Source organism: Rhineura floridana, chromosome 7 (genome assembly GCF_030035675.1).
Source record: "Rhineura floridana isolate rRhiFlo1 chromosome 7, rRhiFlo1.hap2, whole genome shotgun sequence".
Lineage (NCBI taxonomy): Eukaryota > Metazoa > Chordata > Lepidosauria > Squamata > Rhineuridae > Rhineura > Rhineura floridana.
Window position 1 is genome coordinate 39,528,926 of NC_084486.1, and position 59,333 is coordinate 39,588,258.

Sequence of the window (59,333 nt, forward strand, 5' to 3'; positions counted from 1 at the left end):
TGTGGCCGATCTTGTCGGGCGGCATAATTGGTGGCGTTGAAGGCGCTCCGTGAGATAAACTGGGCCGAAACCGTATAGGGATTTAAAGGTCAATACCAACACCTTGAATTGGGCTCGGAAAACAACTGGAAGCCAGTGTAGGTCGAACAACACTGGTGTGATGTGATCTCGGCGGCGACTATTCGTAAGTAGTCGAGCCGCCGCATTTTGTATCAGTTGTAATTTCCGGACCGTTTTCAAGGGTAACCCCACGTAGAGCGCATTACAGTAGTCCAAACGAGAGGTGATCAGGGCGTGTACCACCAGTGGGAGCTGATGAACAGGAAGGTAGGGTTGCAGCCTTCGTATGAGGTGTAGTTGGTACCAGGCTGCCCGGCTCACTGCCGAAATCTGAGCCTCCATGGACAGCCTGGAATCAAGCACAACCCCAAGGCTGCGGACCTGGTCCTTTAGGGGTAAACCCTCAGGCGCCCCTCCGCCGGCTTCTCTCATGGGGCGAGACCTCCTCGGTGGCCTCGGTGACAGACAAGAGGCAACTGCTCCGTTGAGATGGAGAACCACTCAGCTCTGTGCTTTCATGTACCAGATTGGCTGACCTGTAATTAGAAAGTAGAAGCAACCAGCTTGCTGAGCTTTCACCTGGACTGCTGCAGCTGCTCACTTGTGACAAAAGAAACGACTCTAAGACATCTGGGGAGTGGGAAAGGAATTGTTCTTTCTTACCTATGATAATATTTATTTATTTAATGGGTCTTCAAAAGTTCCCTGGGCAGTATACAGCATCTCAAATACATGTCCAAAAAGCATCACTAAAAATACAGCAGCAAATAATCAAAAATCTTGGTGGAATCAAAATGTCTTCAATTGACATCTAAAGACGGTTATTGTAAGGGGCAATTGCATCTTCACTTGGAGGGAATTTGACAACTGGGGTACCATAACGGAGAAGGCTGTGCCCATCACTGCCTCTAGACATTGGTCCAGCACTGGTTGATATATGGTTGATATTTTACTGATGTGGGAAATCACCCAATCCAAATTTCCAAGTTCCACTTTTTCTAGGCAGAGGCTCAGGCAAGTAAGTAAAGCTCTTTACCTTTTATTGATGACCAAAGGGTTACATGGTAAGGTCATGGAGAATGGCAATAACTCAGTGGTAAAGCACACACTTTGCATGGAGAAGGTTTCAGCTAGATTCAGTCTCCTTGTTCTCCTGTTAAAGGTTCTCCTGTTTATTTATTTTATTTATTATCATTATTTTTACTCCGCCCTTTTTCCAAAACTGGAACTCACGGCGGCTTCCAGATAAAAGCACACATATAATTAAAAACATACAAAAGTCTAGATTAAAATCAAATTAAACAATTTACAGTATTAAAACCATTCATACATACAGTTAAAATAATTCAAACTCAGTTTAAAATAGTACAGTTAGGCAACAGCAATGGCCTTCTGGTGACTGGCCTTGGGGCACTTAAACCCTTCTTGCTGAAAGCAAATGGGCTAGATGAAATGTTCCCTACCCGGGCTTCATATTTTAGCTAAGATTTCTGTCTTAATTTTCAATCAGAAAAATGTTTTTTTTTCATTGTACGCTCTACACAACTGTGATTGATGCTTAATGTATCATGCTTAATGGCAGCACTAGGGCCCATCCCTGTGACATCACTCAGGCGCACCCCGTGACATCACTCAGGAGTACCTCCTCTGGCCCACCCCTGAAATTTCAGGGTTTGGGATGCTTTTGACCTGGCAACCCTAATTCCCACCTTCCATTGTTCTTAGCCAATGAGAGACACCACAGTTGTCCTGGAAAAATGAAGAATTTTAGTCTGCTTGCGTGCTGCATCTGCAGAATCTAGCAGGTTAGAAAACTGCACATGCCCACTTGATCAACACATGCAGCTGCTCCACCCCTTACCCATACACTTTCTGGTTGCGTCAGCAAGGAGAAGCAGCTTTCATCTCAGTTGCCTGTTTCTCAGGATATGTGTCTTAAGTGGTGAATGCAATGGGAGGGTCTGCCTGATCATGGAGGGTGGAATAAAAGGGTTTGATTCCACTAAACACTCCCTCCCGTGAACAGATACAAGATATAAAAGCAAACCTTTCTGTAGAAAAGGCAGTGATACTAGCATTTGCATTTTTCAGCCCTGTACCCACCTTGTTAAATGGTGGTTACTCCTAAGTAAAGTTGCATTGGAATGCAGCCTCACTCACCCTGTTGCGTGACAGAGCCTCTGTTCAGCAATTCAGAAAAGGCTAAAAAGTATTTTTTGATACATACCCTTCTTCAAAATGACTGGCAGGCATCTCTCCACCAAAGATCACCCTACTTCCATCTCCCCAGGGATGGATATGTGTGTGTGTGTGTGTGTGCACGTATACCTACACGCATGTATGTATATATACATACACACAGAGGCGCTCCCTCTCTCTATGCATATATTCAGTGCAGTGGGGGGTGTAACCTTCCCCCCGTTAAGGAATGGAACAGCTACCCTGTCTAATGCTACCACAGCTTGCCAGGTCTCTAGAATTCAATGCATTTTTATTTTCTTTTTTAAAAAAGGTGCCATCACCCAGGTCTCCATCATGTTCTAGCCTTTATCATAGAAGGCTCCATTTCCCCTCTCTCTGATCGGATATGTGAGAATTGGTGTACTAAAGACACTTCTTACATGCTCAGACATGCTCCCTTTAGATAAGATGATTGACAGAGCTGATAATATTGAAATCTTGCTTTCTATTTGCGTTAAAAGTTGTATGATTTTTATAGTGCTGCATTGTTGACTTGTTTTATGTTTGTTATGTTTTTATTGTTTTTACATTGATTGTGCATTTTTATTGTTTTTATGTTTGTAAGTTGCCCTGAACTCCGTTTTTAACAGTGGAAAGGCAGGATATAAATTCTCTTAATAAATAAATGTTCCATAATACGCATTTAAGTTTGAAAATGAAGGATTTTTTTAAATCTTCAAATCCTCCCCCAGTTTTTGGTGGTAATTGCTAGGCACAAAACAAAACTGGACAATGCAACTTTTAATATGATTAATTTGCCTAATCAGGACATTATTTGCATACTATGCAAATTATGCAACTAATTTATAATGTGCATAATATGCAAATCAGCCTGCCCGGATTTGTGGAATTGAAATAAGCAGCCCTACATGTGACTCACACTGGCCTTCTGGTCAGCGTTGCTCTTCCCCCGTGCTCTGTGTAAGGAAGCATGAGGGAGGAAATGGACAGCCAGACAGTCAGGAGAGAGAGAAAGAGAAAAATGGATGGTGGAGGGAGAAAGGCATGGGGCAAGGATGATGGAGAAGGCAGCAGCAGAATGGAGGTGAGTGACAGTGATGTGTGTGTGTGTTCCCACCCCCGCTGTCTCCCGCAGCCTGCTCTTTCCTCTGGCTCAATCGCCCTGCCACCCCCACCCCCTATCCTTAAATGGGTTTATAAATGACAAAAGCTCAAATACTTTTTGTTTGCAGTGTGTGTGGCTGTTTGACCTGTGCTCATAACATTGTTGTAGTTATTTTGAGATTGTATGAGACTCTTTGTTTGTAACACTTCAATCCTGAATTTAGGTCTTGGATCTTAAATCTCTCTCTCTCTCTCTCTCTCTCTCTCTCTCTCTCACTCACTCACTCACTCACTCACACACAGAGACACACACACACACATAGTGGAGCAGTGGGGAGGGGTGGATATAGTGCTGGAGAATGCATAGGTTGGGTTAGGTTTTATTATTATTGTTGAGATTTTTGATGTTTTAATGTATTTGTATGTTTTTATTTTGTACATCGCCCAGAGTGGCTGGACAGCCAGCCAGATGGGCGACTAATAAATTTAATTAATTAATTAATTAATAGGTTTCAGCAGCCATGTTACAGCAACCCTGCAAAGTAGCCTAGTATGGCTGTACAGATATTGGGGGGGGGCTGAGAGGGAGTTGTGTATGTCAACCCTGAAGTGTAGTCCAGTGTTGTTCAGTCTCTTGGTTTTGTGTTTTTTCTTTTTCTTTTTTGAAAAGAACTTTTAAATTGACTGTAGCAGCAGATTTATTTCTTTAATTTATTAAATTTGTATCCCACCATTCCTCCTAGAAGGAGCCCAGGGCGGCAATGGGTGGAGGGATCATTGCTTTCCCACTCATGGGAGAAAAATAGAGGCTTCTTGTGTTTGGGTTGATGCTGGTGGTATAAATCCTTAAATGGGTTTATAAATGACAAATGCTCAAATGCTTTTTGTTTGAAGTGTGTGTGGCTGTTTGACCTGTGCTCATAACATTGCTGTAGTTATTTAGAGATTTGATGCGACTCTTTGTTTTTAACACTTTAATCTTGAATTTAGCTCTTGGTTGTTTAATCTTAAATCTCTTTCACTCACTCACTATCTGAAATTAGTCCTGTGTTGAAGCCCCCATCTGAAATTAGTGCTGTGTTGGCCACTGCTTTCCACTTTTGTGAAAGCCTTTGGTGTATAGGGAAGAGGCATTTTCATTTTCATCTTTTGCAGAGAACAGAAGGTCTTCATCAAACATTTGCAGGGGCATCAAATATTTGCAGTTAGTGTAATACCATATTACACGAATGAGGTGGCCAAGTGGTTTTTCTGTTCGTGACCAGTAGTGCAGTAGCAAATTAAAAAGTGCAGGGTCTCTTCATGATAGTCACAGCCATGCCCCTCCTTCTTTTTTTGCTGCTGCGTTGAGAATAAGATCCTTTTTAATGCCTTCTCCTATAACAATAGACGTCCCTAGCTCAGTATTGACTGACAAGATTTCAGATAAGGATCTCTCCCAGCCCTAATTGGAGATGCTGGGTATTGAATGTGGGGACTTTTGCATGCAAAGCATGTTCTCTGCCACTAAGCCATGACCCTCTGGTAAAGGTAAAGGCATTCTTGATGGTAATATAACATTTAAAATACACTGCTGAACTATTTCTGTTACTGCTGGTGCTAATTTGCACAGGATCCCATCTCTTACCTCCCGGATTAAAAAGCAGGGAAATTCACTAATAGGCAAAAAACCTTGCGGTTTAAGAATGTACCTATAGCCCACAGCTATTTCTATCAAACTTTAAAAAGCAGAGAAATTGGGCAGCTATAGTGAATGCACCAGGGGAGCAGGAGACCTGAACTCCTCTTTGAGATATTGTACTGCCCTACAAATTGGTCAAAATGCAAACACCATTTCGCTTGGTCTTTCACAGTCCAATCCACTTCCTGTGTAGCTTGGAAGAATTTGGTAACATGTGCCTCTGAGCATATGGGGAGTGGTGGCAACACCTGCAATCAGCCCAAATAACAGAAACAAGACATGTGCTGTGCTGATCTTGTTTTAGCAGGGAGGAAGCAACATTATTCAGACAGTTAATATAGTTCAGATGGTCACTTTGAATATGTCTGATTTCCTTTGCAATTTTAGTGAAGTTTCCAATAGGAAATCATTTTCTTTTGTTTCTATTTCTGCAAATATGTGAAGTACAGCCACACTTTGCAAAATTTACACTAAAAAAACTCCAAACATAATAATGGCACTGACTTCTGCAAAATAGTCTCCAGTGGACCTCAGGAGTGTGTCAATTTGCACAAGATAAAACAGTGGGAGGTGAAATATATTCTAACAAAATGCTAGGTGTGCTCTATGTTTTTAATTGACCGTGCCTAACTTGCCTTAAATGAAGTGGTTTAAACATAGCAGGCTGAAAACATGCATCCTCTTTTCCCCAACAGCTAGAGTCACTGCTGAAGTAGCAACATATTAGAATTAGTCTGATTTTACATCAAACTACCGTTTCAGATTCAACTGTTAAAGCACCCAAAATAGAAATAGAAATTAACCTCCAATTTGAAACACAAAAGGCTGTCTTCACCATCATATGACACTGACCACTAAAAAGGCTTTGAAATTAATAAAAATAAATTTGACACAGATTTCTGGGATGAATAATGAGGAAAATAAAATGTTCTAGTTTAGATTCTCTGTACAAATAGTAGTAACACAGAAAAGAAGCAAAGTAAGAAGAACAGCAACAAACATACAAAATATAATTATCTATCTTTGGAGATGGCAGGTGTTGCCACCACTCACCATATGCTCAGAGGCACATGTTACCAAATTCTTCCAAGCTACACAGGAAGTGGATTGGACTGTGAAAGACCAACCGAAATGGTGTTTGCATTTTGACCAATTTGTAGGGCAGTACAATATCTCAGAGAGGAGTTCAGGTCTCCTGCTCCCCTGGTGCATTCACTATAGCTGCCCAATTTCCCTGCTTTTTAAAGTTTGATAGAAATAGCTGTGGGCTATAGGTACATTCTTAAACCGCAAGGTTTTTTGCCTATTAGTGAATACATATAAAAGCTCCCAGTGGGTCTTCATTTTCCCTTTGTGATATATGGATGCGTAGTGAGGGCCCAATTATCCAAAAATGACACTAATCACACTAGTTCATGCATGTAAATGTCTCCATCCAGGCAGGATACTGAAAAGTATCCATCAGTACGCAGAGATCCTCAGCTTAAAAACTCACTCAAACAGCTTGAGCCCTTAGTCCTCAAGAGAAAAAGGTCAACTGTTAACTTCAATTGTCACTTCAATTTTCCACATGCTCAACTCCTCTTTCCTCCTCCCAATATACATACTTAGCATGCTGGCAGATTATAGGGCCTGCCAATGTTGTTGTTGTTGTTATTAATGCCTGAAAACAAACATCTAAGGTTGCTACTGACTAGGCCATTTCCACTGCTATTCTCTGTAGGTTCACTCTGGTTGCAAAAGAGGGCAAGACCCCTGCGCCTTTTCTAGTTCTGTAGAAGAGGAAATTTTAGCATGTGTAGGTTCTGGAGTAGTCACTGTGGTACAGAGTCAATTTAGACCTGGGAGAACTGGGTTCAAAACCCTACTCAGCCATGAAGCTTGCTGGGTGATGTTGGACCAGCCACTATCTCTCTGCCTAGGCTACATGACAGGGTGAGAATAAAATGAGGGAGGAGAGCCATACACTTTGAGAAACCCAGAGGAAAGGTGGGATACACATGTAATAAACAAAAAAATTAAAATGGTGATAGTACTTTCCTACTTCACGGGGCACCTTTTAAGGACCACTGTGATGACGTATGCTAAGAGATTTGAAGTAATATAGAAATGTCAGTCATTCTTATTCTAATTTGCCCTATAGATGGCAGTTGGTATGTTCCAGGCTAAACATTTCTGCTGATATAGAAAAACCTAAACTGGACCCATGATTTAACATAATACTGATGATAACTACAACAATTTACTACATTTCTACTCCTACTACATCTCTTACAAAACTTCAGTACAGTAGGGCCCCACTCATACGGTGGGTTACGTTCTGGACCCCCGCCGAAAGGCAAAAACTGCTGAAAAGTGGAACTCATTGAATAGAATGGCATGCAATGCCCAAAAACTGCCGTAAAAGCGGAACAAGTGCTGTATGAGTGGGGCTTTAGTCTAATTGCATCTAATTGAGACAGCTGCATTAGCGAAGCGCCGTAAAGCAAAGCGCCGTAAAGCGGGGCCCTACTGTACTCTGAGTGGAAGCCCGTTTTGGAGGGACTGGTAAGGCAAGGCCTCAGCAGAGACACCGTCACTTGTAGGCAGAAGTGTGAACAACTCCCCTTCACATAGGTGTAGGCTTCCAAAGTCTCTTTGGGGTAAAAGGGGCAGGGCAGGTCTCCTCCCAGGCTGGCAGAGCTTCTGCAGAGCGTTTCTTGCTTTCCTTACTGTTGAACCTTTACATGCAAGGGACTGAAGTGGTAGAGTGAGGTGGTAGAATGGACTGTACCATCGCTCTCTGTAAAGGGTTTTTTAAAAACCCTTTTAGGCTGCAACCCTTTAACCCAGTGGTTCTTAACGTTTTCCACTGCCAGCAGCCCTTAGATTTCCAAAATATGCTCTCACACCCCCTGAAAAAATACCATTCATTTTTTATTTTATTTTAATTTAATTTTAATGTGTGTTTTAGCCTAACTTAGCTAAGATAAATGACAGTTTTCCAAAATCTTTGGTTGGGCCTTGCACCCCTAGAAAAAGTGTCTCGCACCCCCAGGGGTGCATGCACCCCAGGTTAAGAACCACTACAAGTTTAACCAGTGCCAGGCATTGTTCTAAGAGAAGGCACAGCTAGAAGTATGGCTCAGTGGGACTTAACGGCTGAGTAGATATGTATTGGATTGCTTTGTTAATGCTTCCATATATTGTTTGAATGGAAATGGAAAGTTGGCACAGCCCAGAAAGGAGTGTGCTAGAATCCTTTCCCATTGTATGCTAGTATTCTACCCGCAGGGATATTTATTTATTTGTTTGTTTGTTTGTTTGTTTGTTTGTTTCATGGGAGAGCATTCCAAATGCTGAAATGGAAATTGACTGCCTTCAAGTTGATTCTGACTTACGTTGACCCTATGAATAGGGTTTTCATGGTAAACGGTATTCAGAGGTGGTTTACCACTGCCTTCCTCTGAGGCTGACAGGCAGTGACTGGCCCAAGGTCACCCAGTGAGCTTCATGGCTATGTGGGGATTTGAACCCTGGTCTCCCAGGTCATAGTCCAACACCTTAACCACTACACCACACTGGCTCTCATTCCAGATGCTCTCCACCATCTATAGTCTGTCTGTCTCCTTTACCACCTCATTCTGCCTTATTGGAACGAACTGAGACAAGTAAGTAAATATGCTTAGGGTTACATTTTTAGCATTGTCCTTGTGGTCACTGCAGAGACAGACAAGCAGTTGGAACAGCAGACAGTAACATCTAAGGGCTGGGGACAGCAACAGCAAGCCTGATTATGTTTATTGTGTGTTATTTTCTTCTTTGCCTGCTGCTCTGGAGGGCAATTAGAAGGCAGGATAAATTTTAAATAATTTATACTTCCATAAATGTGGAAGCTCTCAGATTCCACTGGATTCAGATCTCATTATTTCAGGAAGGAATCACATACCTGTTCTAGATGTAGTTTTAGAAGGGGCAGCTCTTTACTGCTTTCTACGTGTGCTCCACACTACCATTACTTAAATAAGAATATATATTATCTGTTTTGTACTGGGGAGAACAAACAGTGCTATTGGATAACATAATTAAAGGGTCTTATTTAACTGCTAATTGCCACAAATAGTGCAGTAAATGGTTTGTTTTTTGTAAAACAATCTGTGTACTTAAGAACACCATTCTGGAAGGCAATACTTAGATTTATCTGTTTGATTCTAACACACGTTAAATGGGATGCCTAGTTGTGAATGCAGATGACATGGATATGGTTGCTGCATGCTGATTCTTTGTTTATTCTTGTTTGATTTGTATATAGGTTGTATGGTTTAATGGATTTTTAAAAAATTAAACTAGGTCTTTAGGCTTGAAATTAGTATGAAAAATAGTATATGTCTGTTTTTAAATAAATAACTGAAACATGTATCTTCTTCCTAAAGAAAGCAAAGGAAGTAATTCATTGTGATGGACGAGAGTGATGACGCATAGCAAAATGGATCCTGTTTTCAATATTTGCACAAGGATATTTCACAGGTAAGGATGCTAGTTAGGGATGAACCCATCTTCACAGACATATTAGAATTAAAACCAGACCCTGCATCCAGTGATTTTTCAGAGATTTTTGTGAAACAGATGAAAAGTTTGCACCTGTTTAAGAAGTATTGCCATGCATTCCTGTTACTGATTAGCTAGCATCACTCATGATTGCAGTCCTGGAAGCTTTGCCCTTACTCTACATCAGCTTTATTTGTCCTCAATAATGTCAGCACATACTTGTCTGGCTCCATAATATCATCACTATATGATTCCTGATTGGCAAGGAGCACTCCATGAATGCAAAAGAAGCCATAACCAAGGAGGAACATGGCACCAAGGCAGCAGCAGATGACAGAAGAGCAGTTTCAACATCAATAGCAATGACCAGGGTACAAATAAAAAAGCAAACATTCTCAGCAGTAGGGAGGCCAGGCCTGGCAACCAAGAGGTCTTCTATATCTTTAAAAGTTGTGCAGGGCAAAGGGAACATAAGAACATAAGAAGAGCCTGCTGGATCAGGCCAGTGGCCCATCTAGTCCAGCATCCTGTTCTCACAGTGGCCAACCAGGTGCCTGGGGGAAGCCCACAAGCAGGACCCAAGTGCAAGGACACTCTCCCCTCCTGAGGCTTCCGGCAACTGGTTTCCAGAAGCATGCTGCCTCTGACTAGGGTGGCAGAGCACAGCCATCATGGCTAGTAGCCATTGATAGCCCTGTCCTCCATGAATTTGTCTAATCTTCTTTTAAAGCCGTCCGAGCTGGTGGCCATTACTGCATCTTGTGGGAGCAAATTCCATAGTTTAACTATGCGCTGAGTAAAGAAGTACTTCCTTTTGTCTGTCCTGAATCTTCCAACATTCAGCTTCTTTGAATGTCCACGAGTTCTAGTATTATGAGAGAGGGAGAAAAACTTTTCTCTATCCACTTTCTCAATGCCATGCATAATTTTATACACTTCTATCATGTCTCCTCTGACCCGCCTTTTCTCTAAACTAAAAAGCCCCAAATGCTGCAACCTTTCCTCGTAAGGGAGTCGCTCCATCCCCTTGATCATTCTGGTTGCCCTCTTCTGAACCTTTTCCAACTCTATAATATCCTTTTTGAGATGAGGCAACCAGAACTGTACACAGTATTCCAAATGCGGCCGCACCATAGATTTATACAACAGCATTATGATATCGACTGTTTTATTTTCAATACCTTTCCTAATTATTGCTAGCATGGAATTTGCCTTTTTCACAGCTGCCGCACACTGGGTCGACATTTTCATCGTGCTATCCACTACAACCCCGAGGTCTCTCTCCTGGTCGGTCACCGCCAGTTCAGACCCCATGAGCGTATATGTGAAGTTCAGATTTTTTTCTCCAATATGCATAATTTTACACTTGTTTATATTGAATTGCATTTGCCATTTTTATGCCCATTCACTCAGTTTGGAGAGGTCTTTTTGGAGCTCTTCGCAATCCCTTTTTGTATTAACAACCCTGAACAATTTAGTGTCATCAGCAAACTTGGGCACTTCACTGCTCACTGCTAATTCTAGGTCATTAATGAACAAGTTGAAAAGTACAGGTCCCAATACCGATCCTTGAGGGACTCCACTTTCTACAGCCCTCCATTGGGAGAACTGTCCGTTTATTCCTACTCTCTGCTTTCTGCTTCTTAACCAATTCCTTATCCACAAGAGGACCTCTCCTCTTATTCCATGACTGCTAAGCTTCCTCAGAAGCCTTTGGTGAGGTACCTTGTCAAACGCTTTTTGAAAGTCTAAGTACACTATGTCCACTGGATCACCTCTATCTATATGCTTGTTGACACTCTCAAAGAATTCTAATAGGTTATTGAGACAGGACTTTCCCTTGCAGAAGCCATGCTGGCTCTGCTTCAGCAAGGCTTGTTCTTCTATGTGCTTAGTTAATCTAGCTTTAATAATACTTTCTACCAGTTTTCCAGGGACAGAAGTTAAGCTAACTGGCCTGTAATTTCTGGGATCCCCTCTGGATCCCTTTTTGAAGATTGGCATTACATTTGCCACTTTCCAGTCCTCAGGCACGGAGGAGGACCCAAGGGACAAGTTACATATTTTAGTTAGCAGATCAGCAATTTCACCTTTGAGTTCTTTGAGAACTCTCGGGTGGATGCCATCCGGGCCCGGTGATTTGTCAGTTTTTATATTGTCCATTAAGCTTAGAACTTCCTCTCTCGTTACCACTATTTGTCTCAGTTCCTCAGAATCCCTTCCTGCAAACGTTAGTTCAGGTTCAGGGATCTGCCCTATATCTTCCACTGTGAAGACAGATGCAAAGAATTCATTTAGCTTCTCTGCAATCTCCTTATCGTTCTTTAGTACACCTTTGACTCCCTTATCATCCAAGGGTCCAATCGTCTCCCTAGATGGTCTCCTGCTTTGAATGTATTTATAGAATTTTTTGTTGTTGGTTTTTATGTTCTTAGCAATGTGCTCCTCAAATTCTTTTTTAGCATCCCTTATTGTCTTCTTGCATTTCTTTTGCCAGAGTTTGTGTTCTTTTTTATTTTCTTCATTTGGACAAGACTTCCATTTTTTGAAGGAAGACTTTTTGCCTCTAAGAGCTTCCTTGACTTTGCTCGTTAACCATGCCGGCATCTTCTTGGCCCTGGCGGTACCTTTTCTGATCTGCGGTATGCACTCCAGTTGAGCTTCTAATATAGTGTTTTTAAACAACTTCCAAGCATTTTCGAGTGATGTGACCCTCTGGACTTTGTTTTTCAGCTTTCTTTTTATCAATCCCCTCATTTTTGTGAAGTTTCCTCTTTTGAAGTCAAATGTGACCGTGTTGGATTTTCTTGGCAATTGGCCAGTTACATGTATGTTTAATTTAATAGCACTGTGGTCACTGCTCCCAATCGGTTCAACAACACTTACATCTTGCACCAGGTCCCAGTCCCCACTGAGGATTAAGTCTAGGGTTGCCGTCCCTCTGGTCGGTTCCATGACCAACTGGTCTAGGGAATAGTCATTTAGAATATCTAGAAACTTTGCTTCTTTGTCATGACTGGAACACATATGCAGCCAGTCTATGTCCGGGTAGTTGAAGTCACCCATTACTACCACATTTCCTAGTTTGGATGCTTCCTCAATTTCATATCTCATCTCAAGGTCTCCCTGAGCATTTTGATCAGGGGGACGATAGATCATTCCCAGTATTAAGTCCCTCCTGGGGCATGGTATCACCACCCACAATGATTCTGTGGAGGAGTCTGCCTCTTTTGGGGTTTCGAGCTTGCTGGATTCAATGCCTTCTTTCACGTATAGAGCGACTCCGCCACCAATACGTCCTTCCCTGTCCTTCCGGTATACTTTATATCCAGGGATAACCGTATCCCACTGGTTTTCTCCATTCCACCAGGTCTCCATTATGCTCACTGTATCGATGCTCTCCTCTAAGACCAAGCACTCCAGTTCTCCCATCTTGGTTTGCAGGCTCCTAGCATTAGCATACAGGCACTTGTAAGCAGTGTCTCTCTTCAAGTGTCTTTGACACTTGTGGTTAGGCCTGTGGTAATTTTGCCCATCTGAATTGATATCCTGTGCCCCTGCTCTCACAATGCCTACTTCTAGGCCTACCCCTTTTAAAATTTCATCATTTCTTTGGTTTTTATCCCAGGGGGGAGGTTTATTCCGAACCGGACCTTTCTCAGCTCCTGTCGGGTTTTCCCCCTCAGTCAGTTTAAAAGCTGCTCTGCCACCTTTTTAATTTTAAGTGCCAGCAGTCTGGTTCCATTCTGGTTCAAGTGGAGCCCGTCCCTTTTGTACAGGCCCGGCTTGTCCCAAAATGTTCCCCAGCGCCTAACAAATCCAAACCCTTCCACCCGACACCATCGTCTCATCCACGCATTGAGACTGCGAAGCTGGGCCTGTCTGGCTGGTCCTGCGCGTGGAACCGGTAGCATTTCAGAGAAAGCCACCTTGGAGGTCCTGGCTTTCAGCATCCTACCTAGCAACCTAAATTTTGCTTCCAGGACCTCACGGCTGCATTTCCCCATGTCGTTGGTGCCAACGTGCACCACGACCACTGACTCCTTCCCAGCACTGTCTACCAAACTATCTAAACGATGGGCGATATCCGCAACCTTCGCACCAGGCAGGCAAAACACCTTGCGGTCTACACGCCCATCACACACCCCACTGTCTATGTTCCTAATGATCGAATCACCCACTACAAGGATCCCTCCACCCCCTGGAGATATATCCTTGGCACGAGAGGATAGCTGCTCATCCCCCAAGGAATGGGTCCCTTCTAAGGGATCGTTTCCCTCTTCCTCAGCTGGATGCTCTCCTTCCCCGAGACCATCGTTGTCCATGATAGCAGGAGAGCTATCATCGTTGGAGTGGGACACAGCTATAACGTCCCTGAAGGCCTCCTCCACACACCTCTCTGCCTCTCTCAGCTTTTCCAGGTCCGCCACCTTGGCCTCAAGGAAATGAAGTCGTTCCCGGAGAGCCAGGAGCTCATTGCACCGAGAGCATACCCACGACTTCTGTCCAACAGGCAGATAGTCGTACATGCTGCAGGCAGTGCAAAACACTGGAAAGCCCCCACACCCCTGCTGCCTTCTTACCTGCATAGTTTTGTTTAAGGTTTATTACGTCAATGGGTTGGAGACTGCGGTTTAGTTGAGGTCAGGGAACAGATGGGCAGAGTGGGGGGCCCTGGCCTCCTCGTTCTGCTGCTTAACTCGCCTTGACGCTTCGTCAGCTGGGGCTCCCTCTAGCTCGTGGAGCAGGCTCCCTCGCTAGGGTGCTCTGACTTTATATGTGTGGCTGGTTCCTCTCAGCTACTGCTGCCAGCCAATGATGTGTTACTTGAGGCTGATGGCTATCAGCTGGGGCTTAACTCTTTAGTATTCTCTCAGGCTTCCTTCCTGAGCGAGGGGCGGGGCTGTTTAAGCTTTTGGCTGCTTTTAATCTCAGCAAGGGGCTGCGCCTTCCAGGCAAGTCTTTTGTGTTTGTTGTTTTCCCACCTAGAACAGCCTGACCTTTCTTTAACCTAGGGAAACAGAGCTTGTGGTTGTGTTTCAGGAAGGCTGAAGCTGCTCTTTTTAGCAAGGACTGAGCTGACTCTCTCCCTGTATGTATCGGTGGAGTTTCCTTTTCCCCCTTCTCTCCGACTGGAATTTAGCCTTGTTTACAGTGTCCCCTGAAGCTTTCCTGCTAGGGTGGTGTTGAAAACTAGCTTTCTATACGCTTCCTTCTCCTAGGATCTGTCTCCTAAGATATAGGTTCTTTCAGGATTTGGCTCCTAGCTCAGGGTGACCTTGGGCTGCCCTTATTAGTTATTGGTCTGAGCTGTTTTACTTCAATTAAATAACGGAATAAATGGGAGCTACTTACCCTCTTTTTGCTCTGCTGCTTAACTCGCCTTGACACTTTGTCAGCTGGGGCCTTGACGCTTCGTCAACTGGGGCTCCCTCTAGCTCGTGGAGCAGAGAGAGCTCGTGGAGAATTCCACCTTGTGGTTTTTCCCATTACAGTGTTGCAAGAACATCTGCATTTGGCTGACTTTCTCTTCTCCTAAAGATACAGGATCAGTCTTAGGCCCTGAACCTGGCAACCCTAGGTAAAAGGTTATCACTTCCCTGGTACAGCTTGCCGCCATTTCTCTTGCCTATCCTTCATCCGGGGGGGGGAGTGCCCACCAGCTGCAAGGCTGCAGAACTCAAACCTCAGCAGGCCTGTGTGTCCACAGTTTTGTGTTCTTCTGTGGATATGTGAATACAAAATACTGTGGAGTACCTGTGTGTAAAATTCATTGAATATCCCTTTAAAATACATAGAAACTCTTTTGCCAGGGCTCTGCTTCAAGGTACTTGAAGGGGTGCACACTGAATTTTACATGCATGTGTCCTTCAAATGAGTGGTGTGTGCAATCTATATTCATCATATAAATATAAAATGTAAAATGTTCATTGACCTCCCAAGAACTACTGCTGTAATGAAGCACAACTGAAGAAATATAAGCTTAAAACTGGGATGGGGAACTTGGGGCCCTCCAGATGATTTCACCTGTTTAGGAAATATTGCCATGCATTCACATTGCTGATTGGCTGGTATCACCCATTTGACCAGTCCTGGAAGCTTTGCACTCACTCTAATCACATACAGGCAATTTTACAGTAAAGTCAGCACATAATCCCTGACCTTTGGCCACACTGACTGGACCTGATGAGAGCTGAAATCCAACAACATCTGGAGGATCATGGGTTCCTCATCCCTTGGTTAAAGCAAAATAGTCAACCAGCATCTTTGCCTATTCAAGAGGAAGCCGAAGTTCCACCTAAAGCTGGGGCCACAGAGAGAAACATGCAACTGTTTGGGTTTCTTACATCTGCTGGTGCTTCTTCTCTAGATAAGTAATTATGTCTTAGGCTGCGGACATATTAGTTGCTTCAAAAGCAGCCAGGCCATTTTGTCTGGCTGCATTTTGAAACAACTCTGTCCACAGCTGGACACATCTTTCCTCCCCACTGCTGATGTGTGGAAATCATATATATCGAACAGATGGAAAGCTTTTTAATCTCAGTAGGCTGAAAGCAAAAAGTAAGGTAATTACAACCTCTGTCATAGAACTTCAGTGTGCTGATGATAACGTAGTCTCTGCACATTCAGAGAAAGATCTTCAAGCTATACTAAATGTCTTTCCAGAAACATATGGAAAGCTTGGGCTCTCGCTTAATATAAAAAACCCAAAGTGCTTCATCAGCAGGTGTGAACTAGTCCCTCTATAGCACCATCAATCCAGCTTAATGGTGTGACGCTGGAGAATGTTGATCATTTTTCTTATCGTGGCAGCCATCTCTCTAGCTGACATCAACGCTGAAATTCAACATCAGCTGAGCTCTGCGAGTGCTGCATTCTCCCAAATGAAGCATAGAGTGTTTGAGGATCGGGAATCAGGATATTTGCAGGGAGACCAAAATGCTTATTTACAAAGCCATTGTGCTACCGACCTTACCATACGCCTGTGAAACATGGACCAATTTATAAATGCCACGCCCAGCTTCTTGAAATATTCCACCCATGCTGCCTCTGGAAAATTCTGCAAATTACTTGGGAAGATACACGGATTAATGTTAGCATTTTGGAAGAAGTGAAGACCACCAGTGTTGAAACAATGATCCTTCAACATCAACTTTGCTGGACCACCATGTTATCCAAATGACTGATTACCTTCCAAAGCAGCTACTTTACTCCCAACTTAAGGATGGAAAATGGAATATTGGTGGACAGCAAAAGAGGTTTAAGATGTTCTTAAAGATAATCTAAAAAAAGTAACATGGGCATTGAGAACTGGGAAGTTTTGCCCATGAGCATCCCAATTGGAGGTCAGCTATTATCAAAGGTACTATGGACTTTGAAGAAGCATGAGTACAGGGCGAAAGGGACAAACGAGTTAAGCAAAAGGCATGTCAAGTAAATCCTCATTGCAACTGTCTTCCATCTGGAAATCTACATCCTCATTGTGGGAGGCTGTGTGGATCTAGGATTGGCCTCCCCAGTCACGTACGCACTGTTAAAGACCTTATCTTGGGAGACAATCTTACCCGGTCACTAGTGATCACCACTGAATTATTAGGACTACCCACAGCAAAGCGCTGGGCCAATCACTGTGTCTGCCTGAGCCTACAGCAAAGTGTTTCATTGGATACACCTGAAGTGGCAACGGGGTTGATGGTCAATCAGTTTTGAAGTATGTGTGAAGTTGACTTCAAGGTAAAGCACACTGGAGCTGCAACTTCTAAGGTTTTGGAGTAAGAAGGGGCACAGTTTGCCTGCCGTCATGTGTCTCCATGTTCCAAAAACAGAGGTGGAGGTGCAGTGAAGCCAGCAAACCTGCAAATACCCTCAGCCTCGTCTCCCCTATGGTTTGGTTTCTTGACATATTTCTGCTATAGGTATTTCTAGAGTGCCTGCAAATGCAACTCAAGTATGAATCAATTTTTGACATCTGCAGTTGCCTAATTTTGATTGAAAAAATGCTCCCACCAAAGTGGGATTAGGTCAAGTGGACTCCAATGGGATTGGTCAGGAAAAGCTTTTTATTTGTTTCTGTGGGATAGACACATGCTTGTGTTCTAGTGCAAGAAATTGGCATGAGAACAATGCTCAGAGGTGCCATTGTTTTGTCACCGCCCACGCTGCCTGCTCACCCTGAGAACTGGCTAGGGACAAAACCACCCAAATGCACCATGTGAAATGCACCATCATATGAAATGGAGAGCTGAAGATATGCTCAACAAGCTTATTCCTTAGTGGTATGTGTCTAGATTATATACCTCAAGCATGTTTCTTAAGGGTTGTATTCAACTAAAGTTTACTCAGAGTAGACCCATTAAAATTAATAGATCTAATTTAGTTATGGCTGTTCATTTCAATTGGGCTATTCAGAGTAAAGTTAGTTAAATACAACCATAAGGCCTCATCTGCACTATACATTTGAAGTAGTGTTCTACCATGCCCCTCAAAGAATCCTGGGAACTGTAGTTTGTTAAGAGTGCTGAGGGTTGTTAGGAGACCCCTATTCCTCTCATAGAGCTGCAGTTCCCAGAATTGTTCAGGAAGTGGGAACCACTCTGGGAATTGCAGATCTATGAGGGGAATAGCATCTCCTAACAGTCCACACACACAAAGTCCTGCCAAACAGAAAATCAGGGAGGACAAAATTCAACTTGGTCAAGCCTCCTCTAACTTGCAAGTGAAAAGTATTTTTGAGTGAAGGAGCATTGACCCGGTAATGATCCCCCTGGTTATGCTTTACTACTTCACACTTCTGTGAATCAGGACAGAGAGTGATGTAGGATTGCAAACCAAGCATTTGAAACTTGTTACAAGAGCAGCTTGGAGACCATAGATGCATTTTGTGGTAGATATGCAAATAAAAAGACTGTGTTGGAAGACACACTGTATGTTGTGTTATCTTCCAGGACAAATTGAAAGACTCACTATGCAATGAAGATTGGGGTGGGTGGGAGAGAAGAAACCTCACTAGGATTGACCTTTCAAAAAGCCGTTAGAACTTGAACTGCTTGAGTGATTTGTTGCAAGTCTTTGTTGAAGTCTTTGTTGAAGTCTTGTCCAAATGAAGAAAATAAAAAAGAACACAAACTCTGGCAAAAGAAATGCAAGAAGACAATAAATTCTAAAAAAGAATTTGAGGAGCACATTGCTAAGAACATAAAAACCAACAGCAAAAAATTCTATAAATACATTCAAAGCAGGAGACCATCTAGGGAGACGATTGGACCCTTGGATGATAAGGGAGTCAAAGGTGTACTAAAGAACGATAAGGAGATTGCAGAGAAGCTAAATGAATTCTTTGCATCTGTCTTCACAGTGGAAGATATAGGGCAGATCCCTGAACCTGAACTAACATTTGCAGGAAGGGATTCTGAGGAACTGAGACAAATAGTGGTAACGAGAGAGGAAGTTCTAAGCTTAATGGACAATATAAAAACTGACAAATCACCAGGCCCGGATGGCATCCACCCGAGAGTTCTCAAAGAACTCAAATGTGAAATTGCTGATCTGCTAACTAAAATATGTAACTTGTCCCTTGGGTCCTCCTCCGTGCCTGAGGACTGGAAAGTGGCAAATGTAACGCCAATCTTCAAAAAGGGATCCAGAGGGGATCCCGGAAATTACAGGCCAGTTAGCTTAACTTCTGTCCCTGGAAAACTGGTAGAAAGTATTATTAAAGCTAGATTAACTAAGCACATAGAAGAACATGTTGGCGTGTGTGCGTTGTTGCGTGAAACAGGATACATTACGTTGGAGTTAAGTTGAGCAAGAAACTTCTTCAGAGCATTAGAGCATGTTAAGAGTCTTTATTAAGACATTAAGGCTTTTCAGCAGTTTCCCCCCCCTCTAGCTCTACAGCACATTTCTCTTCAAAAGCAAAAGTAAGACAGCCTCTCAGTTCAGAGGCATGGTGCAGAATGAACACAACTCACAGACTCTGTTAGAACTTTCCCAGTCTATATCTTGATGGTTACCATGACAATGGCCTTCACTGTCCATTCCCAGACAGTGCAAAGACATAACTCCTCTTAACTTTCAGACTTGATGGAATACTACTAGGCCTCATGCCAACAAGCCCCCCTTTTTCTCATCATGTCTGTCAATTACAAAGAAATCTCAACATTACATAGTCATACAGTAATACATTTTTACAATACCTCTTGCAATACATTTCAGTACATTGCATCATACATTTTCAGTTCAATACAGTTCAAAATTACATCTCAGTACAGTTCAAAACTTTATTCACTCAAACTTTGGTTCAACACATGTCAAATAAAGTGTCTCAGGATCCATTTCTACAACTTTATTAATTCCAGGACTTGTTATTAATCCCACAGTAAATCTTTCAGGCAGTTTGCCTAAATTCGCTCTCGTAGAGCGTCTTAAAGGAACCAGAGCTTCGGCTCTCTCTGCCCCCCCATTTGTGCTTGTGCTTGGCACAACCTGCGCAGGAGCTTCCATTTCCTCAGCTTTTCGTTTCTTCGATCTGCGTTTCCCACAAATGAGCTCAGTTAAAGCATCTCTGAGAGGTATTTGTGTGCCTTCCACTTTAATGCCTTGATCTAGCTTAAATGTCTGTGATTGTGTTCGTGTTCGTGTGTCATCTGTTCCTGTAAGAATAACTGTCTGCCTTTGATCCCAAGGCTTTTCTGAGACTTTAATGCTTCTGCTCAGAATTAACTGCTGTGTTTCTGGACACCAAACTCTGAAATATGCATTCTGAAATCCCAAAACAAAACCTTGCTGTGCTCTGGGCGCAAGCTTGCCCCTCCTTTTTCCCTGTGGAATGTGGATCCAGCACCTTGCCCCGAATTTTTGAATGTGTTCTATTTTAGGCTTTCTGCCAGTAAGTTTCTCATAAGGAGACATTCCAATAGCACTGTGTAACACCCTGTTGTGAATGTAATTCACATAAAGAATTGCTTCTGCCCAGAAAGAATTCCCTAAACTGCAATCCATCAGCATGGCTCTCATTGCTTCCCCAAGCACCCTATTTTTTCTCTCAGCAGTTCCATTGGAAAACGGGCTAAATGGAGCAGTGAAATTCTGGTTTATTCCCTTACTCTCCAGAAAGTCACTCAATGCTTTACTCGTAAATTCCCCACCTTGATCTGAGTGAATCGCTTTCACAGTGACGTCATGTTGAGTTTCGATTCTCTTAATGAACAGTTTCAGCTTCTGCTCAGCTTCACTTTTATGCTTTAACAGAAAAACATGACAAAATCTTGAAAAATCATCTACCAGTACCATGAAGAATTTCGCACCTCCTCGTGAAGCATTTATTGGCCCTGATAAATCAACATGAACTAGCTGGTAGGGAGCTGTTGTGGTTCTCTCAGCCTCCCGGTTTATTGGTGCAATAGTCATTTTAGCTTGATTACAAGAATCACAATCCATTATCTGTCCACAGTCTCTTAAACGCATGTTTTCACTGTGCAAAGGGGTTTTCTTAATCGTGTCAAGGTTTGCATGCCCCAGCCTTTGATGCCATTCATGGACGCAGCCCTGATGTACCTGTGCCTCAGCATTTAACACAGCACACCCTGCTTGACTGCTCTTTATTACATACTGTGAATCATTCAGGCTTCCCTGCAAACACACTTGATCTCCCCTCATTACAAAACATTGATCTTTGTGGAACAAAATTGAATAATTACAACTCACCAGTTTGCTGACTGACAATATGTTATGAGCCAATTCCGGAACAAACAAACAATCTGACATTATCCCAAGTTTATCAAATCTCACCAGACCACGGGCTTCAACGTTCTTACGCGATCCATCAGCAAGTAAAACAAAGTCTTTCACTTCTTCTGAAACGTAAAACAAATGTCTGTCATTGATTAATATATGGCTTGCTCCGCTGTCAAGCAACCAGTTCACAGGTCGTAAATCTTGAGAGTTCTGTTTACAAACAAAGTTCACACTGCCTTGCTTCAAGCCTCCGTCCCTGGAGTTTCGCTTGACTGGACAATCTTTACGGAGATGCCCACGAGCCCCACAGGCAAAACAAGACTTCAGCCGCTGCTGCTCCCGCTTGTTTTCCTGTCTGCTTTCGACAGCCTGCTCCGGTTCGGCATTTTTCTCCTCCTTGCTTCTGACAGCTTCCATCAGCTCGGCTCTCTGCGCCTTCTGCCTCCGCTGCCATTCCTGGGACAAATCCTGCAACGCGTCCCACATCTGTTTAGCCGACGGCTCATCTCTCACACACATCAGTTGAGAATCCGATAGAGCCAAGATTATAAACGCCTGCGCCCTCTGGTCTCGATGCTTCCAGGCTGCGGTCAGTACCGCCGGGGGTTTTTCTTTAATCACTTCCCATAAATCCTCTTTTATCAGCAAAGCCCGCATCCTTGGCTTCCAGCTGCCATAATTCCTTTCATTAAGCTGTTCCGTCGGCAAGCCTCCCCCAGACAGGTTTACAGCCATGTTGCTCACCTCCGTCTGGTTCAATCAATCAAGCTGCCCTCTCTGGAACTCCGTCTGCCGTTCAGACCAGCAACTTACTCCCGTGTAATGCGCTGTGGATCTGGGCCCATAACCCCTGTTGGCATGTGTGCGTTGTTGCGTGAAACAGCATACATTACGTTGGAGTTAAGTTGAGCAAGAAACTTCTTCAGAGCATTAGAGCATGTTAAGAGTCTTTATTAAGACATTAAGGCTTTTCAGCAGTTTCCCCCCCCCCAGCTCTACAGCACATTTCTCTTCAAAAGCAAAAGTAAGACAGCCTCTCAGTTCAGAGGCATGGTGCAGAATGAACACATCTCACAGACTCTGTTAGAACTTTCCCAGTCTATATCTTGATGGTTACCATGACAACGGCCTTCACTGTCCGTTCCCAGACAGTGCAAAGACATAACTCCTCTTAACTTTCAGACTTGATGGAAAACTACTAGGCCTCATGCCAACAGAACAAGCCTTGCTGAAGCAGAGCCAGCATGGCTTCTGCAAGGGAAAGTCCTGTCTCAGTAACCTATTATAATTCTTTGAGAGTGTCAACAAGCATATAGATAGAGGTGATCCAGTGGACATAGTGTACTTAGACTTTCAAAAAGCGTTTGACAAGGTACCAAAGGCTTCTGAGGAAGCTTAGCAGTCATCGAATAAGAGGAGAGGACCTCTTGTGGATAAGAAATTGGTTAAGAAGCAGAAAGCAGAGAGTAGGAATAAACGGACAGTTCTTCCAATGGAGGGCTGTAGAAAGTGGAGTCCCTCAAGGATCGGTATTGGGACCTGTACTTTTCAACTTGTTCATTAATGACCTAGAATTAGGAGTGAGCAGTGAAGTGCCCAAGTTTGCTGATGACACTAAATTGTTCAGGGTTGTTAAAACAAAGAGGGATTGCGAAGAGCTCCAAAAAGACCTCTCCAAACTGAGTGAATGGGCAGAAAAATGGCAAATGCAATTCAATATAAACAAGTGTAAAATTATGCATATTGGAGCAAAAAATCTGAATTTCACATATACGCTCATGGGGTCTGAACTGGCGGTGACCGACCAAGAGAGAAACCTCGGGGTTGTAGTGGACAGCACGATGAAAATGTCGACCCAGTGTGCGGCAGCTGTGAAAAAGGCAAATTCCATGCTAGCGATAATTAGGAAAGGTATTGAAAATAAAACAGCCGATATCATAATGCCATTGTATAAATCTATGGTGCGGCCGCATTTGGAATACTGTGTACAGTTCTGGTCGCCTCATCTCAAAAAGGATATTATAGAGTTGGAAAAGGTTCAGAAGAGGGCAACCAGAATGATCAAGGGGATGGAGCGACTCCCTTACGAGGAAAGGTTGCAGCATTTGGGCTTTTTAGTTTAGAGAAAAGGCGGGTCAGAGGAGACATGATAGAAGTGTATAAAATTATGCATGGCATTGAGAAAGTGGATAGAGAAAAGTTCTTCTCCCTCTCTCATAATACTAGAACTCGTGGACATTCAAAGAAGCTGAATGTTGGAAGATTCAGGACAGACAAAAGGAAGTACTTCTTTACTCAGCGCATAGTTAAACTATGGAATTTGCTCCCACAAGATGCAGTAATGGCCACCAGCTTGGACGGCTTTAAAAGAAGATTAGACAAATTCATGGAGGACAGGGCTATCAATGGCTACTAGCCATGATGGCTGTGCTCTGCCACCCTAGTCAGAGGCAGCATGCTTCTGAAAACCAGTTGCTGGAAGCCTCAGGAGGGGAGAGTGTTCTTGCACTCGGGTCCTGCTTGCAGGCTTCCCCCAGGAACCTGGTTGGCCACTGTGAGAACAGGATGCTGGACTAGATGGGCCACTAGCCTGATCCAGCAGGCTCTTCTTATGTTCTTATGTTTATTTATTTATTTATTTATTAATTAAATTTCTATACCGCCCCATAGCCGAAGCTCTCTGGGCGGTTCACAACAGAATAAGACATCAATATATAATTAAAACCACATATTAGAGAATTCAAACACGCAAAAATACTAAAATGTTAAAAAACTAGCATACTAAAATGCCAAAAATATTAAAATGTTAAAAATGAGATGTTATAGTGTTAAATGATTAAAATGCCTGGGAGAAGGCCCCAAACAGCTCTAGATACTTGCCACCTAGAGTTTTGGCAAGCCATTTGGTGAAGATGTGACGGGTGGCCGTGTATCTGAGCCTTGGTGGTGTCAAGAGACGTTCCAAAAGCCGAAAGTTCTCATCTCGCCAGTAAACCCACAGCTGTTGCTGCTGGCACAGCAGCTCTTTCCCTGATACTCACAGCAGGACCAGTAATGTGTGACCCTCCCAGGCAAGGCAGTCTTGCTCCTGACCTGAGCCAGGTGTCGGCACAGCTCCGCCCTCTCTCACACGAAGTGCAGGTAACTGCGACTGTTCCTCACCCAGGAGCTCAAGGTCTGGCTGCGCAGGACCTTCCAGGCTTCTTGGTAACTGGCAGCACCTTCCTTGTATTCCCAGTAAGTCTGTAATCTCTTCGCTCTGAGAGTTTCTGGCAGACTCTCTTGTGGGATGCTTCTCACCAGCTTCAGGAATGCCTGGAAGAGTACCACCTTGCAGATCCAAGACCTGGACTTTGGGCTCCCAATTGCTTTCTTGGTTGTCCCCTGCTTGAAGCCATGTGAAATGACATCTAGTGGGTGCTCCGGAACAGCACTCCAGCTGATAGCTGCACCGCACGGCACCACCTTCCCTTGACCCAGAGCATGGCTGGCCTCAACTGCTTTGCGGCTGTGGACGAAGAGCAGCTGGGACTGCAGGGTTTCCACCTCTTGAGCCCGGAAACCGTCTGGCAAACCCAAGACAGGCCGACACCTTGCAACAATGGCCCTCTGCAGGGCCTCCTTGCTGTAGGGACAACGGCCCACGACCACGGCCGACAAGCAGATGGGCTGCTGGAGGAGATGCATCAGGAGAGCACCCTGGCAGCCAAGGACGTGCCAGCATGCCAGCTTATCGCTGCACGACATGGAGGCCGTCTGGGCCCCACGGCCTGGTTTGACCCGTAGAAGCCCCACGGTGTGGAAGTCACCACCAGGCCGGTGGGAGTCCCCTGCCTCTCCGGGGACACACTTGGCCCCAGTCCGGTGGACATCCACCACACTGGCTCCAGCACCATCCTTTTCCATCCAGCTCACTTCCACAACACAACCTCCCTCCTTTCACTCCATATCCCTACCACAAACCATTATGTTCTTAATGTTGCAATAAGTTTCATTGCAAACTATGGCAATTTTTTTAGCTGTTCTAATGATCTGCAAATCTGTTTCCCTAGGATTCTGCCAGTTCTAATTATAACTACATGGGTTGACTCATTAGTTATATGACTGTTATTTTTATTAAGTGTTTATTGATAAATTCCTGCAGTCTGTGGAAATATGATTCTTACGGAAGTTTTGCATTTGAATCCTGCCTTCAACATACTGATAGGTAGATTTCAAATGGATCCATATAATTTATAGTGTATCTGCTGCTTCCTCATTATTCTTCTTCCAGAGCAATCACTGCAGAGTCACAAACAAGCAATTCTACAAGTTGGCAGAGGGGTATTTGCGGAACAATAAAAACCAGAAAGGGACAATGCCATCTGTTCCTATAGAGATGTATGAACATTTACACTTTGAGAGGAAAAGCAAATAGTGGCATCATTTATTTTCTTTGATGTATGTCACAACAAAAGTGTTAAGGTTGGTCCATGAAAACATTGCACAGGACACACACGTACACATACACACACACTGAGAACTCATTGATGTACACCCCAAAAGCACTGAGCCAAATTCTTCAACCAAATTATTTTGACTTTTTTATTGTTCTGGCATGTCCACCAATGGCATCAGGTGGGTTTATTATATCTTGCAGCAAAATATATTAAAAATACTAAGAGAGAGGAGATAAATACTTTAAAGTATTTTAAATAATCCTGTCAATGGTTGTGAAAATCTTATTTATAAAAGAAGAAATGACTTTTAACATCACCTGATATCAAACAGCATGGTCTCTGTTAAATGGCATGCATACAAAGTTACTTGGATCCTTAATGCAATTGTCGGATTGACAACAAAACTTTAAAAATGAAAAGGAGTATGACGCTACCATGTCTGTCTGAAAGGCTGCACCAGAACATCAGTTTTCTGCAGTGCTGTTAAAAAAATATGGCAATGTTGCTGGAACAGCCCATAGTATTCTTGATGCTGATGTGAGAACAAGCTGTTGGACTAGATGAGCCTTTGATCTGATCCAGCAAGGCTCTTCTGATGTTCTTGTGACTTTGGGAAGCCAGTGCGATAACTCACCTGAGTGGTACGATTAATTGGCTGTTGTTTTCTCCTCCCCTTTTGTGCACTTTTCGTGCTTCTGTCTTTTTTTCTAAGTCCTTGTTAACTCCATAGTTTGCCCTTCTTTTTTCTCTAGCAACCAGGATGAATCCTTCCTGGGCTGGGTTCACTTGAGTTCAGGTAGTGCCTAGAAATTATTTTCTGCAAATGCTGCTACACAGTAAGTATGGGTGAATATTAAATAAGGCAAATGGGAAAACTTTGCGAAGAGGCTTGGGCATGATTTCTGCTTTGCAGGAGCTAAAAACCAGAGACTCATTAAGAATGTACTGTATAGTTTACAGCACAATGGTATATATGCCTGCTCTTTGTGTTTAATGGGGCTTACTTGCAGGTAAGTGGGTACAGGATAGCAGCCTAGGCTTTGGTTTAGGGTTGGCATTGGGGAAAAACAGAGTTCGTGTGCCTTTGACAGCTGTATGGCAGGCATAAATTCAACAGGTCAAGACTTTTCTCATGTAGAAATAAAATTATGGGGAAAGCTTCACCATGACTACTCTCTAATTTTGTCTTATTATGCCATGGCCCCATGGCAGCCATTTTGTGACTGGTGCCCCCAGCACTCTCTCAAAATTTGAAGTGTGCCCTCTGGTCTAAAAAGATTGGTGACTCCTGCTCTAACCACTGCACCACACTGGTCCTCTTTTTTTGCAGTATGAGGTGCAGGTGCTGCATACTATACAGAAGGGAACAAGAGTGGAAGTGTCCTGCTCTAAACCTGAGAGCAACACGTTTGCTTAGGGGACACCAGGCAAGCCACATGGCACACATAGATCTGATCTCCAATTAAGGATGGGGGAGAATTTCAATTCAGTTCACAATCAAAGGCAAACTTACCTAATTCAAACTTTCCAAAACAATACATGAACCAAAACCCAGCCCTCCTTTGACATTTGGAGTTCTCCAGGCAAGGCATGTGTACACAAATGCATATATTAATGAAAATAACATACAAAAATGCATGATATTAGAGAACATTGCTTTGCAAAAAATGTATACTTTAGGGAAAAATGCTTCAAAAATGTGTATGTTGGGGGAAATTACATACAAAAATGAGTATATATGGGGAAATATGCACAAAAATGCTGATGAATTTTCATGAGAACTTCACAAACTGATGTTGCAATGTGAAGAACTGAACTGAAGACTGGAAAAAATGAGAAACTAAGGGAAATTGAAATGGACAGATTTGACCATCCCTACCTCCAATGCCTGGCCACCACTCCCCCCCCAGCCCACCAACACCTACAGACTGAAGGGGCAGCCTAATGATAGGGCTGACCCTGCTTTAAGCTATGCCTGGGGAATGAGGGACCTTCAAACTTGCATCTTCTGGATCTCCTTCTTTAGCATGAGTCATTGTTCTGGGTGAGGGTCATGATATTAATTTTACACTGAAAGCCTAAGAGATTTTAGTAATTCAAGGCACATACTACTTTTCTTGATCCTAAAACTTTGAGACTGCCATATATGTTGTCTCTAAGCCTAGAAGTAGGAAATCCAGAAGTCCAATCCACGGATTACTGAAGAGAAACAGATCCTTGTGGTGGTGTACATAATGATGACTCATGATCTTGGCCTGGTTCTTATCCCCTTTTCCAGCAGGGAGCCATAGAACAGATGGCAAAGGCAGAGGAAATGAATAAAAGCATATAGTGATTAAGCTTTTTCAAAAATAAATAAATAAATAAATGAACACTTTTCATATTAACGCTAGCTAAATATGTCATGAGCACTTCCTACAGCTGGGGGCATTCCAGAACCATTAACATCAATGAGATGTGGCTTGCTTCTGTTATTTGTACAAGCACCAAACATGGTATTAAATATTTCTTAAAATAGTGCATTATCACTGATCGAATAAGGCATGACTGCATGATTGCAGAGGAGATACCGTACATGTATGTTAGGGCAAGAGTAAACAAGTGGCTTTGGATGGGAAAAGGCTAGAGATTAGCAGGTGAGTACATTTGTTGTGATGTCATTCACATTTCTATCTGACCTTTCTGTTCATGACTCTTAAGGTATCTCACGATAACAACATGTGAAATATTCAATCAGATTTTTAAGAAAAGCATGAAACAGTCAACATAAGATCAAATATGTAACAACCAAAAAACTGGACAAAACACAATTAATTCATCCCAAAGCCAGTTTTGGCCACATGCCAGAAAGTGAGCAATGAGGTAGACATGTGGCATTTCATGATGTTGCTGTTGAACAGACATGTCCCACTTTCCTACCACCATACCTCTGGGCCCTTATAGACATTTTTTTATGGTGTATTCATGATGATTTGTGCTCCTGAAAATATCAGGGCAGTTATATGCAATCCCAGTTTCAATACTGTTTTCAATAGAAGTTTTGTGATGGACATACTGCTTCCTTTACAATTAGTGCATTCCCCATAACTTTTTATACCACAGATGTTCCAGTTTATTTGCGTCCCAGTTTTTCTTCCCCTCCAGACAGCATTAATGCAATAATGCTGGGGAAGCATCACAGAAGTACTAATAAACTGGAATGATGTGTGGATGGTTCAGTATAAATTCACCACTAGTACACTATTATTGCATCAGTTACATGTTGCAGAATACACCTGTGGGACCCTCAGACAGTGAAGGGTGGGGAAATGACAATCAAAAGGGTTTTCCTTGTTGAACAAAGTGTGTGTGCAGGTTCTGAGTTTAGATGTAGTGCTAGAAGTAATAGTGCAAAGGAAGTGGGATGGTTTGTTTGTGAGAACAAAGAACATGGAATGGTTTGCTTCCAAATAGGCCAAATAACAATCTGTTGAAAAGAATCTAGGTGGCTTTAAGTCTCCCTGAAAAAAGGGGGCCTGGCAACTGACCCCACTTTAAGCACTGTTCATGCATACAGAAAGAAGTCCCCTCCCCCCGGCATTCTGTTCCCTTAACCATTTGATTGGGCCTGGAAGCAAACTGGCAAATTGGCAAGCTGAAACAACATTGGGGCAATATAATCAAAATGTCTTGCCTCTGACAATAATCTGGCTGTTGCGTTCTGCTCCAATTAACGCTCCTGTTCAAATGCAGCTCCACACAAGAGTGCATTGCAGTAATGCAGTCTGGATGTAACTTGGGTGTTGATGGCTGTAGTGAATTCTGATTTTTTTTTTCCGGAAGAAGATATTGTAGCTAGCACACTACCAAAGCTGCTCAACAGCTCTCTTGATATGGGATATCGCATGAAGACATCTACATCCACAAATGTTATTGATATTCATGTGTTATCATGAACCCAAAACAATCTCACGTAAACAGGTGTTTTCCCATAGTATCATGTGCATGGATGTACATGGGTAATAGCCTGGTCCCAGAGTATGGACTGAAGCCACAGGAGGCTACTAACTTGCTGAAGCGAAGCAGCCCTGGATCTGGTTAGTTCTGGGCTGAGCTTAAGCTGTTGCAGAAGTGATTTGAGTGCAGCCCCACACCCTGTGCTACATAATATCTTTTTAAAACCATCACAAACTAATGCTGACCTCTTGATACAAAGTCTTGTATTCCATTAATAGGGTTCCAGGCCATTCATCCCTCCATTGCTGTTCTAATAAACCTACTCTTTGGAATTCCCTCCCCTTGAATATTAGACAGGCGCCATCTCTATTACCTTTTTGGTGCCTACAGAAGACCTTCCTCTTTCAACAAGCCTTTTAAGTAGAGGGCAATGTCACTGGCATTTCAAAAGGAGAAAAGGAGAAAAATACTAGCAGGAAGGAACTTAGAAACGTTCTACAAACTGCCCCAGGTTTTGAAGACAGTGGTGTGCGTGTATAAAATAAAAGAGTTGAACCTCTGTTTAATCTTTGTCTTTCTCCACTGGAGCAAACATGAAAGGGAATCAGCAATTTTTGTCTTCATTTAAAATAATACTGCAATTCATTTGAATGCTGATCTTCATTTACCACCATTTCAATTCACCTGGTTGCCTACTGAGAATAGTACTGTGATAGTCTTGTCCTTCCATAAATTAAATAAGATGTCATATTAGTTTTACATGTTGACTCCTGATCAGCATCTTCCTAATACAGTTAAGAGAACTAGATCTTGGCCTCTTATTTTATCTGAGAGTTAATACTATGGAGGACTGGAGAATTTGGCAGGGATCCAGAATGGCAAATAGTTCCCCTCCCCTTACCCACATACCTACTCATTATAAAAGAGTGTAAGCTGGGGCATACCTGTGTGCTACTTGATCCAGCAAGAGTGATATGTATGTGAAAACAGACTTCTTTGCATAGGTCACCCCTCCGGATCTGCTGTTCACATTTGAGTCTCCTTCTGAATGATGCATCTCTGTAACATCAGCAGTCTCTAGAGCAAACCCTTCCTCCCTCAGGCCAATTTAATTTGCATGTTCAGAAAAATCCAAGCTCTGCCTGGTGAGAGTGGTCAGGACCATACTACTGACTCAAAAGGCTTATTTAGCCACCAACAGGCCACAATGGAGCCCAAGCTCAACAGGTGGCAGCATCAGCCCTAAATGCTGACTTTGTTTTGAAAACGTATGTTCTGCTTAATTTTCAGAACAAACTCAAGGCGGCTAACAAATCTGAACATCACAACAAAATTACAGCTTATATGCAACGGAGGGGAGTTGAAATACACCAAGAAAAACTTAATTGAGTGAGGGGGGAGAGGAATTATTGTGAACATACAGCCCAAGAGAATGGAAACTGAAGCTGGACAAGCTGGCAACCCTACGAAAGAACACAGAGGTGTGGTTCGCGCACAACGCTAAGCTATTAAACTATAGTTTAACAAGCGTTGTGAGTGAACCCTGCCCAGCGGCTTATCTGTGGTTAACTGCCACCCTGGGCTCCTGCTGGGAGGAAGGGCAGGATAAATAAATAAGAAACCATGATCTAAAGGCATAGCTTGCTGTTGAATTATGAATCTTGGCTTGTTTAAACTATGGCTAAGGGTTAAGTGCGAACCCTCCACTCTACCTGTCCTTAACCGTGGCTGGTTTGTTTGATCCACCCATTTAACCTAACGAGCAGCAGGGCTGCTAGGCAAGAGTGGCTGGGAAAGCAAACCTTTAGCATTGCTCAGTTGATGGCTGCACTTTCATTGAAAATGACGCCACTCCTAACTCTGCCTGGCAATAGACTCCTTTCCCTTCCCCAGTTCCTCCCTGACTGGCCCTTCGCTATGCACCTACTGAGCCATGGGGAGAGGAAAACTTCAAGGGCTTGAAGTCCACTCTGTCCAGGTAAGATCTCTTAACATATTTTGTACTGCTAAAAAAAGTTTCCTTATGGAAGCCAGATAGGGTTCATGAAACTGTGAGCCTGATAACAAATAATCGTGGCCATAAGACAAGCCAGTTGTTCATTATTTGATTTATATCCCGCCCTTCCTCCCAGTAGGAGCCCAGGGCGGCAAACAAAAGCACTAAAAACACTTTAAAACATCATAAAAACAGACTTCAAAATATATTGAAACAAAACATTGTAAAAACATTTAAAAAAAAGCATTAAAAACATCTTTTTTAAAAAAGGTTTAAAAACATATTTTTTTAAGAAAGAAGGTTTAAAAACATATTAAAAAGCAATTCCAACACAAATGCACACTGCGATAAGGTCTCAACTTAAAAGGCTTGTTGAAAGAGGAAGGTCTTCTGTAGGTACCAAAAAGATAGCAGAGGTGGCGCCTGTCTAATATTTAAGGTGAGGAAATTCCAAAGGGTAGGCGCCACTACACTAAAGGTCTGCTTCCTATTTGTGCAGAACAGACCTCCTGATAAGTTGTTATCTGCAGGAGCCCCTCATCTGCAGAGTGCACTGATCGACTGGGTATATAAGAGATAAGATGGTCTTTCAGGTATCCTGGTCCCGAGCTATATAAGGCTTTGTAGACCAAAACTAGAACCTTGAACCGTAGCAAATGGGCAGCCAGTGCAATTCTTTTAGCAGCGTTGGTGATACCCTGCCCCAGTGAGCAGTCTCTCCACCACATTTTGCACCAGCTACAACTTCCAGGCCAACTTCAAGGGCAGTCCCACATAGAGTGCATTACAGTAATCCAGCCTGGAGGTTACCAGTGCATGGACAACAGTGGACAGGCTATCCCAGTCCAGAAACAGCTGCAGATGTCTTACCCGCCAAAGCTGGTAAAAGGCACTCCTAGCCACTGAGATCACCTGGGCCTCCAAGAGCACCCCCAGACCACAAACTTGCTGTTTCAGAGGGAGTACAACCCCATCCAAACCAGGCAACTGACTAATTATCCGAACTCGGGAACCACCAACCCACAGCACCTCTGTCTTGCTAGGATTCAGAGTCAGTTTATTGGCCGTCATCTAGCCCACCACCGAGTCCAGGCAGCAGTCAAGGGCTTGCACAGCCTCTCCTGATTCAGATGTTATGGAGAAACAGAGCTGGGTATTGTCAGCATACTGCTGACATCTCACCCCGAAGCTCAAGGGTAGCCCCACATAGAGTGCATTACAGTAATCCAGCCTGGCCCAGTGCATGGACAACTGTGGTCAAGCTATCCTGGTCCAGAAATGGCCACAACTGTCTTAGCAGCCAAAGCTGGTAAAAGGCTTCCTAGCCACTGAGATCATCTGGGCCTCTAGTGACAAAGATGAATCCAGGAGCACTCCTAGACTATGAACCTGCTGTTTCAGAGGGAGTACGACCCCATCCAAACCAAACAACTAACCAGTTATCTGAACTTGGGAACCACCAACCCACAGCGTCTTTGTCTTGCTAGGATTCAGACTTAGTTTATTGGCCCTCATCCAGTCCACCACTGAGTCCAGGAAGCAGTCCAGGGCTTGCATGGCCTTTCCCAATTCAGATGTTACAGAGGAATAGAGCTGGGTATCATCAGCATACTGCTGATACCTTGCCCCAAATCTCCTGATGACCGCTCCCAAGGGCTTCATATAGATGCTAAACAGCATGGGGGACAAGATAGTACCCTGAGGCACCCCACAGCACAACTGCCAGGGGGCCGAAATACAGTCTCCCAGTGCTATTCTCTGAAAACAACCTTGGAGGTAGGATCAGAACCACTGTAAAACAGTGCCTCCAATACCCATCTCTCCAAATTGGCCCAGGAGGATACCATGGTCAATAGTATAAGTAAGACTAACAGGGTTGCACTCCCCCTGTCCTCCCACTAAAGGTCATCCATCATGGTGACCAAGACCAATTCAGTCCTATAACCAGGCCTGAACCTTGTGATGGGACTGAATCTGAACCTGAAATGTTTGCATTTTTAAAGACATGCCTGCCTGACAGTTAGCACCTAATTGTCAAAGGTCCTGAAAAACAATTTCCAAATGCATTTGTGGAAGACTCAATGATCATAGCATGCTCCCTGCACTGACCTTGGAGATCTAAAGTGCCTACATCCAAGGGTGTGGTCTAAAAGCATATGAAGCCATCATCTTGCTGAAGTTAAGCAGGTCTGGTCTGGACAGTGCCTGGATGGGAGGCCACTTGGGAACCACATGTATGCTGCCTTTGGTTCCCTGATGAAAGAAAGGTGGAATATCAATGTAATAAATAAACAAACAAATAAATAGAGGCAGCTCAAAGAGGTTATTGCTACCCTTACCTGTTGCTTTGCTAAATACTTAATAAAGTTGGAGCATTTCTCAAGACATGTGCTCATCTACTCAATGGGTGAAGTTCGGATGGGAAGAAGTTGGGCCATTTGGCAATGGGGTGATATTCTTTAAATAATGATAGCTCCCAGACGGAGTAAAATTAAGAGGGAGGAGAATGGCAGATGATTGGGTAAAGCCAATAAAAAGTGTGGCAGCTGAGTGGAGGAAGGAAAGAGTTAATGAGCTCTTGACTGCAAAGTGTGTTGGGCATTTGTTTGATAGGTAAAGGGAAGGGGATGATGATGATGATGTTTATATCCCACCTTTCTCCAAGGAGCTCAAGATGGAGTACAAATATGTTTTTTCCTCTCCCAAGTTTGTCCTCACAACAACCCTGTGAGAGACAGTGACTGGCCCAAGGTCACCCAATGAGCTTCATGGCCAAACAGATTTGAACCGTGGTTTCCCAGGTCCTAATCCGACACTAACCACATTATACCACACTGATATCTGGAAAAGCCCAAGACAGTTGCAGATGGTGCGGTGGGGCAGAGTTGCGCTCCAAATACCAGCATTGCTGCAGCTTACCTAGGCGGGGCTGGGACGGGTGACTGTGAGGAGCCCTGACCTCACTTGCTACCCTGCCCCACCCAGATGGTCAGATGTAGCAAGTCCAGTGTCAGGAAGGCAGCTACAACAAAGAACTCTGAGGAGATTGCTCCACCCCTGCTCTCACAGCTGGCCAGTGGTAAGTGGGATGATGAGGCAATGAGGCAATGCCATACCAGGACACTGCAAAAGCGGTTGGGAATACTGGACAGGCAGTGTGGAGCAGGCAGAAAGTAGGTGCAGGAAAAACAAACCAAGCTTTCAGGAAACAAGCCAGGGTTTATTTGATTAGCTGTGGAGCAACGTGGTTTAATTGCCATTAGGGATGGAAAGATCGGTCAAATTTCAGTTCTGTCTGTTTCTCACTTTTCTAATGTTAAATTCAGTTCTCTGCAGCAATCTGCAATTTTTTAAAAAAGATCCTCATGAAAATTCTCTACCATTTTAGTGTGAATTTCTCCAAATAAACACATTTTTGTAGGCAGTTTTGACAAAGGTCCACATTTTTGCAAGCCATTTCTCATCATTTCATGCCTTTTTGCCTGTTATTTTCACTCATGTATTCATTTTTATGCACACTTTCCCCTAATATATGCATTTTTATAAATATTGTTCAGTTGGCAAACTGCATCCCAAAATTCTGATAAATGTGGATTTCGAAGGATGGCTGTGTTTTGGGTCTCATATTATTTTGGAAAGTGCAAATTTGATAAATTCTGCTTGAAATGTGAACTGAATCAAAATTCTCACCCATCCCTAATTGTGATTTGTTACATAAGTCATGGCTTAGCATTATGTGCAAACAAGGCCATTGTAAAAAAAAAAAGGGGGGGGGGAGAAATGCACTATTCTCCATTTGTTTTCACCTATAAAGCCTTCAATACAACAGAAATTATACATTTCTTTCAGCAAATAGATGTGGATTTGCATGCCCAATATAGTCCCATTTAATATTTTATACCTATAATAATCTGAACTGTAGAACCACTACATTACCCAGATATATAGATGGTTCTGAAAAAAAATGTATTTTGGAATGCACTGTGCACGATGGGTGCTGCTGCTTCCGCTGGGCTTGGAAAGAATCAGATCAAGGTTTTGGAATATATCATTGCACTTTGGCTCTATCCTAATAGATTAAAGGGTGAGGAAAGGTCACAGTAGGTGTAGATATCCAATATTACTGTCCAATCAAGAATGAAGTGGTAGGAAATGATGTGGCATTTATTTTACTTTATATATTTAGAAGCGGTATGTCCCGCCTTTCAATTGAATGATCCCAAAAGACTGCAATAATATAATACACACAAATACACACATTACCCAGCAGTCCTTAGTCTGATAAATAAGGTCTGAGGTTGCTTCCTTTCAGTTCTCCAGTCACAGGTCATCTGACCTGCTGGAGCAGGGTGATCTTCCTGAAGTGGAAGTAGGCAAAGTCGCTGCTGCGGCTGCTCCTTCCCTGGACAATGGTTTGGGGCCAGGCTAATCTCCTCCCTGCCATTATGATCTTCTTTGGATGCCGAAGGTGCAAAAACTGATTCAGCACAAAATACAGAATGCATTACGTTGTATTCAGCACAATACCCTTCTGCAACACTAATTGTGCAGGATAGATAACTTCACATTATTGCACGTCTGAGATTAAATCAATGTGTGCTGAATGAGCATCAGTGAGCACATATAGGGTGCTGACTGATTAGTACATTTCCAGTTGTACAGATCTACTTTATAGGATATTATCTTTTCTTAGGGTGCCCTGTCCAGCCCAGGAGGAGTCTGGTTCATGATGCAACTACCCTGACGAACAAAACAAGGAGTCCCAGCAAATTTAAATAAATGTTCTATTTTATCGGTAGAAGTTAAACATGTGTGAAGAGTGCTTTTGTGTCCACAATAATTTTAGAGCATGTTACTGCAGTAAGAGAGTCCAGCAGAAATATAAAATAAAAACCAATTCTGAAGTGATGATGATGATGACTTTTTTGCAGACTAAATATTTCACAGTTGGCTCCTTATTTCTGATGTGACTCGGGATCTATCATATATTCTTACTAGGGATGGGGTTTGCTATCTAGTTCCGATCTACTTGTATTATGATCGTCATTCAATCCCGATCTGCTTTTTTTGTTCCCACTTGCTTTTGCACTTGCCAATTTGATCTGCTGTTTTTCTTTCATGGCAAAAAGAAATTATGTAATTTTTAACATAAATACTTATGTAAATCCATGAAAGTTAATGGATAATAGCAATTGTAGTTACGAAGATATTTATGTAAAATCGGGGGGGGGGGATTGGGGAAAAAAGCCATGCTGATTACACCCATGGTTGCCACAAGAAATCAGTGCTGGTCTGAAAAGACAGCTGATTCAGTTGAAATCTGGTACTCAGTCTGATTTAGTGGATATTCTCCCCCATCCCTAGTTCTTATTGACAAAGTTTTTGGATCTGACCCCCAGGGCCGGCACCAGGCTCCTGCATGGTCCACCTACCACTCTCCTGTCTTTGCTGTTGTGTGCACTGTGCACACAGGGCTGCCATCAACCAAGATGGTGGTGGAGGCTTCTTTAAGAGGCTGATGCCCCTGCTGTGATCTTGATTGATGGCATGCATGTGTGGTAATCTACATGCATGCACATGCTTGCCATCAACCAAGTTGGAGGTAGGGGCATCAGCCTCTTAAAGAAGCCTCCGCCACCATCTTGGTTGATGGCAGCCCTGCGCATGCAGCACTCGCAGCAGCAAAGACAGGAGAGAGGTAGGTGCAGAGCTTGGAAAAGTTACTTTTTTGAACTACAACTCCCATCAGCCTCAGCCAGCATGGCCACTGGATTGGGCTGATGGGAGTTGTAGTTCAAAAAAGTAACTTTTCCAAGCTCTGTCAGGAGCAAGCGAACAGACAGGTGGAAGCTCTCTCTATGTGATCCGTGGCAGGGGAGCGCTACTCTCCCACCTGTACAAGGGGCCCTTGGCCAGGGCCCAACCTGGCCGCCATTTGGCACTGGCCCTGCTGACCCCATTTGGGGGTCATTTCATTTTAAGCTGTTTGGAAGATTTTAGACCATTTATTTTCACTCTCTCTTTTGACTTTCCCAAAGGAAGAATAAGTGCATCTGAGCCTTGGTTCACTTCACTCTCTCCTGTGCCTATAGGAGCAGTTTGTTGCACCAAAGGCTATAGTTGCTGGCCCCAGAATGCTGGCTGCAGCTTTAAATTCCCTTCAAGACACAATTCTGAGCCTATACATCATTATGGTGTTAACAGCTAGATTGACCAACTTTAATATCTGTTAGTGAATTTAACCAAGGTTTCAGTTCTAATCACCTTGATCTCCCAACACATTTACTTGGAAGCAAATCCTATTAACTGTAGTAGAAACTTGCTTCTAAGTAATTGTGCTGCGGAACAGGATTTACTACTGGGAAGTAAGTTCCACTGAAATAAAGAGGACTTGTTTGTATAAGAAAAACCCAGAGCATGGAAAAGTTACTTTTTTGAACTACAACTCCCATCAGCCCAATCCAGTGGCCATACTAGCTGGGGCTGATGGGAGTTGTAGTTCAAAAAAGGGACTTTTCCAAGCTCTGGAAAAAACCCTGCTGGATCAGAGTCAAAGCTTGGAAAAGTTACTTTTTTGAACTATGACTCCCATCAGCCCAATCCAGTGCCCATGTTGGCTGGGGCTGATGGGAGTTGTAGTTCACAAAAGTAACTTTTCCAAACTCTGGATCAGACAGAAGGCCCATTGAGTCCAGCATCCTGTTTCCCACACTGGCCAGTTATGTGCCTTGAAGAAGTCCATGGATGGTATAGAGCCAGTGGAGGCTAACCCATTAGGACAAGTGGGGCACTACCCCACAAACCTCAGTCTGCCTGCCTCCTCCTTACAAGCACGCCAGCTTTCTCCTCCTTTCTCTCAATGATGCCTTTGCAGAGCACAAGAGGGAGGAGCGTGGGGACAAAACTAGAATGAGTTGGTTCAGCCTGCTGTTGGCTCTGGCTCTATCCTACTGTTGGCCTCCCTGCCAGTCCCAGTGGACACCAGCCATCACTGCACAGAGTCCTCCGACAGTTGCTTCCCGGCAACTGTGGCATATTGCTTCTGGACATGGAGGTCCCACTCAGCCATAATTGGTAACAGCCATTGATAGATCTGCCCTCCACTAATTTGCCCACCCCTCTTTTTAACCCCTCCCCCATTTTTATTTGTGAATATAACAGAAAGAAGAAAGGGAAAGATAAAATAAAAAAGCAGTGTGGGGAAGTGGTTAGAGGATTGGTCTATGACCTGGGAGACCAGGGTCTGAATTTCCACTCAGCCATGAAGCTCACTGGGTCACCTTGAGCCAGTCATTGCCTCTCAGCCTAACCTACCTCACAGGGTCATTGTGAGAATAAAATGGGGAAGGGAGAATCTTCCTTGGAAGAAAAAAGTGGTATGTAAATCTAATAAATAAATAAAAAATATAACAATTTTAAAGTCACCTAAGCCAGCTGCCATCAACTCATCTTTTGTCTCTGAATGCTATAAATTAAGTATCAATTGTATCAAGAAGTATTTTCTTTTGTCAATTCTACTATCATTCAGTTTAATTGGAAATGTTGTGATTGGGGCACAAGCAAGGCATCATTTCTATCTGTGCACAGAGGCAAGATTCAGCAAAGTCCATAGGCCAGCTCTTAGTTACATCTAGATTGCTGAAAAGCACCAAGAATGTTTGTTGTTTTTATTTTCCTTTTTTATATTTCATAATAACAGTAGCAGTATTATTAATACAATATATTTGCATTTCCTTTGCTTAAGCAAAGGGATTTGTGCCTTTGGCATGCACACCTAGCACATGAAGGGCCTATTTAACTCTTTATACTAACAAGAGTGACCATCTTTCAGGTGCCAAAAGGCTCTTTGTTACTTTTGCTGCAACATGGTTCACCTCCAAATGGAGGAAGATACAGCAGGTATTTTTGAGGTTTATTCACCTGTAGTCTGAAACACCTACTTCAGGGGAGCTACGTCTCACATTACATTTTAAAGACTTAATTATTGATTTGATCCGTATCTCCTTTTTAACTGGAGTCCCCAAAGAATAATTAATCACCTTACACTTCAGATACATACACATGCTTACATTTTATAAACACACACACACACACACACACACACACACACACACACACACACACACACACACACACACACACACACACACAATTAGTGTAGGGGCAAATTCAGAAGTGCAGGGTCCCTTCAAGATAGTCACACATGCCCTCTCACAGCCATGCCACCTTTCCCTCTTTCCCTCATGTCCATTGTTCTCCATGTCATCTCCAAGTCCCCACTCCACTAAAACAGATGCCCCTAGGAGCCGATTGGCATGAAAGGGGAGGCTGTGAGTTAGCTTCTGAGCAGAATCTTCTCAGTGGCCAACTTATCTCCTTTCACTCTGATTAGCTCCAATCAGTATGAAAGGACAAGGACTCTTCTCAGTGGCTAACATGCTCCCCCTTCGTGCTGATTGGCTTGTACATAGGGGTCTGGCTCAAACCCTGCTCCCATAGACCTCCTGTGACCCAAGACAACTACACTCTTACACACACACACCTTCTGCGCTTCACATTTCACAGAGTTCCCTGGGAAGAGAGATTGATTATTAAACCACTCTGGGAATTGTAACTCTGCGAGGGGAACAGGGGTCTCCTAGCAAATCTCAGCACTCCTTACAAACTACAGTTCCCAGGATTCTTTGGGGGAAGCTATGATTGTTAAAATAGCATACTACTGCTTTAAATGCAAGGTGCAAACAGCATAGGATGCTTCTTTTCAGACCATTGGTCCATCTAGCTCAATATTGTCTGCACTGACTGGCAGCGGCTCTCCAAGATTTCTGGCAGGAGTCTCTCCCCGCCCTACCAGGGGATGTCATCGGGGCTTGAACTTGGGACTTTCTGCGTGGAAGGCAGATGCTCTACCGCTGAGCTATGGCCCTTCCCCATAGTTGAAGCAGAAGCAGAAGCAGAATTCTGATGGTTGCTTTGTTTGTCTGTCTGTCTCTCTGGGTTTTCCCAGAGCAGTTGGTGACCAATGTCCTTAAACTAGCTAGGCTGGCCAGGTAAGAAAGGCATGACAAGTTACACCTGCTGAAATATCCTCTTTTACACAAGCATTAACGGTAGAGGAGCCTTGTCCTTTTTTTTCATCTGGCCACCATACTTGTACAGGAGGTGGTGTCTGATGGTGTCTGTGCCTCGCTCCCTCCTCCTCCTGCTTCTTAAAAGAGATTTAAGTGCTCTTGCAAATCATTCTCAAATCAAAAGCCACAATCAGGAAATGCTTTAGATATGTGACAATAAAGCCAGTGTACTAAGCATTGGTGCCCTACTGGAAACTATTGTGGAGCCAGTCTTGTCAAGAGGCAAAGACTTTTCAGAGACGGACGTGTCGTCCCTCTCACTATGTTTTTAGGCAGAGGAATGACTTGCAGGAGCACCACTGTTGCTTGAAAACACAAGACGAGAAGGAGCGACAATGCTCTTCTATGAATATTTAACCTAGATGCTCCATGTTAGAAAAGCTTGATAAAGATATATATGAATGCAAGCAACAAGTCAGGAGATTATAAACACTTTGGAAGCCAAACAACATTCAGCAGGTACTCGTTAATCAGAGCCTCACGCAGAGTAAAAGAAGAATGGCTTATATTTTTCTTGTACTCATATAACAGTTGCAGTTCTTTTTATCTTAATCTCTAGTACTATACAATCAAGATGACAAATGCTTTTGTTCTATATTCTCTTTATTATTATTTCAGTTTATTTGTTCACTATAAAAGTTAAAAAGATACTTCCTGGCTTGTTTTTTTCTATAATATAGCCATTTTTCAGGATGGAGGTGGTAAATACAGGAGCTAAAATGTCTAAATTACCAAACGTGGGATTTTACCAGGCACACCGTCTCTCAGCCTTCCCCACCCTGGTGCCCTCCAGGTGTTTTGGAGTACAACTCCTATCGTCCCTGATCAATGGCCAAGCTGAGAGGAACTGATGGGAGCTGGGAACTGAAACATTTAGAGGGCACCAGGTTGGGAAGACATCTATATCTGACAGCTCAACTCTAGAATGGCATTCTTAGTAAGACAATATATTGACACCTGTCAACCTATGATTAAGTATGCTGCGAGTGAGGGTGTGGCAGTTAGTTTGGGGAACAGAAGGGAGACTCTTTTTGTATAAAGCAAATAAGTAAGAAATATTAGATGGAGATATTTGAATGAGGGACTTTCTAGTTCTGATTCACAGACGTGGGGGACCTGTGGCCCTCCACATATTGCTTTGACTGCAACTCCTATAATCCCTGACCACTGGCCATGCTGGCTGGGGCTAAAAGGAGTTGGAATCCAACAACATCTGGAGAGTCACTGGCCCTCTGCCCATGCAGTACACTATACCATTTATCATTACCTCTTGAAGGCACAGACCTTGTCCTCTGATGCCTTTGTTGCAGTGGTAGATCAATTAGGTTACTCTTTCCACACTTATCCAGTCAACTGAAGTTCAAGATAAATTCCTTCCTTCTCTAGCCAAATGTTGGGACTGGAGAAAGGAGGTCAACAGAAGACTCCTAACCTGTGATGCATTATGGTAGCAAATAGTGGACCGGATAGGAGAAGAAGCAGTCCAGCCAGGGTCCCAAAACTGGCAGAGCTGAGGTGGTCATCATCACAAGGTGAGGTCTTCAACCAGCATCCTTAGATCCAATAGTTCTCCTGTTGAAATCTGAAGTCCATGAGGAGCTGGTATGCAGTGGAGGGAATAAGGCAGTGGCACGTTCTACTATCCCAAAAAGCTATGCGGCACAGTTAGCGATAGCAGGGAGCGGGCACAAGGAAGTATCCCAGGACCAGGAGTCAGAGAAGGAAGACAGATGGCAGAGCAGCCAGGCTCCAACCTAAGCTAATTTGAAATGTTGCTTCAGTGTTAGTTGATAGACCTTTGAGCTCTGATGTTGTCTTGGCTCTGCCTCCTTGGAGAAGATTAGCATTTAGTTTAAAAAGCTAATGCTCTGGTGCTGAATCATGTGCTCAGTGATGCTGGCAAGTGTCCTGATTCCGCCTCAGACTCCCAGAATTCCTCCAAATCTGGATCCTGAGTCTAGGTGGCAATTAGCTGTTCATTTGCATGACCCACCAGGGCTTATGGGTGTTTGCCAATGCAGAAGGCTTATAAGATTGCACGATTGGCTCCCTCACAGCTTCTATGAATCACTCAGCGACCTACCTTAAGATTAAAGCTTCCAGGTCACAAGCAGGAGTTTGCTTGACCACTTAGTGTTATTCTCAAGTACCCACCTTGTGCTTTCCTGCCTGTTTTTCCTACCAGGCTGTCCCTAACACATGCTACTCTGGGAAGGGCCATAGCACAGTGATAGAACATCTGTCTTGCATGTAGAAGGTGTCTAATCCCTGGCATCTCCAGATGGGGCTGGGAGAGACTCCCTGCCTGAAACCCCAATGATCTGCTGCCAGTCAGTGTAGACAATACTGAGCTAGGTGGATCAATGGTCTCTCGGTATAAGATAGCTTTGTGTGTTCCTATGTACTCTTGCTCCCTGCCATCCATCCCTGTCTCCTTGGATAGGCCACCTGCCTGTCACCTTGGTTCCACTTATCTCTGGTTCTCCTACTAGGCCCTGGGACTGGGCTGTTTCTCCTATTCTCATTATTATTTTTCACTGATGACACCCTCACCTGTTCCTGGTGGCCCAGAAAGCTGGGCAACTTTGTCTCAGAGAAAGAGCCACAGCAATGTATAAGTGTATGTATGTAGTTTTGGACAAAGAAGCAACTATAATGACAGGGGCTGTGGCTGTTGGCTAGGGGAAGATGTTCATATGCACTTCTCAAGCTTTGGCCCTGTTGACAACCTTATTAACTATGACTGGGTGAAGGAAGGATGTTTGTAGCCTTATCAGTTCATGTCAGCCAGTATCAGAACTCAAGCCTGCAGTGGGCCTTGAATTGGTGTCCAGCTCTGGCCAAGGAGGAAGGCACACGTTGATCAGCAAAGTGGCCTCTTTACATGGGCCAGAGTGGGTCTGGTGATGCTACTGGACCCTAGAAAAGCTTGCTCATTCATCTGATCCACATAAGTAGATCTGGTGTTGCTAGCTACAGATCACCTTCAGGTGGGTCCCTCTCTGGCTTGGTCCCATCCTGCCTTCAACTTCACCGTTGGGCTTGACAGCTAGATACACTGAAGTGAGCCCGGGAAGAGATTACAGTGCACCAACGGTCCAATATGTATGCCAGTGTTTTTAGATAAAAGCCAATGCTTTTAGATAAGGAAACTTTGACATGTAGTGCAAAGTATCTTACCAAGTGGGTGCCAGAATAGGGTAGAGAGAAATCAGAGCTGGAGTTGTCCAGAAATATGACCTACTCCAAAACATACTAGCAATAAGCTCCCCAAAGCAAATGTAGCTGAGATCCCATTCTTTGTGTCCTGCAAAAGCAGGCAGGGAGAATTTTCTTCATTTTACAAGAAATCCCCCATGCAAAAATGAATACTAATTCATTCTCATCAGGGAACCAATCATCTGGACTTTTCATTAAATGGGAGGGGGAGAAAGGCATAAAGCAGCCCAGCTGCTTTTGAGCCAAATACTTTGATTTCATTCAGCGCCATATTAGTACATGTGGGAACTGCTTGTACATTTCTTAAAACTTTTTTTTTAAAAACCTAATTACTTTAATGCATCCATTCTGGGGGGAATTCCAAAAGCAAAATGGAAGCTCTTATTTCCAGATTCTGCCTTTTACAAAAACTAAAAAGCAACTGCAACTCAAAATAAGAAAGAAATTCCCTTCTCAGAAAAGTCAGCCAAGTGAAAAGCCTTTCAAGGAATTGTTGTACACTTTAGATCATCCATTTATCCGGTACACATTACGTTTTATATAAACATGACCCTGCTGGGAAACCTCCTGCTGTTCACTTTTCTCTGTCTGGCCTCAGAACTCTCTCCAGGCCATATCCTTCCCCAGCTCTGCTTTGCACCCAGTGTTTTTACCTCGCTGAAATGTGCCCTAGAGCTCTGATCATGCTTCTGGCTTGTCAGGATGGAGGCTAGAGAGGGGTGTGCAAGTGTGTGTGTAGAAACTAGCCTACTGCACATAGGGGTAAAACATACATTCATTGCTCTGCCAGCTTTTACCTCTGGCTCTGCCCACCACCAACATGTTGCCTTTGAAAGCAACTGGCAGGATATGTAACATGCCAAATGTATCATCTTATCTTTCACTGATAAAGGAAGCTGATGATTATAATCTATGAATTCCTAACATGACAGTATATAAACAGAGGCATGCAGTCAGCCTGGCTTGTAGCCTACAACTCTGGGTGTGGCCTCATTACCAGCCTGGATGTATTTTTCTTGGCTACCCAGCTCACACTTTTGCAGATTGATCCTAACTATTTTTCCTCAATAGTGAACCCAACTAATATCTGAAGGATTTACCTCCTCTGTGTGTGTTTGCAATACGACCTACTGCCTTCCCCCAGCTTGATATATATGGATGTAACACAAAATTTAGAACAAAACTAGGCTGTTCAATAACCAAGCAGCTTACTTTAAAGTTTTCATTCTCTGAATCGTAATGACAAGGTCTTCGAGCTTTATATACTGGGGGCAGCACAAGAAAAATTGATTTTGGTAAGTGCAGAAATACGGTTTTGTTTGATAAAACCTGACTTCCTTTTTATGAATGAGTGGTTGTATGACTATGCCCCCCTTTTATTTGGTGAATTGTGATGTAAAATATTTGTGTAATGTATGGAGAGGGTGCTTAGTTCTTTCTGACATGATTGTATGTTGATTTGTTGTATACATTTTAAAATGCGTGTCTGGGGTCTCAGGCCAAGAGTATGACTCCCTGAGTGGTGCCAAGGGAAGAGAGAGAGGCAGCCCTATTTTGTTATCACTAATAGGCGGGAGGGGCGCTCTGGAGATTTACTGGCAATGACTGTTGATTCCATAATGGGTCTTGAGGAGCAGGAGGAGTCCAAGGTGGTTTGGATGGCTGCCATGTTTTTCCAAGGCGACATGGCCATAAATGCCTCACATGAGGACAAGAGACTGTGGGGAGCATGTGTGGCTCGCAGCACCTACTTTAAGAGTGCACCTTGTGGCTGAGGTCAGCCAGATGAATAACATTAGGATCCAGTGGAAGTGCCTATGAATGCCACCGATGGAATGAGATGTCTGACGGGGGAGCCTTCCTGAGTTGGCAGCAGGAATGCTCCACGGGGGCCAAATTACAGAGGTGGAGTGCCCTGAAACACGACATGATGTGGATGAGACGTGGATATGGCCCAGTTGTATGCCACATCTGGGCCACACACTGACCCACCCCCAAGCAGGGTGCAAAGTTATACCAGGTCTGAGACTAGTGCAAGAAATGTCCCTCCCAATGAAGTAAATGAGAGGGAAAGAACCTTGAAAAATGTGACACCCTCCTCCCCTGCATCTCCCACCACACTCAATTTAAAATGTCAGGACTTATGATGTAGAGAGATTCGGCACTCATTCACAGCACACCTCCACCAACTTTCCCTTCACAAATACCTTCTGTGCATGTTGGCTCAGTGACCATTATCCATTATTTTATTATTTATTTATTTATATCCCACCCTTCCTCCCAGCAGGAGCCCAGGGCGGCAAACAAAAGCACTAAAAACTTTAAAACATAAAAAACCCAACTTTAAAACACATTAAAACAAAAACATCTTTAAGAACGTTTCTTAAAAAAGCTTTCAAAACATCTTCTAAGGTTAATTTTTTTTAAAAAAAGAAGGTTTAAGAACATATTAAAAAGCAATTCCAACACAGACGCAGACTGGGATAAGGTCTCTACTTAAAGGGCTTATGGAAAGAGGAAAGTCTTCAGTAGGCACTGAAAATATAACAGAGATGGCACTTGTCTAATATTTAAGGAAAGGGGATTCCAAACAATAGGTGCCACAACACTAAAGGTCCACTTCCTACGTTGTGTGGAACGGACTTCTTGATAAGATTGTATCTGCAGGAGGCCCTCACCTGCAGAGCGCAGTAATCAACTATGTATATAAGGGGTAAGACTATCTTTTAGGTATCCTAGTCCCAAGCTGTATAGGTCTTTGTACACCAAAACTAGAACCTTGAACTTGGCCTGGTAGCAAATGCGCAGCCAGTGCAATTCTTTCAGCAGCGGGGTGACATGCTGGTGATACCCTGCCCCAGTGAGCAGTCTTGCCACTGCATTTTGCACCAACTGCAGCTTCCGGACCAACCTCAAGGGCAGCCCTACACAGAGTGCATTAGAGTAATCCACCCTGGAGATTACCAGTGAGTGCACAACTGTGGTCAGGCTATCCCTGTCCAGAAACGGCCGCAGATGTCTTACCCGCCAAAGCTGGTAAAAGGCACTCCTAGCCACTGATGTCACCTGGACCTCTAGCGACAAAGATGGATTCAGGAGCACCCCCAGACCACGAACCTGCTCTTTCAGAGGGAGTACAACCCCATCCAAAGCAGGCAACTGACCAATGATCTGAACTCGGGAACCACCAACCCACAGCACCTCCGTCTTGCTATGATTCAGACTCAGTTTATTGGCCCTCATCCAGCCCATCACTGAGTCCAGGCACCGGTCCAGGGCTTGCATGGCCTCTCCCGATTCAGATGTTATGGAGAAATAGAGCTGGGTATCATCAGCATACTGATGACATCCCGCACCAAATCTCCTGATGACCACTCCCAAGGGCTTCATATAGATGTTAAACAGCATGCGGGACAAGATGGTACCCTGAGGCACCCCACAGTACAACTGCCAGGGGGCTGAAAGACAGTCACCCAATGCTATTATCTGAGAATGACCTTGGAGATAGGATCAGAACCACCGCAAAACAGGGCCTCCAGTACCCATCTCATCAAGTCGGCCCAGGAGGATACCATGGTCAATTGTCTCAAAAGCTGCTGAGAGATCAAGTAAGACTAACAGGTTCGCACTCCCCCTGTCCTTCTCCCGATAAAGGTCATCTATCAGGGTGACCAAGTCCGATTCAGTCCCATAACCAGGCCTGAACCCAGACTGGGATGGGTCAAGATAATCTGTTTCATCCAAGAGTACTTGCAATTGCTGCGCCACAACTCTCTAAATCACCTTCCCTAAGAAGGGGGTATTTGCAATCAGTTGGTAGTTGTCACAAACCAATGGGTCCAGAGTGGGCTTTTTTCAGGAGCAATCGGATCACTGCCTCTTTCAAGGCAGTTGGAACCACTCCCTCCTGCAATGATGTGTTGACCACACCCTGGATCCACTTGGTCAGACCCCCTCGGCAAGCTTTAATAAGCCAAGAAGGGCAAGGGTCGAGAGGACACGTTGCTGGCTGCATCAATGCAAGCACCTTGTCGACGTCATCAGGCCGCATCAACTGAAACTGTTCCCAAGAAGTTGCAGCAGACGTTGCACTGGACACCTCATTGGGGACTACAGTAGATGTGGATGGGGCATCAAGACTGCTACAGAGGTGAGCAACTTTACCCTCAAAGTGCCTTGCAAACAATTCACAGTGGGCCTCCGAAGGGTCTAAAATTCCGTTTCCTGGAGTTGATGTCAACAGACCCCTGACAATACGGAAAAGCTCCACCGGACAGCTACATGAGGATGTGATAGAGGCAGAGAAGTGGGCCTTCTTCGCTGCCCTCACCGCCACACAGTAGGCACGGTTATGATGTTTTACTCGTGCCTGATCAGCCTCACAGCACGTCTTTTGCCACTTGCGCTCTAGCCGTTGTCTAGCCTGTTTCATTGCCCTTATTTCACTGGTGTACCAAGGTGCAAACCGGGTTCCACAATGCCAGGGAGGGCGCTCAGGGGCAACCGTGTCAAGAGCCCGACGCGCCTCACTGTTCCACAGTGTGACAAGGGCTTCAACAGGGTCACCTGCTCTATCTACTGGGAACTCCCCCAGGGCATTCAGGAATCTTGTGGATGGGAGCGGACCATCTTAATCTGTCCACCACCCCTGCAGGGAAGGATTGGAGCCACAAGTCTAAACTTCACCAGGAAGTTGTCTGACCATGACAATGTGTGACATCCACCCTCCTATCTCCAGACCACCCCTTCCTCCATCTGGAGCAAAAACCAAGTTGAGGGTGTGCCCTGCCCTATGTGTTGGGCCAGTAACAAGTTGAGACAGCCCCATGGTTGTCATGGAGGCCATGAAGTCCTGAGCCAGAACACTAGAGGCAGCCTCAGCATGGACATTGAAATCACCCAGCACTACTGTTCTGGGCTCCTCCAACACCACAGCTGAGATGGCCTCTGCCAGCTCGGTCAGAGAAGCTGCCGGGCAGCAGGGTGGATGGTACACCAGCAGCAACCCTAGTTTACTGTCTCCTCTGCCTGACACCAGGCCCTCACAGCCTTCTCCAAGACAGAGTGGTTTCCTGGTGACAGAGATGGAAGTTCTGTAGACCACAGCAACTCCTCTTCCCTGTCCCTGCAGCCTGTGCTGGTGTTGCACTGAGTATCCAGGTGGGCAAAGCTCGGTCAGATCAACTCCTCCAAGCTCACCCACCCAGGTCTCAGTAATGCACACCAAATCGACACCTTCATCCATGATCAAATCATAGATGAGTGTGGTCTTATTGTGTACTGATCTGGCATTAAACAACAACACACACAAGCCAGTGGGCACAGTTGATGAGCAATAAGGAACCCATCCATGAGAGGAGTGGCAGCAAGGAACAAGGCGCAGAGAGCCTTGCTTTCCTCTTCTATGGTAATTCACCTCCCCATTGCTATATTTCCCTACATCCCACCTTTCCTTCTGAAGGAGCCCAAGGTAGCAAGCAAAACAATTTCTAACAGACAAAAAGATACTAAAAACAAAGTATTCTGAAAACATTCACAGTTAAAACATTATAAAAAAGAGTGGCAGATAAAAATCCAGTGATATCCTGGTTGCCAGGAACAGTCTCCTTCAGCTATCAAATGCCTGGGTAAACAGGAATGTTTTTAAAGTCCTCCTGAAAGCCAGTAATGAGGGAGCCAGACACACCTCACTGGGGAGGGCATTCCACAAATGGCTAGCCACCACTGAAAAGGCCCTGTCACAGGTCAGTGCCAACCGGGCAGCACCACCACCAAGGCCTCACCTGCTGATTGTAGTGTTTCAGAGCTACCTATTGCTTGTTGTTCTCTTTTACCTTTGTTAGCCGTAGGCCATTCTCTCATAGATACAGGATCCATCCCACATCCCATTCTGTGCAGACCAGGAGCGACCCCCCCCCCAAGGCCAACAGCAGTGATCAGGATTATCCTGGCTGTTCCTTTCTGGGACTGTTAGCCTACTGGCTCCAGGCAGGCTCCTTAATGTTTGAAAGCTCCATGACAGATGGTGGTGTTCCCATAGGGCAGAGGTGGGGGAATTTCAGGCCTGGGGACCAAAGGCGGCCCTCCAGGCTGCTCTACCTGGCCCTTAGAACTCTCCCCAGGCAACATCCCCTCTCCACAGACCACACCCCCACTGGCCCTCCTTCGCACCACAAACATTTTTGCCTGGCTCAAACGCATCTTTAAACTCTGATAATGCTTCTTGCTTATCTGGCTGGAGGATAGAGATGTGTGTATGTGTATCGGAACTCGCCTATTGTACAAAGGGAAAAATCACATTTATTCCTCCACCCACTTTTGGCTGTCACTTCACCCATCACTGGCATGTGGCCCCCAGAAGACTGTCCAGAAAGAAATGCGGCCCTCAGGCTGAAAAAGGTTCCCTGTCCCTGCCAGGGGGCACATTGTGCCTGGTTCTATAGGGGGATGCTGTGTCTAGCCGTTAGGCACAGGAGTGACTGGTTGGAAACCTTGCACATCAGTCGGTGATCTTCAGGATCATACCCATCCCAGATGCAGTCTAAGAAAGCCTGTGCCACATGCGTTGCTAGCTTCTTTGTTCACAGAGCGGTAGCCGAGGATCCCTGTCTCCCTGCCTAGCTTGATCTGGCTTCAGAAGAGGTCTCCGAGGGGGTGGGTGAGAGCTTGATTGGCTCAGGGGCAGGGTCCCCTCCACTCTGTGCTCATTCAGTATCCTTGGACTGAGGGGAGCAGGGCATTGGTGGGATGGGTACTGCTGACAGTCACTTGAGGATGGGAGGAGATGTCAAGGCTGGAATGGGGGGGATGCGGCGTCCTGCTGGAATGCCGTCTGTCAGGGACAGCCTATCGAATAATACAGAGGGGATGATGCCATGATCCTTTGGGTTGCCATGGGGAGGGGCAGGTGGGACAAAAGGGCTGGCTGGGCCTCAGAGGAACCAGGCTATTGGCCTATGCAGTGCTCCTCCTGATTGCCTCTGCTGGGTCTGGACTGGGGAGCCTCTCTTCCTTTCTCAGCGTCACGTCTTGATGTAGGGACCCCCAGAATACAAAACTTAAGCTGTTTCCCCAGACCAGGGTTCCTTCTGCATCTCCTCTGTCCTCCTGGTGCCTAGGATTACGTGTTAGGGCTGGGGAAAGAGATGAACGAGGTGTGTGGTTGCTATCCGCTGTGGGGCAGGATGGTTAGGAAGCCTTTCTGCGACGTTGGCTCCACAGTCCTGACAGCTGCCTTGTTTTTATTGTTTATTTTAACTGCCAGACATGGAAAAGGCAAGTAGAGGCTACTCTCACCCTTTTCCCCTCGCAGGACTCAAACGCCTCCTGTCTCCAGGTTCCCAGCTGTGGTGTCCCATGGGTGTGGCTGGATCATCACACCCCTGGTTCGTCGGTAGCTTCTGTCACGTGGGTGCACTGCAGGCTCCAGCTGTAAATGGTGGGCTGTGTCATATTACACCAGGGCTGCGGCTGCCATTTTTCTGCTGCTTTTGTTTTCCTTTTCGGCGTCTCTGCTTTCCCCTCCCAGTCTAAGCTTGGGGTGTGTGTGTGTTCCTGAATCAATGGATCAAGTGTCTAGGAGTGCCTTTTACCAGCTATGGTCAGTTCTACCATCATAATGGGGGCTTACTTGTCTCCCAGCAAATTTACAGCTGTAGGATTGCTTGGTAAAAGGCCAGGGGTGGAACTGATGAGGAGGCTTTACTGCTGGTTCTGCCTTCAGTGGTGGCAGAGGATGGGCTGGAATCAGGGGATGAAGATGCTGTTAACCCTCTTGCCTCCATATCCAAGGCCTGTGAAGAGATAAGACCACTGCAGTGGGGCCCTAAAATCCCAAAAGCGCATTAAATAATTGTTTTTAGGAGGATTGCAGTCTTAGTGATTGCACTACACAGTAACTTGGTGCTCACACTCACTTTTTTTAAAGAGGCTCTTTAAAACAGTGCATATGCTTTGCTCTCTGCCCCTATAAGCTGCTTCATTTAACAGAAGGCCACCTAATTTTGGGTGGCAAAGGGTATGATGATGAAGTCAAGAGCTAGTGTGATAACACATATTTGTATCTTTATAGCTAACTTGCAAACAGCGTTGAGCTTCCACCGGGGGTTGAACAGTGCAGTGCATTTTCATCACCCTGAGTTGCGATTGCTGCATGTCCCATCCTGGCACAATATATGAATGCCTCTTCATTCTGCCTGTTTCAGCTGTGGCCCTGGCTCCTGGTCCCTTGATGTTTATATCAGGCACTGAATTTGCATCAAGGCTATATAGTTGCACTGTCCATCATAGCCATAGTGTCCTCATGATAATGCCTCAAGCCCAGCCTACTATCACAATCCTAGCTAATACTTCACAGCATACTTGTCTACTATAGTGCAATGACCTGTCAGCCCCTACAGTCCTTGTATAAAGTATTATTCCTGTGAAGTACCACAGGAATCAATGTGAAACCTCCCCTGACCACTTGTTGCTTTTTCGCACTTCCTCTTCCTCAAAATTAGCTTTCACTTCAGCACATTCCATTTTCAAACCAACAAACTGTCTGGCTGCTGGAGCCCTTTTCATTATGGCTCTTTGCTCCGCTCATTCCTCTTGTGACCCATCTTTACAGCCCTACTCTACGCAGCGCATTAATTTTCTTCCTGTGCATTGCAAGTGCCTCCCAGACGGAGTTACCCTACGTGAGTTACAAAGTTAGTGCATTAAGCGAGAAATTCCTTGTAGATGTTCTTAACCACCCCCCTTCCAGAATGTATGTCCAGCCACGTGTCAGGAACAGCTTACAACAAAGTCATTTTTCTTTAAGAGAGCCACGTTTATTGCAATTCTTACACAGGTATTCTCCAAAAAGGGGGGTTGTAGCTGCTTCTGCCCAGGACAGCTTTCACCACTGTGATGCTCTCCGGCTGTTTAGGACTGTAACTCCCATCAGCTTCAGCCAGCATAGGGAAGGTGTGAGGGTCCTGGCTCTTGTGCAACGCACCTGGACACAAACCCCATGTTGCTTTTCCCAGATGCACAGTTTGGGTTTCCTAAGGCAATGCTGCTCAAAATGTGGGGTAGGCTTCTCTTGAAGGTATGTCCACCACAGATTTTCATACGGAGCAGCAAGCAGTCCACACCAAACGGGGTGCAAGGATCTTGTGGCAGGGCATACAGGAAATTTTATACGTGTCAAGAGTTTTTTATTTTTAAAGGAGTCTGAAAAATACTCCCCATTCTAATTGGAAAGGCCCTATTGGCAATTGCTATCATTCCATGACCAGGGGGCTGCAGTTCCTGAAACACCTTTGGGAAAGTAAACATAAGAACATAAGAAGAGCCTGCTGGATCAGGCCAGTGGCCCATCTAGTCCAGCATCCTGTTCTCACAGTGGCCAACCAGGTGCCTGGGGGAAGCCTGCAAGCAGGACCCGAGTGCAAGAACACTCTCCCCTCCTGAGGCTTCCGGCAACTGGTTTTCAGAAGCATGCTGCCTCTGACTAGGGTGGCAGAGCACAGCCATCATGGCTAGTAGCCATTGATAGCCCTGTCCTCCATGAATTTGTCTAATCTTCTTTTAAAGCCGTCCAAGCTGGTGGCCATTACTGCATCTTGTGGGAGCAAATTCCATAGTTTAACTATGCGCTGAGTAAAGAAGTACTTCCTTTTGTCTGTCCTGAATCTTCCAACACTCAGCTTCTTTGAATGTCCACGAGTTCTAGTATTATGAGAGAGGGAGAAGAACTTTTCTCTATCGACTTTCTCAATGCCATGCATAATTTTATACACTTCTATCATGTCTCCTCTGACCCGCCTTTTCTCTAAACTAAAAAGCCCCAAATGCTGCAACCTTTCCTCGTAAGGGAGTCGCTCCATCCCCTTGATCATTCTGGTTGCCCTCTTCTGAACCTTTTCCAACTCTATAATATCCTTTTTGAGATGAGGCGACCAGAACTGTACACAGTATTCCAAATGCGGCCGCACCATAGATTTATACAACGGCATTATGATATCGGCTGTTTTATTTTCAATACCTTTCCTAATTATCGCTAGCATGGAATTTGCCTTTTTCACAGCTGCCGCACACTGGGTCGACATTTTCATCGTGCTGTCCACTACAACCCCGAGGTCTCTCTCCTGGTCGGTCACCGCCAGTTCAGACCCCATGAGCGTATATGTGAAATTCAGATTTTTTGCTCCAATATGCATAATTTTACACTTGTTGATATTGAATTGCATTTGCCATTTTTCTGCCCATTCACTCAGTTTGGAGAGGTCTTTTTGGAGCTCTTCCCAATCCCTTTTTGTTTTAACAACCCTGAACAATTTAGTGTCATCAGCAAACTTGGCCACTTCACTGCTCACTCCTAATTCTAGGTCATTAATGAACAAGTTGAAAAGTACAGGTCCCAATACCGATCCTTGAGGGACTCCACTTTCTACAGCCCTCCATTGGGAGAACTGTCCGTTTATTCCTACTCTCTGCTTTCTGCTTCTTAACCAATTTCTTATCCACAAGAGGACCTCTCCTCTTATTCCATGACTGCTAAGCTTCCTCAGAAGCCTTTGGTGAGGTACCTTGTCAAACGCTTTTTGAAAGTCTAAGTACACTATGCCCACTGGATCAACTCTATCTATATGCTTGTTGACACTCTCAAAGAATTCTAATAGGTTACTGAGACAGGACTTTCCCTTGCAGAAGCCATGCTGGCTCTGCTTCAGCAAGGCTTGTTCTTCTATGTGCTTAGTTAATCTAGCTTTAATCATACTTTCTACCAGTTTTCCAGGGACAGAAGTTAAGCTAACTGGCCTGTAATTTCCGGGATCCCCTCTGGATCCCTTTTTGAAGATTGGCGTTACATTTGCCACTTTCCAGTCCTCAGGCACAGAGGAGGACCCAAGGGACAAGTTACATATTTTAGTTAGCAGATCAGCAATTTCACATTTGAGTTCTTTGAGAACTCTCGGGTGGATGCCATCCGGGGCCGGTGATTTGTCAGTTTTTATATTGTCCATTAAGCTTAGAACTTCCTCTCTCGTTACCACTATTTGTCTCAGTTCCTCAGAATCCCTTCCTGCAAATGTTAGTTCAGGTTCAGGGATCTGCCCTATATCTTCCACTGTGAAGACAGATGCAAAGAATTCATTTAGCTTCTCTGCAATCTCCTTATCGTTCTTTAGTACACCTTTGACTCCCTTATCATCCAAGGGTCCAATCGTCTCCCTAGATGGTCTCCTGCTTTGGATGTATTTATAGAATTTTTTGTTGTTGGTTTTTATGTTCTTAGCAATGTGCTCCTCAAATTCTTTTTTAGCATCCCTTATTGTCTTCTTGCATTTCTTTTGCCAGAGTTTGTGTTCTTTTTTATTTTCTTCATTTGGACAAGACTTCCATTTTTTGAAGGAAGACTTTTTGCCTCTAAGAGCTTCCTTGACTTTGCTCGTTAACCATGCCGGCATCTTCTTGGCCCTGGCGGTACCTTTTCTGATCTGCGGTATGCACTCCAGTTGAGCTTCTAATATAGTGTTTTTAAACAACTTCCAAGCATTTTCGAGTGATGTGACCCTCTGGACTTTGTTTTTCAGCTTTCTTTTTATCAATCCCCTCATTTTTGTGAAGTTTCCTCTTTTGAAGTCAAATGTGACCGTGTTGGATTTTCTTGGCAATTGGCCAGTTACATGTATGTTTAATTTAATAGCACTGTGGTCACTGCTCCCAGTCGGTTCAACAACACTTACATCTCACACCAGGTCCCGGTCCCCACTGAGGATTAAGTCTAGGGTTGCCGTCCCTCTGGTCGGTTCCATGACCAACTGGTCTAGGGAATAGTCATTTAGAATATCTAGAAACTTTGCTTCTTTGTCATGACTGGAACACATATGCAGCCAGTCTATGTCCGGGTAGTTGAAGTCACCCATTACTACCACATTTCCTAGTTTGGATGCTTCCTCAATTTCATATCTCATCTCAAGGTCTCCCTGAGCATTTTGATCAGGGGGACGATAGATCGTTCCCAGTATTAAGTCCCTCCTGGGGCATGGTATCACCACCCACAACGATTCTGTGGAGGAGTCTGCCTCTTTTGGGGTTTCGAGTTTGCTGGATTCAATGCCTTCTTTCACGTATAGAGCGACTCCGCCACCAATACGTCCATACCCTGACTCCCCATTGGTCAACAGAAGGGGCTTGAAGAGAGGTATAAAGCTTGCGAAAGTCTTAATCTCAGGGAGATTAATTTCCATTTTGAAATTAGCATGCAGTCTGATTACTATAAGAACTGCTGCTTTCATAGGGAAAACAGACATTTCACCCACTTAGATTCTTTGAAAAACTGAAGGACCAGCTTTTTTCCTGACTCTTGGCTTCTCTCACAGGATACAGGACAGTAACCAGGTGGTTTTGTCCATCTGTTCTTATGCTAACAGGAAGCTAACTGAAAACTATATGTGTCCATAGTTTTCAGGATTTCTCGGGGGATTCCTGTAACTGGGGATGGGGTGGGGGTAGGCTCAGGTCTGCATTAAACCAGTGAAGGCTGTTGGGGGCCACATTCCAACAGTGGGTGGAGCTAGACCCACATACAAAACTATTTCCCGTGGGAATAAAGGCAAATATTTAATTCTTAGAAACTCCACTTGTGATGTTCCTATATTAATGTATATATGGTAAGTGTTGTTGTTTTAGAAGATACATGGTAAGTGGAGTGAAAGAGGGGGAGTGAATGGGCAGTAGAATGCGAGATGATTGGCTGAGTGTTTAAAATGGCTGAATGTATAAAAGGAAGAGTGAGAGTGGAATCTGGGGGGGGGAGAAGAGAAAGAGTGGATTGCTTGGTGGGGTTTAGAGAGTTGTTTACCAGGAGGGAGGTGGAGTTCGGATTAGTATTGAGTAAAACCATATGCTTATGTGCCTTAAGAAGAAATCTTGTTAATCTTGTTAGCTTTGTTATCTTTAATAAATACTTAATTTGGTTTACCAAAGGCCTGATCCTTGGCTGGGGTTTCACAGACCAGAAGGGAGGGTAAGGTAATGACCAAGGCTGAAGGGGAACTGTAACAAATGGTGGCAGCGGTGAAGAGAATAACAATACCAGTATTCAGAGTCTCTGGGAATACTAGTATTGGGACGTTACTGGTGGTTGCCTAGCAGGGGGATCTGTTGAGATCTGTGCTAGAGCGGATAGGTAAACCAGAAGAGAGTGCGGTCCGGACTGGTGGAGTCCCTGGTGGTGCCTAGAGACAGGCAGTAACCACGCGCAGGTAGGAACCTGACAGGGAGAGCCAGGGAAGGACGCCTCACACCACTCAAGTCTCTTCTTCCATTTTCTCCATGCATTTTTTGCAACTTTTTAAAAAAAACACTCTCCAACACCCCTTATTCCTTTTCACTGTGAAACAGGCAAAAAGAACATAGTAATCTCATCTGAAGGTTTTTTTTTTTAAAAGGTCAAAGCACAGCTGACCTGCATGCCCTGACTTACAGCTGTCTGAAGCCTCAAATTTCAAAAAGCACTTGGGTCTGTAAAACTACAGGCACGCAGGTGCAAAATGCATCAGCTGCTTTTTGCATAGTTGCAAGGAACACAAGCCTGCTGAGAAAGTTACCCCTCTCTTTTGAACTTCTTGCAGAGGAAGGAATTACAATTGCAGGAGTTGTACAACACAGCCATTTCCCCTTTCAACTGTTTCACCTCTTGAGCTGCTGATGGTCAGGAGGGGACCCAGAGTGCCATGACATTTGATTGCCCCCACCCAGCCCTGATATAACTGTAAAAAAAGGTCACTGGAATGCCTTATCCTGCATGCAGATCTTCACTAAGGTGGTCATCAAGTGTGTAAGGGTGGGGTGCAGGAATCATAATGATGCAGTCTCTCAGTGCAGAGAGCAGGAGGAAAAACCACATTATAGCCAAAACCTTAAATCTATATACTAAACAGCCTATGGTGCAGGGCAATCCTAAGGATGGTTAGTGAAGAACAGATCACACTGCATTCCATGGAATTTAATCCCAAATCAGTATCTTTAACATTAGAACCTACTGGGAGCAGATTTTTTGTTATTAGAGGTTTATGATCTGTTCACTGCTGGGCATGCTTTTGCAACTTCCACGTTGGATTGCTGCGTAACACACTCTATGTTGACTGCATTTGAAGACTGTTGGGAAAGTACAATGTATTCAGAAAGTGGTGGCCTGGTTGTGGTGGGAACCAGTTCCTCAATAGAGTATATATGGAGACAATATATAGTCAATAGACTATAACACACTGCTGAAAGATCTATATAAATTTAAACACTCCTTTTTTTAACTTTAAAGGTCCTAAATGGCTTGGCCCAAGCCATCTCAGAGGATGCCATCAACAGAAGAAAAAATTGCCCTTTTCAAGTCAGATCTTTGGTCTATCAAGCTCATTCATCTAATCTAGTAGTTCCCCAACTTTTCCCCCATGGACCACTTGAAAACTGCAGAGAATCTTGACAGACTATTTAATTATTTTTCTGCCTCTTGTAGCCACTGAAATGTGTCGTGCTAGGTGCCACAAGGGTTTATTTGTATTATTACTGTTCCTTTTACTTCTTGTATATTATTTTATGTATTCCACAGACTTCAAATTGTAATAGAACAAAATACAACAGAAGAAACAGAAGAAGCAATCAGAATAACATTTAAAATCAATATGAACGTTGAATGTGATGGATGTGCTGTCTCCTGTCTTCAACCACAAATCCACAGAAACAGCACGGACCACTTGAATGAAGCTCATGAAGCAGTTTGGGAACCCCTGGTCTGTTCTAAGTGGCAGTAGGTCTTTACTGGCAGATGTTCTGCTACCTGAGACCCTTTCAATCGAGAGTGGACGGACTGAACCTGGGACCGTCTACATGTGCTAAATCACTGAGGTATGTCTCCTCCTACATGAACCTCCCTAGGCACTTAGGTTGTAGGCAAGGCCTTGCTCTGAATGTTAGCGCTGTCTAATGTTATACTGGCAATTTCAGTAGCGGCACTCTTGTTGTGTAACTTCCTTCCTAGAGAGCTTTGTCAGATCCGCCCAATTTTGATATTTAAGTTGTCAGTTAAGGCCATGTTGTTCTAGTAAGGATTTGAGAAAAGAGAAATTTATTCCAGAGTTGCAATACTTTATTGGTATCCATTGCTATTATAGAGTAGTAATTACTATGCTGGACTTAAAAAAAAGATGTTGCATTGTTTTGATTGGATTTTATGTTTAAACTTATACCTGTCTACTTGAAAGTAAGTCCCATTGACTTACTTAGTGCCAGGAAAGTGGGTATAGGATTGCAGCCATGTTGTTGTTACC

At 44.2% G+C, this 59,333-nt stretch overlaps 1 protein-coding gene across 1 annotated transcript; it reads right to left on the bottom strand.

Annotated features, from left to right (window-relative positions):
- Positions 1–24,436: 24,436 nt before the first annotated feature.
- Positions 24,437–25,216, bottom strand: LOC133389651 (tRNA-specific adenosine deaminase 1-like). Its single transcript, XM_061637686.1, has one exon. The coding sequence runs from the start codon at positions 25,214–25,216 to the stop codon at positions 24,437–24,439; it is 780 nt and encodes a 259-aa protein (XP_061493670.1).
- Between the last annotated feature and the right edge of the window lie 34,117 nt (positions 25,217–59,333).

Excerpts from the sequence above, each read along its gene's own strand:
- LOC133389651 (XM_061637686.1), bottom strand. The coding sequence starts at position 25,216 with ATGGAAAAGGATGGTGCTGGAGCCAGTGTGGTGGATGTCCACCGGACT.